The following is a 72,089-nucleotide window of genomic DNA, read 5'->3' as shown; positions in this document are numbered from 1 at the left end:
TCTTTAAATATATATAACACAGGTTCTAGGGATTAAGACCTGGTATCTATAGGTGGCCTCTTTTTTTGTAGTATACTACACCTTCCATATGAATCTGAAATACACCCCACCAGATGAAGGCATAGTAGCATACAATCTGATTTTAGAGAGCAGAGGTCTGGAAGCGGCACTGAGGAGTGAGGAGTACACGCACTTCACCTATAGGGACAGCAGTAAAAGGAGTGGTGGGTAAATAATGGGCACCTTATAGGAGGGCGGCAATGAAATCTGCATACTGGAGGAAAGACAGGTTCTACTTTGAGCAAGAATATGGAGTGGATGTTTGGAGAAGAGATTGAGGTCCTAAAGAAGTTGCAGAAAGCATACTGTGACTTCCAGAGAACGCCATATAGTAAGGTTTACAGAGCTAGTGAAAGGAGTGAGAAGGTCTCATATTGAAGAATGGGACTACCATGAAGTGGGAGTGTAGAGGTTCCTGAGGTAAGCGATATGAACAGAGAAAAAGGGCAAAATGGGATTTGGCCAAGGCAAGTTGTGGTGGGGGGTCTGTGAGAGTAGGATGTTAGGGAGAAGGGTGGGAGGCTTCCCAGGCATACAGGCATATAGGAACCAAAGGAGGAAAGTACCCAGATAAACTCAGTCAAATCCTTACTAAAACTATGTGGGAAAGAATAAGTTCTTTTGCAATTGTAAGTCTTACATATACCCTATGAATTTAGTAGTTTTGTTTTATTTTGATTTTTTAAATTAATGATACTCTCTATACAAAGTAGTTCTTTATTTAAAAATAAATATGAAGGCAGTACTATATAAATTCCATTGTGTGCCATGAAAAATTGACTCTTTCCATAGGGAAATATATAGGTCGGATTCTAGATGGTGCTGCTAATGTGGAAATCAGAGCTTAAACCAGGAAAAACCTGCTGCTTTAAGTGAGGTAATTCTGAGAGTTTATTAGGATTATCTATTTAAAAAATAATTATTATTTTAAGTGAACCAATATTGGCTTAAAGTAATAATTGCTTCCAATTTTTAGATTTGCCCAGCCATACTTTTAGGAATTTATTGTGGCTTTTTTCCCCTCAAAATTGATATCAGATTCAGTGGCAAATGGTTTTCTTTTTTTCTTTTTTTTTTTTGAGACAGAGTTTTGCTCTTGTCGGCCAGGTTGGAGTGCAATGGCATGATCTCGGCTCACTGCACCCTCCGCCTCCCAGGTTCAAGCAGTCCTCCTGCCTCAGCCTCACAAGTAGCTGGGATTACAGGCGCCTGCCATCATGCCCAGCGAATTTTTTTATTTTTAGTAGAGACGGGGTTTCGCCATGTTGACCAGGCTGGTCCCGAACTTCTGACCTCAGGTGATCTACCCGCCTTGGCCCCCCAAAGTGCTGGGATTACAAGCATGAGCCACCTTGCCTGGCCTATGGTTTTCAATATCAACTTTTCCCAGTTAAAAAATAAACTGTATTATCTCCATTCTCATATTCCTCTCATTTAAATATTCATCAAAATTCCGTAAACAGCTGTAATACTTCAGCAGTTTCATTTGTAAATATTCTTAGTACCTTAGGAGGTAATTAATTTTACAAAGAGACTGAAACTCATGAAACAGCAACTTAGTCTCTTACAATCAAAAGATTTTTATTAATGTTCATTATATTTACAAGGATTATCAAAGCATGTCAATCTTCCCTCAATTTCCTTAGTAGGAACAGTTTATATAATAATCTGAAGCTAAGGTGACTGTTAAAAAAAAGAAAAACAATCATATATTTAAGTTATATTTTCAGTAACAAAAATTACCAATGTGTAAAAATGATGTTTTAATCTAAAAGGATTATAGAAGTGAGCAGTTACATTCCAGAATACTTGGATTTGATATATATGTATTACTTGTAAAATCTCATGCTTGTTGAGAAGGAAACCCAGGTTCCTTGAGAGTTTTCTTCTTATGTGTCATGCATTCCATAAACAGGGAATAGGTACCTCCTATTTTAAGTTAACTAAAAGATATCTTGGTTAGAAAGATATGTCTCATGAGTCTGAAAAATGTAAAGGAATTCCCTAGAGCTGGGTCATGATGGACAGTACTGGTAAGTTTAAGCTTCTGATTTTGCTATTTTGAGAAGTAGGTCCTACCAGAAGTGAGTGTACCAAGGAACAGTGCAGTAAAAAAGGCCTCTTCGTTATTTATTAGGGCAGTGAAACTACTCTGTATGATACTATAATGGTAGATACATGCCATTACAAATTTGTCCAAACCCATAGAATGTACAATACCAAGAGTGAAACTTAATGTAAATTATGGAGTCTGGGTGATAATGATATGTCAATTTAGGTTCATCAGTTGTAACAAACGTACCACTCTGATGGGGCATGTTGATAAACGGAGAGGCTAAGCATGTGTGGGGGCGGAGGGCATGTATGGAAAATCTTTGTATCTGCCACTTAATTTTGCAGTGAACCTAAAACTGCTTTACAAAATGAAGTCTATTATATATAATGAATAAATAAGGAAATAAATAAATAAGTAAAAGATGTCTGAGGATGAAAAAAGGCTTCTGCTAGTTTGCCAGCCAATCTAACTCAAAATATTATTGCAAATGAAAAGAAAATAGTGCTAATAAGAACAAAATACTATGTAGAAATAAACAGGGGAGGAGAAGGAGTCTTTCTTTCTCTTCCATGTTGTAAGGATTGAATAATTAACCTGTCAGTGTTTACTAAGAACATGGAAGGTATGGAAACTAGTATAAAACATAAACCCTATACTCCAGGAATTTATATCCTACTTGGGGAAACAAGTATGACACAAGTAGAAGAATATGTGATAATTAATTCTTATGAGATACATGCAATTTGATCTCAGAAAACTATAAAATGTATGTGCGCCAGGGTTACTGTAGAAGATTCAGTTGTAAGTCTTAAGGTTGGTTTGAATAATTTTGAAGTATACCTAGATATGAATGACATGGTAAAGCTTTTAAAAAAACAGAAACCCAGGAAGAGGAAGTGCAGTCATGAGGTGGATAATCCCAGTTGCTACAGAGCATTTGATTAATTCTTACCCAAGCTGACACTGAAACTTCAGGTTGAATTGAAACTGAGACATGCAGTCTGTGGGAGTGTTCTTGGAACAAATATATGTTTCTTAACTCACTCATTTAAAGAATGATGATTCAATGTAACCATAAGTACAACATGATGTATGTGCTTCTCTTTCATAACTGACAGATCTTTTGTGGCTATGAAGCTAAGGGGAGAAAATGGCATAAACACTGACATTTTAGGCTTTAGGCTTTGTTCAAGATGGAAGAAAAGATCATCCTGTTTCAGCAGCAACACTGCTGGCCCGTGGGAAGTTAGAGAACCTCATCAGTCTACAGTGGCTATTTCTGATATTAGAGCAAATCAAAAGGAAGAATGGATGCGTGTGAAATGATTGAGATTTAATACAAACACTTTATCATTTTCAAATGTTTAAGTTTTTTAAAGATGTTTAAAAAGTTAATTGACTATAAACATCAAATAGGATATTTATTAGTTATAGATATTTGTATTATCTGTTTCAACAGATAAATTCTCAAATCTTGATGGGCTTGTAAAAGAAAAGTTTATTTCAAGTTTATGCAAAGTCCAAAATGTGGTATCCCTGAAGGGCGGGTAGATCTCCTTATAGTGATACCATATTAGTTTTGGCAACTTGCCTTTTGTATATATATATATATAAATTTTCAAATAATTTGCAATAAAAGTTACTTTCCAGCTTGTTTTATAAGGCTAACATAAGCTCAGCTGTGAAACTTAACAACGAAAATAAAAGACAGGAAAATTATATGTCATTGTCTCTCAGAAGTATGTATCAAAAAATCTTAAACAAAATATTAGCATATGAAACCCAGTGATATATAAAGTGTCATAAATTGCAATCAAGTTGAGGTTATTCCAGAAATGCAAGGTTGGCTTAACATTTAAATATGAGTCAATGTAGATCATGACATTCATAAGATAAAAGTAGACATGATTATCTCAATAAATGCAGACAAAAGGATTTGGTCAAATTCAAACTCTGTTTATTGTAAAAACGTAGCAAACAAAAAACAAGACAATTTCCTTAATTTGATAAAGTGACAGAAAACATTCTACTTAGTGGTGAAATACTTAGTCTTTCTCTGAAATTGGGAAAATAGCAAAGAATCCCTGCTATCACCATTCCATTCAATAGTATACTGGAATTCTATGCCATAAGCCAAAAAAATAAAAAAAATAAAAAAAATAAAAAATCATTTAATCAAACAAAACAAAATAAAAAATATAAGCAATGGAAAAGAAGTAACACTGTTTATGCAGATGACAAGACGATGTACATATATGCCAAAAATTTGAAAAGATGTCCAAACAAAAAAAATTAATAAATTAATCCATTTTCTTGTTATATAAAAATCAATTGTATCTCAATATGCTGGCAACAAATGTAACACAAAATTCAAGGAATAATACTATTTATAACAGGACAGAAAAATATGAAACACATAGATTAATTGTAGGGAAACAGGTATGACTTCTATCCAGATATTGAGAAAAATTAAAGAAAATCTAAATGGATGAATGTATACCAAGTCCATGGATTGGAAGCTTTACTATTTTAAGAAGTCAATTATCCTCCAATTTATCTGTACATTCAATGCAATATCAACAAAATTCTAGAGATTTCTCTTTAGAAATTGATCAGATAGTGTTAAGATTTAGAAGTAAATGCAATGGACTGAAAAAAGCCAAGACAACATTGAACAAGGAAAATAAATATGGACTTATATTACCAGTTATCAAGACCTTTTATAACTTCATTAATTAAAGCAGTGTGATATGGCACAATAATGGCAAAATTAAAAGCCAATAAAAATAAATACACCTTTAATCCCACTTCATCATGTACACAAAAATAAATTCTATGTGAATTATTAATCTAAGTGCAAATGGTAACTCACTAAAGTTTCTAGAATAAAACATGGGAGAATGTCTTTGTGAAAAGCAAAGAATTCTTAGACCACATACACGTATACATGAAACACTAAACTTAAAAGCAAAGATTGATAAATTTTAAATTAAAATTAAGAAATTCTGTTCTTTAAAAGTTACTGTTTAAGCATTCCAGTAATGGCAAACTACCTTATATTCAGGCCTTCTAGAGTTAATAATTATACACTTTGGAAAATAATATAAAAATTAACCATATGAAGGCAGTGGAGAGTGACAAAAAATACCAGAAACTGAAGGAAAGCCAATCCAAGAAAGGAAGGAACTGTACTGAATGATATTTGGAAATCTTAATATTTAAAGACAACATAATCATCTATATAGAAAATTCAAAGAATCTAAAGACAGCTATTAATTTTAAAAGTAGCTAAACAAATTTGCTGGGCATGCTACTTACTAATACCAATCAGTAACATTCCTACACACTAGCAATAAATAATTAGAAAATTTAACAGGAAAAATATTATTCATGACTATGAGAAAAACTTCAAACAGAGGAATAAATATAAAAAAGATGTGCCTTATATCACTTTATGAGTAAAATGACAAAACAAAATTAATGAATAAATAGAAAGATACATCATGCTGATAAACAGTTAACAATATAAGATGTTGAATCTTTCCAAACTATTCTGTGAAATAAATAGAATTTCTATTGAAATCTCAAAATCTCAAAATATTTTCTTGGGACTTAATAATGGGACTTAATAAGCTGATCCTCAAAGCATATGGCAGAATAGAAAGTTAAGAATTACCAATATAAATTTGAAGAAGTGTTTGAGAAAACATATGCTTTCAGAAATCATGACCTACTGTAATCTGCAGCAGGGGCTGGAAAACTACAACCCATGGACCTGGTTCACCATTTGCTTTTATAAGTAAATACTGGAAAACAGCCATGCCTGCATGTATTTTTTTACTTAGCATTTTTGGCTGTTTCTGTGCTGCAATGGGAAAATTTAATAGTTGCAATGGAGACCATATGGCCTACAAAGCCTCAAACGTTTATTGTCTGGGCACTTTACAGAAAATGCTTGCTGACTCCTGATCTATAGTAATTAAAACTATTTAGTATTGACAGAAGAAAAGGTAAATAGACTATTGGAACAGAATAGAGAGTTAAGAAACATGCAGATTTTGTATATGATATAGGAGGCCTCACACATCCGTAGAGAAAAGATGAACTCTGCAATAAAAAAGTCTTGGAAAACAGGTTATTAGTAAGAAAAAATAATTTCAAATTAAGACAATATAAAATTAAATTATCATTTCATGTCATTACAAAAGTAAATGGATTCTTGAAGTTTTTAAAGAACTGAAATCTCTTTACATAATGAAATGTCAAGCTGCACCCTGGGGACAGGTAATTAATAAATAGGTGAACATAACTGGTTAATATCCAGTATAATAATACATTAATATCCAGATCATATAAGGAACTCACATATAACTATAAGAAAAAAAGATTAGCAACCCATTTTTTTTTCCTTACCATCTGCTGCCTGTTGATGAAAAACTAAACTTATGAACAGGATTCTCAAAAGTGAAAATCCAAATTCCCTCAAAATATGTGAAACGATTATTCTCACAGGTAATTAAGGAAAAGCAAATGCAAACCACAATGAAATAGAATTTCATCTGCATGAGAATGATGGCAATATTTGCCATATTAAAATTGACGTATTGTAAAACGACATTTGTCAGAAACTTTTAACTAGTTATAGTTAGTTTCAACTGAGAAGAGACAAGGCAGTATAATGGAATTGGTAAAATATAGAGTTAGGATTACCCCTACATACTTCAAAGCTGTTTCTTGGGTGTGCCTCTTAGCTGACCAAACTGGGCCGTAATTTTTTCTAAATCGCCAAGTCAAGGAAGTTTGTCATTCTTGGGTTAACTCCTGTCTTGAAACTACAGAAATGTGATGGTCATTAACACTAGTCAGACAAGTTTCATCTTATTTGTTCTCTACATCTTACCCAGCCCATAAAAACCAAGCTCCAACACTGGATGTAGCACATAAGTCAAAAGCTGCGTCAGAAGGTTCTAACTTTTGTCATCACTATTACCAGCATTGTCATCGTTATCGTTATCTTCGTCATCATCATTACCACCGTTATACCTGATACTGCCATAACAATCAGAACATTATGTACAGGTAAAGGGGACTTCACTGGGGAGAGCAAGTTGGCAAAATGTAGCAAGTTGCCATTAAGTATGTTCTAGTTTTTTGTTAATTGACTGTTTTTATAATTTAGTTTTTATTCCTGGACACTGTTAAGAAACACTCTATTGTCTGAGGTCTACAGACCCTTTGAAGTCTCTGGGAAAGTTTCCAAAAGTTAAAAAGAAAAATAATAATTCAGCAAAATTTTGCTTACTGGGAAAGAATATAAATATATAATTGACCTGAAATCTTAAGGAAATGAGGCATAAGATTTCTTTTACAATCACTCATAAGAACGCTACCGTTTTTATTCTCTAGTAATGTAATTGAAATCAAATTTTCTAATATTAAAAGGTTTTCTTAGGAATAATAAAAAATATGAATGCCATTATATATTTTGGAATAATGTACTTTCTAATATAGATTCTGAATTAGCAACAGGCAAACTGCAGGTTCTCAAAACTTCATAAATTTTCCAATGACTTCCTTTCTGTAGACTCTCTTTTGTTCAAAGTTCCAGGAGAAAGTGAAGAATAGAGGCCATTACCCATTTGTTCATTACACTTCTCTGCTCCTTATGCACAATTCTCACCCTAATGATTTAAAGTTTTCTATGGAAAAAATGTTTATTTTTATAAAATTTGAAGAATTTTGCACCACAGTCATGCTTTAACACATTTCATTATATGAGATAATTCAGGCACATCTAATTCAAATGGTTTATAAATGAAGTTCTAATACATGAAAATTATATATTTTTTAATGCTTTGCTGTTTAACTCCTAAAGCAGTGCCCAAAAGTGGTTAAAAGGAAATCTAACCACTGGCATGGACCATAAAGGTAAAATTGTAACAAGACTGATGTTTTAAAATTGTAAGTAATGTACTCACCACCATTTTGATTAACATCATTATTGCAAGTTGATTAAGGCAAATGGTTATGCCAGAATGGCAATGAGTTTTCATTTATTTTTTTCCCCTGTGATGGAGCTGGGGTCAAGCCATTCTCGTGCCTCAGCCTCCTGAGTAGCTGTGGTTACAGATGCTCACCACCACACCCGGCTGATTTTTGTATTTTTTGGTAGAGATGGGGTTTCACCATGTTGGCCAGGCTAGTCTCAAACACCTGACCTCAAGTGATCCGCCTGCCTCGGCCTCCCAAAGTGCTGGGATTACAGGCATGAGTCACCATGTGCAGCCAGCAATTAACTCTTATTTGAAGTAGATTCATTCTAAAAGTGAGGCAATTATAGTTTAGTTAAGTACACGAAGTTGGTTAAATTCATTGAAGATTAATTTTTAACCTATTTCCTTTGTTAAGTGAGGGATTCATCTTGTAATGCAAATGCTACCTTTAGAAAAAAGTGTTGCCAAAAATTAATTTGGTAAATGAGAGTAAATTGTTTCATGAATGGACATTTTTTGATATTTAGAACATAATTTTTAAAAGTGCAGCTATTATTCAAAAATAATAATAAATTCCCAGAGGCTACATTTATTAGAGGAAGGGTTGAGTTAATCACAAACTTACTGTACTCTTTTAGATATAAAATAGTACTTTAAATTATTTTTGACAAGAGAAAGCCATGTGAGGAGGAAAAAGTCATGTCAGAGCTATAGTCAATAATATGTACTCTTCAGAAATTTTCAGAGCATCCAAAATGGGTTTTTAGAGAAAAATCTCTTTTAAGCTGGGTAAAGCAGTGATTATTTTGAAACCATCTCAGAACTTAGAATAATTATTTAGGCTACATAATGTTTAGTCTCTTAGACTAATATGCATGTCTCAGAAAGCCCAAGCTACCAGACTGTTATAACTGGCTAATTCCAAACAAATTTGAGACCTTACTGTCACAGTGCACTTTTATAGTCATTAAAAGAAACATGTTATCCAATATTAATAAAGTTATAAATACTGTATTAAAAATGCTATGCCTGAGTAGACTTTTTTCTGTGAGGCTGATATTAAACAACAGCATTCTGGTATGAAAAAATACATGAAATGTGTCTGAAATAAGGAGTTTCTTTGAAGAGCTTTGATGAATAATGTTGGTTCTGCGAAACACTAATTAACAAGTCATCAAAAGAGACAAAGAGGTATAAGGAAGAGGTAGGATTAAGAATGTGGAACAGAGTGAAGAGGAAACAAATTTAGGTGGAGTTGCACAGTTGTATCAGGTAATGCTAAAAAAAACAAAAACAAAAATGTATCTACCTAAAAGTCAGTTGGTCCTGGATGAGATGAGAACAAAAAGGTTCACATACTCATAGGAAATATGTAATTCACCAAATATGTTCCCTGATTACAAACTCTTCTGTTTTGCAAGGTTTATTTAGAATGATACAGAATAGAGATTGAAGAAGCAGCTGAGGATGTTTTGCATTTGAAATCATGAATGTTTATGTTACAGCCCTTCCTCCAATGGACAATTATATAACATCATCTCTCAAGATATGAAAAATAACTAGGATTCAAACTTTATGTAGATTAAGCTTAGTGTGGCCATACAATGTAACTGTAACCATAAACTGCTTTATCTCTATGATGCCGAACCACCATATTTTCTAATTCTGTTTCAACTAATTGATTGGCTTTGATGATAAAACAACTAACTGATCTATTAATTTATATTATGCAAATAATTTACATTTGTTGTAGAAACATTATAGAAAATAGGCCAGGTGCAGTGGCTCATGCTTGTAATCCCAACACTTTGGGAGGCCAAGATGGGCAGATCGCTTGAGCTCAGGAGTTTGAGACTAGCCTGGGCAACATGGTGAGACCACTGACTCTATTACAAAAAAATAGCTGGGTGTGGTGGTGCACCCCTGTGGTCCCAGATACTCAGGAGGCTGAGGTGGGAGGATCAGTTGAGCCCAGTGGGGCAGAGGTTACAATGAGCTGAGATTGTACTACTGCACTCCAGCCTGGATGACAGAGTGAGGCTCTGTCTCAAAAAAAAGAAAGAAAGAAAGAAAGAAAATTAAAAAAAAGAAAAATTAGAAAATGCAGTTAAAAGTAAACAAAAAATCTATAATTTTATTACATAGAGATTATTGCAGTTGACATCATGGTATTTCCATCTGCAATTATCAAACCTATAATTAAAACTTGTTATATTATGTATTTATAATATAATACATAATATATTATATATTATATATATAATATTATATATAATATAATATTATATATAATATATATATAATATAATATTATATATATAATATTATATATATTATATTATGTATAATATAATATATATAATATTATATTATATATATTATAATATATATAATATAATATATATAATATAATATAATATTATATATATTATATTATATTATGTATTTAATTGTGTCTATAAGTCTTTATATGTCCCTGTGCATGATATGGCTATAGTTTACAAAAATACAATCAGACTACAACTAATGTTTTGTAACCTGCTTCAATTTTTAAAAAAAGCAAGTCAATTTCTCTTCAGCAACATGAGGACAGAAATCATGTCTATTTTGCTCACTGATGTATTTCCAGCAGCTAACCTGGGATCAATGATGATTTGCTAAGTGAATGAGCATTAGGGTCTATCCTCTTTGAGGCATTTGAGGTTTCTATGTTTTCAGCTAGCATAAAGGACTAATGTATAAACTACAATTCATGTACTATGAGTTGAAGGAGAGGCAGGTAGATTTTGATTGTTATTATCTGATTTGAACCAAAATTTTCCTCTTTCATAGGCACGGCATATCTTCCCAAAGATCTTGGCCACTATGGACTACGATCTTTATTTTTCTTGGAGTGGCGGCAATCTTGGGAGTAACCATTGGTCTTCTTGTTCATTTTCTGGCAGTTGGTGAGTACTGATTATTTTCAGTTTTCATCCTTGCTATAAATCTTTAAATTTTAAAAATTGAAAAAAAACAACATGAACATTAAATTTCTTCTTGGGAGTTTTCTTATTTACTATTTTATTTCAACACAGTTTATTATGACACAGAAATTTATAAAATTTTTTGAATCAGAGGCCTCCTTGTAAATTATATCACTAACTATGGGGGTATGAGCAAGACTGAAATGTTCAATGCTTTGATGTCAATATTCATTGTCATTAAAGGAGCTTATAGTAGGCTTGTAGTTGAATTGTTACATCCTGTAGTAAATATATCTCAAACTTTAGAGATTCCTTCTCTTCTTGGTTCAATTCTGCTATTGGTTATTAAGATATGATGAATAAGTAGCAATGAAAAATCTGCAAATAACTCTTTTAATAGTAGATAGTCAAGCATGGTTTAATGGCTAAATGTTTGCACAAACATGGTTTTATTTTTAAAACTTTTATTAACAGTATACTCACAAAGCTTAGTTTCCAATTTATTTTTACTTTTCTGAAAAATAAGTCCTTAAACCTGTATAGTTATTTAATGTTTTAAAATAAATTTGACATCCATCATTCCACTTTATCTTCCCAATAATCCTGTGAGCTAGGGATGACAGATTTTACTACTATCCTTATTTTCACATACAGTACACTGGGGCTCAGAAAAGTAAAGTGACTTGCTTGATACCACAAGCTTTTAAGTAGCATAGCTTGCTTAAAAGCTTGATATTAATATACTTAATAGTTTAATTATACTATTTTATCATGATTTTTCTGAGTTTTATATCTCTGAAATATATAACCCTATACAATAATACAATGTAGACAAATTTTGGCTGACTCAGCAAAAATTACACAGTTTCTTTCAACCTGGCTTCTTTTCCTTTGTTTCTCCTCAGTCCTCTTAAGACTTGTCTTTCAGAAGGGTAATGGGCACTCAATCTCCTGTCTGCCATATCTATCCATGAAATGTTCATAATCTCTTTCTGTCCTCTCTTTCCCTCTACTCATTAAAAAATAACATTCTTCACATAATTTCCTTAAGTACAGTGCTCTGAGTTTTCAAAATCAAGCCCTTGTGAAAAAATCCATTTTTTCAACATACAGTTTGCATCTTAACAGGTCCCCTTTCCTGGGGAAGCAAGGTCTTAATGGAAAGGAGTGGTGCAAAGGGGAACTACAGAACCCTGGCTGGAGCAGGAGGTGCATGGGATGATAATTCACCCTTCAATGACTCTACATGGTCAACCACCTACTATTTCAGATAGAAGGCTACAGCAGCTTAAATTACTTCAAGTTAAATTACTTGAACTGTCCTACCTGTGGAGTAAAAATGGACACAAACGCTGTGGTAAATGTTGTTTGAAGTCAGTTTGGAAGAGGAGTTTCTGCTGTAGGACTCTGGCTTAGGAACGAATATAATATTTGTTAATATTGAGAATAACTTAAGCTGGATAACAGCTACTGTAATCTCTCATTTAAGTGGTATGAAATTAGCTGGATGGCAGCTATTGTAATCCCTCATTTAAGTAGCATGAAATTAGTTTCCCTGTCTAAATACATCTATTATTTCTCAATCAACTTTTTTTAACTTTTGAGTTTCCACTTTTTAGATTAACTCAGAGATAAGTATTTCACAAAGATCATTATTCTAGAAATGACTTTGGTTCATCTCTTTCTCAACCGTTTTACTTAACAATGCTATTTCCAAAAGCTTAATACACATGTATAACCAATTTCATAATTCTTCAGATAGTTTATCTAATAGTTCCAAACCCTAGCTTCTTCTCAGAATCACCTGTCGAGCTCTTTTGAAGTAGTGTTCATTCTCTAGGCCCTACCCTTAGGTTAGCTGATCCAGTTGGACCGGGGCATGACCTTACCCATGCATGCCTTTTGGAAGCTCTATAGTGATTATGATGTATAGGTATTGTTATAATCTATTAGTATAAAACAATGTTTTAGAGAGGTAATAAAATCTGTCTATCCTAAGAAAAAAGACTTGATAAACTTTGAAATGGAGGGCAGTTTACCATGTAAAGATTACTGTTGCTATGTCTGTAAAACTGAAAATCACTGACCACAGTATAGAATATAGAATAGATTTCCATTCAGTTTATCTAAATAATTATAATTGCTCAATCTGCCATATCAAAATCCACAGACTGGCTAGGTTAAACAACAGACATTTTTTCACAATCTTGGAGACTGGACTTTTAAGACCAATATGCTGGTTAGTTTCTGGGGAGACTTCTTTTCCTGGCTTCTAAATAGCTGGATTCTCACTGTGCCTTCCCGTGGCCTTTCCTCTGTGTGTATTTTGGGAGATGGGGTGAAGTGAGTGAGTGAGAAAGAGAGAGAGAGCGAGAGAGATAGAGTGCGAGAGAGAGAGCGCGCGCGCGAGAGAGAGCGCGCAAGAGAGATCTGGTCTCTCTTTCTCTTATAAGGAGACTAGTCCTATTGGATTCGTGTCTCAACCTTATGACCCCATTTAACCATAATTCTCCCTTAAAGATCATGTCTCCAAATACAGTCACATTGGTGTTTAGGGCTTCAACATATGAATTTTGGAGGGGATACAATTCAATCCACAGTAAAAATCAAGTGAAAATTAATTTTAAAATGGTACCTTGAACTGATAGAATTCTCCAGTAAAATTATAACTGGAATCAGAAATCTAAACATAATGGTTTCTCAGAATCTGGGCATGATGTATGAGACTTTTGACAAATTAATCTACCTACTTGTAAATACCCTGGTTCAGTATTCTGGATGTAACACAAAGTTAGCAGATTCTAATTATTTACTTTAGTCATTTGGTGACAAGCTTCACAGATGAAAATGATAAAATAGTAGAAAGAAGAGGGTCTTAGAGTTTATCTATTGTAATTTAGTTTTTGTTTGTTTTTCTTTGTTTTTTGTTTTGTTTTGTTTTTTGGAGATGGAGTCTCACTCTATCTCCCAGGCTGGAGTGCAGTGGTGTGACCTCAGCAAACTGCAACCTCTGCCTCCCAGATTCAAGCAATTCTCCCGCCTCAGCCTCTCAAGTAGCTGGGACTACCAGCGTTCGCCAACACTCCTGGCTAATTTTTTTTTTTTTTTTTAGTAGAGATGGGGTTTCACCATGTTGGCTAGGCTGGTCTTGAACCCCTGACCTCAAGTGATCCTCTCACCTCTGCCTCCAAAGTTCTGGGATTACAGCTGGGAGCCACCGCACCAGGCTGCAATTTAGTTTTTGTGATTAATAAAGAAAATCCCAGCGGGCTAAATATGCCAAGACAGCACAGCTGATTTGTGATGGGGCTGGAACTAGCTCCTCTAGCTTCATATGCATTCATCTTTTCAGGTAACTTCTCAGACAGACTTTGGCATTGGACTTTTGTATATATTGGTTACCATAAGGAAAAATATAAGAATCTATAGGAATATAGGAAATCAGTTTTTATTTTATTTTAAAATTATTTCTAACTTACAGGGTAATAAATTATTTCAGCTTAGGAGATCATACTTTTCAGTAACTTAGAGACTACATGGTGTATGTTAAAGGTGGATCAAAAGCACAATTGCTCTCAAAATACAGGAATGGCTAATTACTTAACCAAAACAGGGTATTCTTTCATATTAGTTCTTTTTATTTTATTTTTTTTGACATGAGGGTCTCACTCTGTCACCAAGTCTGGAGTGCAGTGGTGCAATTACAGCTCACTGTAGACTTGAACTCCTGGGCCCAAGCAATTCTCCCACTTCAGCTTCCTCAGTAGCTGGGACTACAGGCACGTGCCACCATGCCCAGCAAATTTTTTAAGTTTTTTGTAGAGACAGGCTCTCACTATGCTGTCCAGGCTGGTCTTGAACCCCTGGACTCAAGCAGTCCTCCCAACTTGACTTCAAAAACTGCTAGGACTATAGGCATAATCCACTGCATCTTGGTAATTCCTATTTTTAAGAGGCTTGTCCTGTTTTAAATTATGGTGACCTAATGTATCACGTGAAGCAGTTTATATTTGGGGAAAGGAAAAGATGGGGATATGAGACCTTGTGACTCACACAAAGCACCACCCATCATATGCTGTAGGGAAATAAAAGGGCACCATGCTTTTACACTGTTGGGAGTGTAAATTAGTTCAACCACTGTGGAAGACAGTGAGATGATTCCTCAAGGATCTAGAACCAGAAATACCATTTGACCCAGCAATCCCATTACTGAGTATATACCCAAAGGATGATAAATCATTATCATTCTACTATAAAGACATATGCACCCTTATGTTTATTGCAGCACTGTTCACAATAGCAAAGACTTAGAACCAACCCAAATGCCCATCAATGATAGACTGGGTAAAGAAAATATGGCACATATACACCATGGAGTACTATTCAGCCATAAAAAGAATGAGTTCATGTCTTTTGCAGGGACATGGATGAAGCTGGAAACCATCATTCTCAGCAAACTAACACAGGAACAGAAAACCAAACACCACATGTTCTCACTCATAAGTGGGAGCTGAACAATGAAAACACATGGACACAGGGAGGGGAACATCACACACCAGGGTTGGCAGGGAGGTGGAGGCACTAGTGGAGGGATAGCATTAGGAGAAATAACTAATGTAGATGGCAGGTTGATGGGTACAGCAAACCACTATGGCACGTGTATACCTATGTGACAAATCTGCATGTTCTGCACGTGTATCCCAGAAGTTAAAGTATAATAATAATAATAATAATAATAATAATAATAATAATAATGGCACCATGGTGTCCTCCAGGAATAACATCAAGGAATGGAAACCAGGCCAGCAGGCAAAGGGCATACAAAAGGGTGCAAGACAGTGTATATCATCCAGAAAGTGAAGGGTGACTGATGCTTGTATGTTTCCTGTATTAGAATTGCTTAGAAAGATTAATTGGGTAATTGCTAGGCTGAGTTTAGACTATACATGTAAAAGATGTTTTATATCTAGTGCATACTCAGGTGGATTGTTAGTGACTGTGGGCATTGCTGTTTTGAGGAGGGTGCTGAGGGTATATCTGGACTTAGCAGGACAGTAATGTCTATTATCACATAAAGGGAAAGCGGGGATCATTGAATGAATGATATGGAGTTGCCATTTCTGGAATAAACAATTGTTCACTCCTCTCCTTTTATTTTTCTCCCTCCCTTGGATTATTTCTAAAGCTGGGTTGAATGTTGAGGCAGAGGTATAAATGGTTAAGGCAGAGGTATAAATGTTGAGGCAGAGGTATAAATGTTAAGGCAGAGGTATAAATGGTTGAGGCAGAGGTATAAATGGATTATTTCTAAAGCTGGGTGGAATGTTGAGGCAGAGGTATAAATCGCTTTAAAGTCACTTTCCACTTTAAAATTCTTTGAGGTTTTTTTTTCTTAATTTTGCAGAGAAGACTTACTATTATCAAGGTGATTTTCATATTTCTGGAGTCACATACAATGATAATTGTGAAAACGCAGCTTCACAAGCCAGCACAAATCTAAGCAAAGATATTGAGACTAAGGTAAATCAGAGATTTTTAAAATTAATTTTATTATAAATTTGATTGAAACATACATGATGACTGTTTTTTTTCTCTTGTCAGATGTTAAATGCATTTCAAAATTCCAGTATATATAAGGAATATGTCAAATCTGAGGTCATCAAACTTCTGTAAGTACAAGTTCATTTAAGATTTTATGAAAGGAAAGTAGGTGATATATCATACAACCTTGATTTTAGATAACAATAACAACAAAAAACAAACATAAAGAAAAAGAGAAACAAAGGAAAGGAAAGAAAGAAAGGAAGGAACGAAGGAAATAGAAAAAAAAAGAAAAAGAAAGATCAAGTTCTCCATGAATGAAAGTATCATTGTATCTAGCAAATTTCTGTTCTGGGCAAGAGTCATTATATACAAATCTTTAATCTTATACCTGCAAAAGAATTATAAGGTTATTGGTGGTGGTCAGTCCTAACTGACTGCTATGATGAAAGATAATTATAACTCCAGGGAAAACAAATAATTCAACTGGTTTGTTTTTAGCCCATACCTTCCCTAAAAACATCCTATTTTAGTTTCCTTAATAATTATCATCCTTACAATGGCTGTGGAACAAAGACAATATTTTAAGACAACATTTGTCTAGACACACCTTTGAAGGATGCCTGAAGATAGTGGTGGTAGGGAGGGATGCAGGGAGGAGGGTATAGTGTATGGGGGAAGAGTAATGAGGGTAGAGCCCACTTGTAATTTGGTAATTGTTAATATCAGTTCTGGGGAATTCTGAACTCTCAAAACAAAACAAACAAAAAATCCAGCTGACCTAACCAACCTACTTACCTACAGACAAACAAAAACCTTCAAAGACCCTAGAATTGATCATAATTATTTGAAAGTGAAATTATGGATATTTTAACAATTCTGATTGATATGGCTTTGGTTTGAAAGTCTTCCAAAATGAATTAATCTCTTTTCCTGATTAATCAAAAGAATGTACTGAATATATAATCAAGATGTCCTTCATGCTTTAGAATTCTCTTTCTGAGCTTTTTCATTGTATAGATCTGTTGGGGCAGACTGGTTATGTATAAAAAAACCGTAGGAAGAAGGTTAGCACTGGCTTCTAAATACATGCTGGAAATTGTCTTTTGAATGCTTCCCTGCCCTATCTTTATTTTCTCATTTATCTCTTTCTATAAAATGAAGTTATTAGAAAAATTCTTTATGAGAGCACTGGTTTTTATTGTATTATAGTAAGACTTCATGCCAATCATTTCTTGGCCAGTATTCCATTTCCCATAGTGTTTGAAATATTCTGATTTTAGTTTGTGGTCTATATTTTCTTCCATGAATAGCACATCTGAACTAGACGTACTAGAAGTTTTTTTAGATATCTTTGAATTTTATACATGCTTAGATAGTATATGTATATTTTTCTTTAATATATGTAAAGAAAATGTGATAATTAAAATGTGTGAAATTTAATGTGTTCACAAAACCTCTAAAAGATCAAGAAACAGTACATTAGAAAATTTCTGTTGTTTCTAGGCCTAATGCCAATGGTTCAAATGTGCAGTTACAGCTGAAATTCAAGTTTCCTCCAGCAGAAGGAGTTAGCATGAGGACTAAAATCAAGGCTAAATTACATCAGATGTTGAAAAACAACATGGCATCCTGGAATGCAGTTCCTGCTTCCATTAAACTCATGGGTATTTGACTTATTTCCATTATTTTCTATTACATAGGTTTTTTCTGGATTATTTTTTTAAAAAGTACTAAAAAGTGAACTAAGAGTTTTAGTAATTCGGGAAAAAAATATGCGTACCTAACTCTGGCACCCCTAGCAATGACTTGGTAGTGGAAAGGGCAGTGCCATGGAATCATTGTCTGAAGAATGATAGGAATGAGGGTTACACTGCAAGCATGGATGTAAGTTTGGAAGGGTTTGGCTATTATGCATGGGAAAGGGGGTGAAGGGTTCTAATTGAATTATCTTCTTGTTTTTTTTTTTGAGATGGAGTCTTGCTCTGTTGCCCAGGCTGGAGTGCAGTGGCGTGATCTCGGCTCACTGAAACCTCTGCCTCCCAGGTTCAAGCAGTTCTCCTGCCTCAGCCTGGGACTACAAGCATCCGCCACCACACCTGGCTAATTTTTTTGTATTTTTAGTAGAGACAGGGTTTTACCATGTTAGTCACACTGGTCTTGAACTCCCGACCTTGTGATCTGCCCACCTCGGCCTCCCAAAGTGCTGGGATTACAGGCATGAGCCACCGAGCCCAGGCAAAGTATCTTTCTTTTCTACTCCTTGCTTTTGTCAGGATCTCATGACAGAAAGCAGATTTAGGGCTTTCTTGGTCTTTCAGTAAGGAGACTGCAGGAGTTAAGAACAATGTTAGGGATGGGAGTTCTTATTGATTTTTGTGAAAAAACTGGAGTAATACCACTTTTAAAGAAAAAAATTGTCTGGAAAATTCCCTAGAAAACAAGGGAATCATGAAATTTTGAGAACTTAAATTTAAATCTTTTTCCTATTGGTAAAAGACTTTAGAGGGAAGGAGAAGAGGAGGAAACTAAAGAAACACTAGAAAATGCTGAGTATACTCTATGGGACACAGAAAGAGAGTAAACAATCTATCCCTCTTTCCCAAAAGCTTCTCACAGAAAAATGATAAGATTTTGCCTCCTTACAGAAAGTGAAGTTTGTAAAGATTGTGAAGGTTTTGCAAAGGTCTTGAAACTGTCACTTGGATTGTTAAAAGTCCAGCTAGGTGATAAGCATATGATTTCAGAGTCCAGTTTCATGGTTCTTCCAGCCAGACAATTAATCCTAGGGTCTTCGAGGGCTTGAAAGGCCAGCAACATCTGCCAGTTACCGCTCTTTTGCCACACAATAAAGACCCCGTTACCAGTGAACCACTAATAAGAAGGGAACCTGAGGTAGAACTTTTCAAGGGAGCAATAAAATTTTTCTGTGAGTAGCTTTTGGGAAAGAGGGATACGTTGTTTACTCTCTTTCTGTGTCCCATAGAGTATAGTCAGCATTTTCTAGTGTTTCTTTAGTTTCCTCCTCTTCTCCTTCTCTCTAAAGTCTTTTACCAATAGGAAAAAGATTTAAATTTAAGTTCTCAAAATTTCATGATTCATTCTTAGTAAGGAGATTTCCCTAAAGAGCAGGATGGGCTCAGTGAAGTATAATTTTAATTGGGACATTTTTCCTTAAAATATATATAATTCTGAGCATTTCAGAGTAAAGAGAATTATCATGGGAAAGAAATCTCTATCATGATCTCTTAAAAGTATTTGTAAGGGGGAGGGGGGAGGGACAGCATTAGAAGATATACCTAATGTTAAATGACGAGTTAATGGGTGCAGCACACCAACATGGCACGTGTATACATATGTCACAAACCTGCACGTTGTGCACATGTACCCTGAAACTTAAAGTATAATAAAAAAACAATTTGTAAGGGTGCCAGCTTCTTACAGCACTGAATATTTTACTTCAATAATCATAAAACTGATTTTTGTTTTTTATTCCCTTTTCTCTTTTTCTAGGCTACCTAGTAGAGATATGGAGAGATGGTTATAATGTAACAAATAAGAGTCAGAGGGGCTGAAAATACCTGAACTACTCCAAATAGTTAAATGTTGGACAATATTGGGTTAGGAAAGTTAGCATTTATGTTCTTAGGTTGAAGTCAATTGCTTGGTGATATTTGCTCAATTTTATATTTTGTTTTGTTTTTCACTTTCAGAAATCAGCAAGGCTGCTTCTGAAATGCTTACCAACAACTGTAAGTTAAGGACCTTTTAATTATAAATTTGATGGACTCACAGGTATTTTCTCATTATTTTTCTATTAAAAATACTTGAAATATGTCATGTGGAAATCCCATAACACGCTTTCCGAATTACTAGATATACCAGATATTGACTTAGAATTTCTCTTTGAAAAACACTGGTCTATTAATTTTAACATTTATTAAAAAATATATAAAAAGTTAAATGAAAATTGATTCCAAATAATAAAACTGTGAGTGAAAAATATCATATTTGAATATGTTAAAATGAGAAAGATTGAAGGAAATGACAATTTAGGATAAGAAGAAAATATAAAACCAGGCTATATAAAATATATTTATTAAAGATAAAAACAGTTCTGCATCTTAAAAATTATTATTATTTTTTGCTTTAGAGGTGGGATGTTGCTATGTTGTGTGGGCTGGAGTGCAATTCACAGGTGCAATTACAGTGGACTATAGCCTGGAACTCTTGGGCTCAAGCAGTCCTCCTGCCTCAGCCTCCCAAGTAGCTGGGCCTATAGGAGCATATCGCTGTCCTGTTACATCTTTTAAATAAATTCTCTTTAGAGTATCATGTTTTCCACAAGATACATTTATGCATTCATTCACTCCATGGATATTTATGGAGTATCTTTTGTTCACATGGTGTCTTACAGACAGCAGTGCATATACTATGCAAGATGTAGACACCAATGAGGCAAAGCTCCTCCTTCAAGAATCTGCTTAGAGAGACAAGAGTTATAACACATAGACACAACAAAAAATAGTGGTTGAAAGATGCTTGAGACTGGAAAAGAGGATAAGTAAGAACCACTCAAACCAAGATAGAATACAGAAACATCACAGGAGTATCTTGTAGGAAAGAAACGTCATCAATTAGGAGAAGTTGAATAATCACTGAAAGGTTTCAAGTAATTTTTAATGATATATTTTTTTATAATGCGTAATCAAAGATACCTGCTCTCGTGTAAATAAATCCTTTCTCTAGGTTGTGGGAGACAAGTAGCCAACAGTATCATAACTGGCAACAAAATTGTGAATGGAAAAAGCTCCCTGGAGGGGGCATGGCCATGGCAGGCCAGCATGCAATGGAAAGGCCGTCACTACTGTGGAGCCTCTCTGATCAGCAGCAGGTGGCTATTATCTGCAGCTCACTGCTTTGCTAAGTAAGTTTGAAAATTTGACTAAATGAAGGATGCTAGGTGCAAAACTATTTTGGATAGTTTGTAGGGGTTAACTTAATGTGTCAAGGTTCACCAAGGCCATATGAAATTTACAATCACATAGAACATTTACAATCACCTGCGTAATTAAAGAGCAGGAAAGGAAATGCATTTAAATTAGAGAAAGGAGAGAAAAGCAAATAGAAGTATTAATTAACATTTTCCAAATAGGTACCTTGGCCTGACATTAAGTGCTTTACTTAACATCATTTCATTTAATCACAACATTCAATTCTGTATGGAAGGTATAGTTAAAACCATTTGAAGATGAGGAAACTAAGTCTCACTCAGGAAAGGTGACAAAACTTGGCTAAGATCACTCAGCTCTTTTTTTTTTTTTTTGAGATGGAGTCTCAATCTGTTGCCCAGGTTGGAGTGCAATGGTGCGATCTCAGCTCACTGCAAACTCTGCCTCCTGGGTTTAAGCGATTCTCCTGTCTCAGCCTCCTGAGTAGCTGGGATTACAGGCACGCACCACTATGTCCAGCTAATTCTTGTATTTTTAGTAGAGACGGGGTTTTACCATGTTAGTCAGGCTGGTCTCGAACTCCTGACCTTAAGTGATCCGCCTGCCTCAGCCTCCCAAAGTGCTGGGATTACAGGTGCGAGCCACCATGCCCAGCCTAGTTCTTAAATAATAGAAACTGAATGTGAATTCAAGTGTGTCTGACTCCAGTTACTAGGTGCTTCCTTGTCTTGCCATCCAGAAGTTTATAATCTAGTTGAGAAAATTTAAATGTCATATATTAAAAGTACGAGGCTGTATAGTATTGTAAACATGACACGTATTACAAAGATAGTAAGTACGATGGAAATTTGAAGAAAGACAGCATATCCATCTGACGTAAAATTTAATCTGGACCCAAAAATTGAGTATATCCAAAGGAAGATAAATTGTTCTACCAAAAAGCCATATGCACTTGTATGTACACCACAGCTCACAATAGCAAAAACATGAAATCAACCTAGATGCCCAGCAACGGTGAACTGGATAAAGAAAATATGGGTCATATACACCATGGAATACTATCCAGTCATAAAAAAGAATAAAATCATGGCCTTTGCAGGAACATGGATGCAGTTGCAGGCTATTATCCAAACTAAATGAATTAATGCTGGAACAGAAAACTAAATACCACATCTTCTTGCTTATAAGTGGGAGCTAAACACTGAGTACATATGGATACAAGGAGGGGAACAATAGACATTAGGGCCTACTTGAGGGTGGTAGAAGGGTGAGGGTAAAAAAAGTAGCTATTGAAACCAAGGGTATGTGGCAATAAGACTAATCCTGGACCCCATCCACTTACGGAATTGAGGACGCTCATGTGATTCCTGACCAAATTAAATGTTCAGAAACTGGATGGAACTGAATAAGCAGGGGAAAACATCAGTGACTCTACTTGAAAAGATCTTCAGAAAGCTGACAAATCTGAGTCCTTAGCATTATTTTTAAGTGACTGCAACATTTACAACAGCTCCATGTCAAAGATAGTTTTCAAAATAGAATTTCAGTGGTTTATAGTTTTGTTTGGGAACCTCATGCCTTAAAATTATGAGATAATCACCACTAAGAACAGTGTTGTGACCCAGCAACTGAGTGTATTCTAATTACATTGTGTCCTCTAGGAAAAATAATTCAAAAGATTGGACTGTCAACTTTGGAATTGTAGTAAATAAACCATATATGACACGGAAAGTCCAAAACATTATTTTTCATGAAAATTATAGCAGTCCTGGGCTTCATGATGATATTGCCCTTGTGCAGCTTGCTGAAGAAGTTTCTTTTACAGAGTACATTCGTAAGATTTGTCTTCCTGAAGCCAAAATGAAGCTCTCAGAAAATGACAATGTTGTAGTTACAGGTTGGGGAACACTTTATATGAATGGTAAGTTTTTTTGTAAAATCATAATAGCTGCATGGGAATAACTATTTAATCAATCAATCAATCAATCAATCAATCATCCCCTCATGCAATTAATCAATCAGTAAATATACTGAAAAGAAAACCAAGTGGTGGGACAAAAAGCATGATGTCAAATTGTCTTCACTTCCTAAAATATCTCTGGGAATGGGAATTGGAAAAATTGAAATTATGTGTTAGGCAGCCAACTATTACAAACACCTGAAAGAGACTAATCTAACCTGGGACTGGCCTGACTCTTGGTGACCAAGAGAGTCTGCTTTATGCTATAGGTAGATATTCTTTGTCCCAGCAAAGTCTAAGATCTGCATAATATGCAGCACTTATTGCTTTTAGGTTCATTTCCAGTGATACTTCAAGAAGACTTTTTGAAGATTATTGACAACAAAATTTGCAATGCCTCATATGCATACTCTGGCTTTGTGACTGATACAATGTTATGTGCTGGATTTATGTCAGGAGAAGCTGATGCATGTCAGGTATGTCTAGTTACATTATCCAGTTGTTTTCTCCCAGTTAATCAAATGGAAGTTTTTATCCACATAAAATTTTTTTTGTGTTAATAATACTGACATAGTAGCTTTGTATTTCAATACACTAAAAATGTATTAATTCCATTTATGTACCAGACACTAGCCTACATGCTAGGGACGTGGAGGTGAACACAATCCTGCCCTCACGAAGTTTTCAATCTGGGAATTCATACAAAGAATAACACTTAGAAGAAGTTTACAAGATGAATTTTGTCCTATTTTCTGGGCAACCTGCAGACCTAGAATGTTGTCTTCTCTTTATCCAGAGATGCATCAGGAGTCTGGGCACATGCCTATGCCACTTGTTCCTCAGAGGCTTCATCATAGAGACTTAAGCTCAGTGCAAGCAGCTAAGTCACCTTCTCCATATTCAAGCTGCACTCATTATATAAGTCAAACTCTGGTTTGCTCAAGTCAACATTTGGCAGTTTTAGGCCATATATTCTGGTTTGTAGCTGTCTTGTGTTTTAAAAAAAAGTCCTAAGGGTTTCAGAGTTCTAAGCCCAAAGAGAGTGAATTGGTTTCAGTGCCCAGGAGGTACAGATAACTCCACAGGAGAGGTAAAAGGAAATTTTTTGTTAAGACAAGAAACATTTTTTTCTTTTCTTCTTCTAGAATGATTCTGGTGGACCACTAGCTTACCCTGATTCCAGAAATATCTGGCATCTTGTTGGAATAGTAAGCTGGGGTGATGGATGTGGTAAAAAGAATAAGCCAGGTGTCTATACTCGAGTGACTTCTTATCGCAATTGGATTACATCCAAGACTGGACTCTGAAAAAAAAGGAATTATACAAAGGAACATAAAGACCACTGTAGGCTATCCTTATCTGTGGCTTTGGGATCTTTTTATTTTGATTGTTGGTAAACTAATCATTTTATTATATATAAAAATATAAATGTCTTTATTAATATTTTATTATATCTAAAACACTGTCCATGCATTTATTAATCTTTTAAATTAATGTAAGAGATAGGAAGAGGCCAGGTGTAGTGGCTCATGCCTGTAATCCTAGCACTTTGAGAGGCCGAGATAGGCGGATTGCTTGAGCCCAGGAGTTTGAGGGCAGCCTGGGAAACATGGCTAAATCCGTGTTCAAAAAATACAAAAATTAGCTAGGCATGGTGGCGTGCACCTATAGTCCCAGCTATTCAGGAGGCTGAGGTGGGAGGATTGCTTGAGCCCAGCAGGTTGAGGCTGTGGTGATTTGTGATTGCGCCACCACTGCACTCCAGCCTGGGCAACAGAGTGAGACCCTGTCTCAAAAAAAAAAAAAAAAAAAGGAGAGAAGAAAATAAAGAAGGCTAATATATAATTTTTCTTAATAGCTGAGTTGTGATTCATTTTACCATTATATTCAGAATTGACCTTAATTTGTTTTCCAGAATCAAAAGAAAATAAAATATAAATTTTGAAACTATGAGAACATATATAGGGGATTTATCAAATGAGTTACTTTTTATTATATCAATTATAATTTCATTTTATTAACTGGAATAAGTGCGAAAGTGTACATTACTTTTTAACTTATATGTGAAATGATTCATGTACCTCACAAAATCATGCAATCTTGCAGTGAAGAAGGAGTATCAGAGCTCCAGCTACACTGAGTCTTTCAATTTACAGATCAAGAAACTGAAGACCAGAGAAGAGAAATGATTTGGTTAAAGTCACTCTCCATCATCTGTGATAAGTTGACAAATTTATCCTTACACAAATTTGTCCTCATTGAGTTGACATCCAAAATTTGTCAGGAATTAAAGAATGACTTTTGAGTGGCAATTATTTATATAACATTTTCCATTGTCTTCATATTCACCTTTTGTCATTTGTTTGCTTTCTCTTGCAGCAAAAATAATATGAGGTCATCAAGGGCAGAGAACTGTGTGGCATCTCCTTATAGTAAAAGTGCAATCATATGGATGGCTAACTTTGTAATCTCTACAAATAATTTACCTTATGTAATTTTCCAAATGTAAAAGTCACCAAAAACTTAAAGGCATTAAAATAAACTAAAAAAGTACTCATTTCTTCATTTGTTTGTGGAGCTACTCTTTTATTCTTTATTATAAAGTATGGCTCAAATGATATGCATATTGACATCAAGCAAATCTATAACCATCTGTGACAAGATGGTGTCTTTCTCTCCTCACTTCTGTTTCAGGCCAGCCACATGTATTTATTGAGTCCCTAGTGTGTTTCAGGAAATGTCAGGTATAGATACAATGTCTTCCTTCAAGGATACCACATTTAGTGAATAAAGATAGGCAGTAAACACATAAATAAGATAATTTTGGATTACGATAAATGTTATAAAGGAAATAAAAAGTAATGTGATAGAAAATGATGGAGCAGATAAGCTATAATTTAGATTGGGAAGTCTGAATGACATCTCTGAGGGGGTAGCCATTTGAGCTGTACCTAAAGGATGAAAAGCCAAAACATGGAAAACATATGAAAGAAAAGATATCCAAAGGGAACAAGTATGAGATCCAGAGAGAGAGAGAAAAGTGAGGTGGATATGTGCAGCAGAAAGAAGGCCAATGTGATTGAAACCCCATGGATAAATGAGAGATGGTAGGGGAGAAGATGGAGGAGGTAGATGGGGGCCAAGTCAAGTACCGCTTGGTAAGCCATGGTAAAGACCTTGAATTTTCATTCTAACTGCAATGGGAGGCCCAGGAGTTTTCCAAGCAAAGGGAGTGAGATAATCTAATATGCACTTTGAAAAGATTACATAACTTTGATGAAGAGAATGGGCTGGAGTGGGGGTGAAGAGCACAGAATGCAGGCAGACTGGTTAGAAAGCTACTGCAGCTGTCCTAGTAAGAAATGAACACATATTCATCCTTTTCCTTGGGCTAGGAATATGCCTTGGTAGGATAACAGAAGACATCCTTTTATAGTGCAACCCAAAGTAGAACAAAGTTTAATATTACTAAGAGGTCAAAGGTATTGCAGGCTGTATAATGATTTCCTTGTCTTATAGATAGTTAATTCAGAAGTCAGATGTTTACAAGCATTTAATTTATCCCCGACATCATGAGTTGAATCACAGTCTGTCCCTTGCTTCTTCCAGAGGGAAAACAAATGGAACTGAATGAGTAATAACCCCAATATGGAAGAAAGAGGAAAGTGATTGGAAGGAAAGGGTGGACAGGAATTTGGAGGAGGATGGGAGATTGGTGGAGGAAGAGAATTTGTGAGACTAAGGGGTCCATGAGAAAGAAATGAAGCGTGAAGATTTCTCAAGATTGAGGCTTCCTGGTTGAACAAGGAGGGATATGATAGCATGAGTGGCCAATCTCCAGGCTTGGTGTGGAGGTAAGGAGCAGGTGGGGCAAGTTGCATAAGGTAAAGCAGTTATTATTCAGCCAAAGGTGGATTCTTTATGGGGTGCAATAGTAGCCTTTACTTCAGTCTTAACAACTTAGAATCTTCACTTTCATATGGACTGTATGTGTGACGGATCAGCTAAAAGTAAGTGTTTTTTTTTCTTTTTGGTAGTAATAGACTGCGCCATCCTGGCCTTCTGATGTTAACAGCACATTGAGAAGTTCACACAAAGAATTAGAGGTCTGCCTTGAGAAATAAAACCAACAACACTAATCACAATGCATGAAAATTAAAATGCTAAATTGACAAAAGTATCATTATTTGCATTACAAAATTAGTCACCATTTTATTAAAAAGTAAAAGATTTTCTCAAATAAAATGCTTTTACTACTCATAAGTGGTATGGAAAAGAAACCAGAGATGAATGATTAAGGAGATATTTTACGCTCCCCCCATTCCCCAGCTAAGCAGAACAAAACAAAACAAAACAAAATAAAACAAAGAACAACTTAGACTAATTTAATTATTTCTTCCTGTTTTTAAGTAGGGGAAGTTGAAGTCCATTTTGAAGGAGTCCATTGAGCAAGAATTTGAGAAAGAGCATACCATTACTGACTAGCGGGACCACAGCTATTAATAAATGTCCATATGTTCTTGAGAAACATAAAAAATTATGTGTTTGAAATATGAAACTGTTTGTGATATAAGATAGGGATATAGTCTTGTGCACTATGAAGCATAAGCCAAGATCTTTTTGTGAATGTAGTGCTAATTAAAATGGCATTTTTTTAAAGATTGAAAAAAAAATTAATGCCATATATGATAGCACAAAGTTGACAAGGTTGTTCCCTCCTTCTTGTGAAGCCTCCAATTAACCAACCAGTTTAGGCTTTAATAAGGAATTTTTGAAAGTGACTTCCTTGTTCAAGGATTGTGTCTACTCTAGAAACATCTCCAACTTATCAGTGTATGAGAACTCTTTTTTAACTCATAAGGCAGTATTTTGTTATGCAACACAGACTTTCATATTAATGCTTTCAAAGAATGTTTTCACTGAAAATGAATCAGAAAAGAAGAGACGAAGTGATGAAAAGTATCTAAAAATGTTTTTAGGTTTATTTTTAAAAATTTGGTCTTAGAGGCAGGGTGCGGTGGCTCACACCTGTAACCCCAGCACTTTGGGAGGCCAAGGCAGGCGGATCACGATGTCAGGAGAACGAGACCATCCTGGCTAACACAGTGAAAACCCCGTCTCCCCTAAAAAATACAAAAAATTAGCCAGGTGTGGTGGCGGGCGCCTGTAGTCCCAGCTACTCGGGTGGCTGAGGCAGGAGAATGGCGTGAACCCCGGAGGCGGAGCTTGCAGTGAGCCGAGATCGCGTCACTGCACTCCAGCCAGAGCGAGATTCCATCTCAAAAAAAAATAAAAAATAAAAATTTGGTCTTAGATATTGGTCTAATGGCTCAAAGCCTGCTAGAAGCTGTTTTCCATTGACTGGAATTTTTATTTTTATTTTTTGGCATACCTGAAAATATCTTCATGTTCTCCTCATTGAGCTTGTCATTTGCCATTTGTTATGACTTAAATACTGTGATCAGTCATGACATCTACACTCACTGCCCCTGCCCCTATCTCCCCATTCACTATCTAGCCCGGCAAAACCACAAACACGGTTCAGTCCAACTCTTCAACTTTTTAGTGCATGTACCATAGTTGTTGACTGTAGCTGGAGAAAAACACACATCATGCTGGCTACTCTTTAAAATCTTAGTCATGAACCTCAGTTATATCCTTAATGCTCTTTGAAAATCCCTTTGCACTTCCTTAGCCAAAACTCCCTCTTATTCTCCTAAATAACTCATTCACTTCTCTCCTGCTCTTAACTCCAACACTGTCTTTTTCTCCTCCTTACACTCACCTGATGATCATGCTCATTGTTTCACCAAGAAAACAAGAGGAACCAGATGAGAGTTTCTACTGGCACTTATCATAAAAATCTACAAATCTACTTGCTTCTCAAAGGGCAGTATAGGTAACTGAACTTGAGCTAAACAGCCTTTGTGCAAACGCTGGTTTGCCATGTACAAGATGGGTGACTTTGGGCAAATTATTTAAAATCACTATGCCTCAGTTTCTTTGATGTGATATGGGGATAAGAATGATATCTACTTCATGGTGTTGTTTTGGAGTATTCAAGGAGTTAAAAGTAATGTACTTAGAACACATAGCAAATGCAAGATAGATGTTAGCTGTTATTGTCATCTATCCTCCTTTTTCTTACAATGGATTAACTGTTTGTACACCACTCTAAGGCCAAACTCTCCCCTTGTGCTAAGAACCCATCTGTACTCACCTTCTCAAAGATTTTATTTCTATAACTGTTGCCCATCCCTGTTTATGTCATCAATTTTCCCCTCTATACTGGATCATTTCCATAGACACAGTAACTTCTGCAATATCTTCCAGATAAAAACATACTTATTTTTTAACCCTACATCTTCTCCTGCTATGTTTCTTTGTGAAACTAGTTCAAAGTGCTGTCCTTACCTCCTTTCCATTCATTCCCTCTCAAACTCACTCCAAATATTGACTCAGATGTTCCTCCAAAACTGCATTAGTCATGGTCACCAATGAGTTTCGTGTTGCCATTCCAATGCTCAATTCTCAATTCTTCCTTTAATTAATCTATCAATAACATTTAGCATTGTTGATCATTTTTTATGGAAACACTTTCTTTATCTGGCTTCCAGAAAAAAAAAAACATCTTTTATGGAAATCTTTCTATGTCATTAGCAATTTCTTCTCAGTTTTTCTGCTGGATCTTCCACATCTTTCCCAACTTTAGATGTTGGACTGTCCCAGAGCTCAGGCTCATATCTCTCCTCTTCTCTACTTATACTCATACCCTAAGTGATCTTATCCAGTTCGATGACTTTCTTTTTTTCTTTTTGAGACAGAGTTTCACTCTTGTTGCCCAGGCTGGAATGCAATGGTGTGATCTTGGCTCACTGCAACCTCTGCCTCCTGGGTTCAAGCAATTCTCGTGCCTCAGCCTCCTGAGTAGCTGGGATTACAGGTGCCTGCCACTATGCCCGGCTAATTTTTTGTTTTTCTTGTAGAGACAGGATTTCACCATGTTGGCTAGGCTGGTCTTGAACTCCTGACCTCAGGTGATCCACCCACCTCAGCTTCCCAAAGTGCTGGGATTACAAGCATGAGCCACCACACATGCCAGTTCAATGGCTTTCAATACCAACTCTCTGCCTCCACTTCCAAGTGTTTTAATTGTAGCTTTAGAAGTCACTGTTTTGCCATCTCCCTGAACCTTCAGTGGCATATCTCTAAAATTTCCATGTGAAAATCTAATAGGCAGTTTCTATTAGTATGTCAAAATAGAATTGTTCATCTTTTCTCAGTCTTCTACATTTCAAAAGCATGGACGTGGAATCATCCTGAGTAACAAATATTTGAAATATTATTTTTTGTTAATTTCATTATTGGATTTTGCATAGGATAGAGTTAATATACAGCTGGACTGGGAAAACTCTATCCTTTTCTTTGGGAATGCTTTTCTTTGGGAAAAAAGTTGCTTAGCTTTGGCTCTTGGCCAAAATAAGTCCAGTGAGATTTATGTGAGGTTTAAAGTCTGAAACTCTCCTAGCAACCTCTGGGCCATTTTGTTTTACTGACCCAAGATCCTACTGAGAACTTCTGCCTTGAGTGTTCATGAAGTTGAGATTCATCACACTGATTTTGGTGGTTCAATCTGGAGACAAAATGTGTGTATGTATGAATAAGGACCATGGGGCATTTGCACCTCTATATCTCTTGGCTCCCCTAATACTTGCCTATACTCTTTCTCTTGCTGCTTTGCTTTCTTTACTTATTTTTACATTTTTAATTGATATATAATTGTTTCTACATATTTTGGGAGTACATGTGCTATTTTGATACATGTGTACAATGTATAATTATCATATACTTTACTTTTAAATAAAAGCTTTATATGAGTACTCTGTGTAGAGTTTTATAAGTCCTTTCAAAAATTCAAACTTGTGAAGTATTTGCAAATTTTAATAATTAAAGTGAAGCAATGATGTGCTGAATTTGGCTTGCAGCAATGTACAAGAACTGAGTGTTAAAACTTCAAGAATCATATGAGCCAGAGTGAAACAGCGATAGTTAAAAATTAAAGGCAGTAAATACTCAAAATGCATTATGTCTTCATTATTTTACATTTTGTTAGTATTCATGGTCTTGAGATTATTTGCATATGTTGTGTCTATATGATGGTGATATATAATAGAATGCTACTGCTCATCCTTGCCTAAATTCATAGTTAGTGATGTCATGTACATAGCTTGAAATTGACCATGATGTATTTACACTGTGGAAATTGGCAAACGTTTTTAATTAGCTCCCACCCACTGGTATCAAGACCTCGTTGTTAGACACTAACCCCACACCACTGAATGTAATTATTTCTCATTTATATTTTTGAAAGAAATCTTCACTAGATGATGCAACTGGAGCACAATTTCTGTGCCATAACATTACAAACTAGCTTTTGGCCATTGTGCCAGATGTGTTGTTAAATGCCCTAAGTACTGCCTGCTACTGATGGTGGTGAATAAAGTTTCTTATTGGTTTTTATTTTTCGTAATTTCAATGCAGGAAAAAGTTTCAGAAGAATCTGTTTTTGAAACATTTCATGATGATATGTGTTAAGGGCATTTCAGACTTACAGTTCATAGTGAATAATGGATTTCAAAATAATCCAATTATATTAGAATATGTTGTTGTCCTGCATAATTATGATGCTTAATTGTGAAAATTAAATAATTATATTAACTTTATTTTTAAATTTTATTTTATTTTACTTTATTTTATTTTTTGAGATGGAGCTTTGCTTTTTTTGACCGGGCTGGAGTGCAATGGTGCAATCTCGTCTCACTGCAACTTCCACCTCCCAAGTTCAAGTGATTCTCCTGTCTCAGCCTTTAGAGTAGCTGGGATTACTGGTGCGTGCCACCATGCCCGGCTAATTTTGTATTTTTAGTAGAAACAGGGTTTCACTATGTTGGCCAGGCTGGTCTCGAACTCCTGACCTCAGGTGATCCACCTGCCTCGGCTTCCCAAAGTGCTGGGATCACAGGCATGAGTGAGCCACTGCACTCGGCCAATATATTATACTTTCTTGTGTTGTTGCCTTAAAAATTAATTATCTTCATTTAAAATTTGTCACAATAGACACTCATGGTTGAGTAAACAAAACTTTATTTTCACTAAATATAGGAATACATGTTATACAAGAATCCATTAAATAACCACCTCAGGTTTTATAAATTTAGATTTATGCTCTTTAAGTCAGATTTATCTCATCTGCTAAAGACAACATTCAATGAGACAGAAATCACTAACCAGAGTAATGAGAGAGCATTCCCACATTACCTTTCCCAGGCATTTGATTAAAAAAAGAGAAGATTTTAAAAAATCAAACCAAGCCGTCATCAGAGAAGGTAACTTAAGAGCCAGAGAGGTACTATGTTGTAAATTAATCTGGCATTTTTGTTTTAAAAGAAAATGTGAATTCTGAATTGTTAGTCCTCCTACCTATCCTTAATGTACTATAATGGCATTCTTCAAGAACAAGCATCTTAATGATCATGGAGAATTAGTCTGGCAGCACCTCTATCTCCTGCTTAAACTCCTACTCCTCCCCTTACCTCCCTATCTCACCACGCTTAAGGAATAAAACCCATATTCTTTATTATGACTTGCAAATCCATAAAAAGCTTGACTTACTCTTCCTATTCATTATTCAAAACACAGTTCAGGTGTCACTCCCACCAGGTAGCCTTCCCTTACATCCCCAGGATGGTGGCTCCAGGTTGCCCCAGGTTTACACCTGTCACTACACTTTCCACAGGTGTAAAAATTATGCATCTGAATCTCCTACTAGACTGTGAGCCCCTCAAGGACTCTTTTTCATCTCTGTGGTCCTGGACTGGTGGCTGGCTTCATGGAGGTAGTCATGGTGTCCAGCTGAACAAAAATGAGATGTACTATCAGGATCTGGCTGCTACATGCTTCTTTTTTATGTCCTATCATGTCCTTGCATGTAGCCTATGTTTCAACCACTCAATAAGTTGGGATTTCTAGAACATGCTATTATGTGTCTTTCCAAGTGGTGTACTCCAAGTCTGGGATGCCCTTCTCTGACATTTTTTTCCCTGATATATTCTTAGAATGCTGTAAAAACTGGCTCACACTTTTTGTGAGACTTTTTATCCACTGTATTCTCATAGATTGTGTGCCTACTGTTTTAAGACACCATCTCAGTCCGGAAAGTTTCACAAAGTCAACAAATACAGTTTGTTTTTAGTTTACATTAATTTTGTCCTGACACCCCCAAAAGCTAAATTTTATTGCTAATTCTATCTTTTTTCCCTACTCAGATCCATATAAAGGATAAGCTTTTATTTCAATTCAACAAGTATTCTTAATTGCTTTTTAATTACATATGGAATATATGAATACATTATATTTGTGAAGAAAATGAACCCACTATAGATCAGGCTAATATTTTTTCCAATCATCATTTCCAATTCTTGTCTCTTTCCTTCTCTGAGGTAATTCTTATTTTGCGAATCCTTCCAGATATTTTCATATATTTATTTATCTCTTTATAAACATGTACATGAATTTAAATACACTTATTAGCACCCATTAAAAATGTGCAGTTTTATTTAGTGTTTCTTTTCTTTTTAGTGGTATTATATTGAATTATATTCACTTAGTAAAATAACTATTGATTAGATTAAATAGTTCCATTTCGTATAAAGAATTTCTAAAACAGAACTGTTTCTTACTCTAAAACCTACCTCCCTCTGTAAATCAATTTCTGCAAAAGTATGTGCAGAGCCTCAGTGAGAATTTTTGGATTAAGCATGTTTCAAATGAGTACTGCTGTGGCAGAATAATTGTATCAAATAAAGACAATTTACATTTAAGTTATTTGTCAAAGACTGATCTGTTAGATACAGTCGGTTTTACTGGGAGGAGCTCTATGCCATGAAAGGATGGATGGAACTTGAGTCAGAACACTGACTCACCCATCTGTGGTGGTATTTTGGGGGTGGACCTCTCAGAACACCAATCCAAGTAATATCTATTGTTTTTTGTTTTTTGTTTTTTTTCTAAATATCCAACTCAAAGGGGATTTACATTTCTTCCTTTAAATCACAGATCCATAGCTGTCATCACACTTGTTAAACAAGTTTCCTTTTCATTGTTTTTTGCTATTTTACCCAGCCCTTAAAATCTCAACTATCATTGCGGTTAGCACATTTACCAGAGAAGCACTGATCAGGACAAAAGAAGTGCAGAACTTTTCTTTATATTTATTTACTTCAACAGCCATTATATCAGCACATTATGTATAGGTAAGTTGAGATTTGCTTGCCTAAAGTTCTGACATCGATAGAATTAACACTATCTCCCCAGTATGACTCCCACCCAAAGATTGCAGTAAAACAACTGAGTTTGGGTAAGAAAGTTGTAGTTTTTCCACAGCATTTTTGGTTTCCTGCATGGAGACAAACCTGTCATATACACTTGTGTTTGCAATCTATAGTTTTTTTGTAATAATTTGAGGAGTGCTTCAGAAAGGTGATGTGCAGCTAAACCTCCTGTGAATGAAAAATAATATGAATGTGTGACTGTTGTAGAGAGCAGGTAGCGGAGGGAACATTTTCTTTTCTTATAAAACAAATGCTAAATTGTTGTTGATAGTGATGAGGATTAGGATTTCCTTGTATTTGTTAAACAATTCTTGCTTTCGAAAGGCTTTCATGAATATTATATTGAATCTCACAGTGTCATTGCTTCATAAGTATTCTCTGTTGAACCGTATGTAAATCTACATATTTTACTTGTTAAATATTCATGAACCAGAATCATATAATTATGTATTTACACATGCTATCTATTTTTAAAGTATCTAACTAGATAATTATCACAATAAGTGAACAGCGATCATTAATGGCAACATTTTAAGAACATACTTTCAGCTCACAAGGAGTTTTCATCTATATACATAAAATATAGCAAAATTAACTGAATTTAACTTATAACACTTAATGTTTGGATAACTATGAAATATAAGTGCATACCTTACACAAATAGTTTTCTAAAATGTGTATTTTAAGTCAATAGTTGAACCCTTTAAGATATGTGTGTATGTGTTTATATATATATATTCACAATATCAGTATTCATATGAAAATGTGATTTGACAGAGAATATTCACTGTGATAGAATATACTAAGAATTTTTCTTTAAGTAAAGTAAAAGGGTTTTTGTTATGTGATTATTTCTTTTTTATTAAGGATGCTATTTTATTCATAACCCTGATGTTTTCTTATTACCAGCATTTCTGATCTATCAATAAAAGAGTGATCAAACACATTTAAAAGTGGAAAAGAAACAGCATGATTGTTTTGTTTTGTTTTGCCTACCAGGGAGTCATCACCTTTATGCTGAGTGGATATTGTTTCCTTTAAGGCACCTCCACCTTTTCTTTCATCATACTGACACTGAGAAGTTCTAACCTGAAAGATTTCAAGTTCATACTGAGAAGTTCTAACCTGAAAGATTTCAAAAGATTAAGCCATTCTTTTGAATAAATACTTGTTACCTGGGAAAGGTTCAAGCCTTAATTCAGGGATTAGCTTCTCAGAATGAGGCATTAATCTGATTACACAGCAGAACATTGAGTGATTTAGAAACTTGGTTTACTTTGCTTGTACATTTGAGAAGATCTTACTGAACTTTGTGCTTGCATGTGGGTGCCTGATGAATAGTTAAGAGAAAGAAAAAAAAATACCAGAAGTGGAAATAAAGACTTCAAAACCACATTTTATCAATTTCAAATTTTTTCTTAGAGTTAGTCCTATCAAATAGAATGAGGAACATGTCAGAAGAAGGCAATGTTTTAGATTTTTGCAAAGGAAGTATTGAGAAGTTTACATCCAGGAATTTTTTTTTATGGCAAAATATAATTTATATTCTGTGTCCCCTCCGAGTAATTCCTTATGTGATTTTCCAGAAGAATTTGTTGTATGGACTACCAGAAATTGGCTAATAGCTGATATTCTTTCTACTTGGGAAGTTTCTTTGCCGTTTTTAGGCAGCTATTTAATCTATGTCATTGTCATAAAGTCTTTAGGTTACAAATTAAAGGTAGCTACAACCCAGAGAATCATCTGTGTTGTGACAAGAGATAATCAATATGGAAAACGGGATAAGGAATGAAAATATTAAATCCTATAGCAATTCTAATGAAATAAAGTTGAAAATTAGGAAGTCATTTCAGTTTTTCACCTTTAATCCACAGTGTCTGGGTGAATTCTAAAACATCATATTTGATTACATTTTAATAAATTTAGGGTTTTTTGTTCTTATAGAATACAACTTCTGAAAACAAACTGTAGAGATAAAATAAAACATTTGCCCAAATCTATGCAAAGATCTGTTCTGAATTAAAAGCTTAACAATAAAACGAGCCAAAATAAGAAATGTATAAATGTATCCTCAATTAAACAATGATTAAGGAAAAAAGTAATTAGTAAGAGTTCACAGGAGACAGAAAAGTGAAAAAATGATGAGTTGAGATTAGAGAACCAACCAGTGAGTAAGGTAGTTTTGGTGGAGCTGAATGCTTATGAGATGAACTAAGTGTTGATACATCATTAAAAGATCAACAATATTTTAAATTTGACAATGAGGAAAAAATGCTCATTATTTAAGGGCTTTTGAGAGATACTAAAGAATAAGACTGTGACATTCAGGAAGGGTATAAAAAGTTTGAGATAATTTAGCCATCATTGGAATGAAAACAAATGTTTGCCTTGGAAAAAGAAATACTGATTTTGTCTAATTTTTAATATAATAAGTCGTCTGACACACTGATCCAGTTTCTCAGCCTTGATTCTCTCTTATTTTTAGATAACTTCTAAATTTATACTTCCAAGTATCAGTCCTCATTTAACTAAGAGTCTGACATCTCCAATTGTTTCCTGAAAATTTCAATGCTCCTCAAACTCAAAATATGAAAAATTTACAATTTTTTTCTCCCCAATTTATCTCTTCTAGATTTCATTTTATTCTCCCCTTCCTCTTGAGGCAAATTTGTGTCATTAACATATCCTTATCCATTATCCATATAGTTAACTAATTACCAAGTTCTTGCATATATTTTACTCCTGTAAACTTTTTTGAATTCCTACTTTCTTTCTAATTATCATCACCCAGAATCCCATCATTCCAGTCTCGTGGAATAGAATAGGCTCTTTCCTTACTGATTTTCTTTTACTTTCTTCCTCCTTTCAACTATTATCATGCATATTACCTGCAATTTCATCTTCCTAAGAACTACAAGCCCTCATGTTAGTCATTCCACAAGATAAAGTCAAAACTCTTTTGACTAGCCCTGAAGGCTTTATATAACTTGGGTCCCTCTGATCTTTCCTCCAAAATGTAGTTGCCCTTGATCTTTATTCATTCACTTATTCAACAAAAATTACCTTTAATTCTAGCCACTGTGCAATATCCTGGATATAAAAAATAACAAATAATCATGTGGTCCCAGATCACAGCATGCTAAAAACTAAAGGTAAAAAGACTGAAATGTAAAAATAAAAAAATACTATGAATGTAGGACATAATATGATTGACCATGGAAGACTACAATGAAAAGGATATGACAGAGTTGAGTGATAAAGTTTGAGTGGAAGCTCACAGGGTAGACTTGAGGTGAACATTTTAGGTGCAGGAACGGAGAGTGCAAGGGCATAGAGACATGAGTCTTATGTGTCCATAGAGCTGTAAAAGGTTTGAAATGTCTAGAACATAGGTTATTTGTTGGAGAGTGAGAAGAGATAGTGGAGGGGTTGGCCTAAGTCAGGGACACATGCAGTTTATTTATAGAAACTTGAAGAAAAGAGAGTTTGGGGCACAGATGAAGAGAAGTTCAGAAATATGATGATGGAATTGTAAATATTCTTTAGTGATGCCTTCCATTTTCTCAGTGGAATACTATGGTTATCAACTAGGAGTGAGGATGAGTCAGATGGTGCTGGAGGTTTGAGGAGAAAAATGGTATGAAATCATTTTCTAGAAAAATGAAAAAACATCAATAGAAGATGGATTTTAAAAAAGATCTTATATTCCTGAAATCATCAACCCAATTTATTTTTTCTATAATCCAATCTATCATACACAGTGCACCCACATGCTACTTCTAATCTGAAAAAAAATCTGAAAAAAAACTGACAACGTGCCTTCATAGATTAAAGTCTTTCTGTATTTTACCATAAAGATAGTGTATAGTGTAGTGAGAATCTGCATCACCAGGATTATTAAAGTGCAAATTTCCAGGCCCTTATAGGAATGCTATTTCACTTGATCTGGAATAGGATTCCACCATCTGCAGTTTAATCACCTCAGGTGATTCTGATTAAGGTCACTCTCCAATTGCTCTTGAAAGAGCCTCAATGCAGAAGTCAAAATCTCAACATCCTTGTGGGGTATCAAGGGTAATTCTTGCTACTACTTCTCTGTTCATGTCAGGCACAGTTTTCTCGGGAAACAGAACCAATAGAAGATACAGATATACATACACACATATATACAAACATACACATACAGGTTTATTTTAAGGAATTGGCTCACACAACTGTGTGGTTTGAAAGTCTGAAATCCATAGAACAAGTTGCCAGTCTGGAACTCGGGAAGGATTTTTATGTTATCATCTCAAAGCAGAATTTTTTCATCTCCCAGAAACCTTCATTTTTGCTCTTAAGTTCTTCAACTGATTGGAAGAGGTTCACCCACATTATTAAAGGTAACCTCCTTTACTTAAAGTCAACTGATTATAAACGTTAGTTACAGCTATAGAATACCTTCACAGCCACATTTAAAGTAATGTTTGACCAGACAGCTCAGCACCACAGCCTAGCCAAAGTTAACACATAAAATTAGCCATCATACTCTCCGATGTCATCTTTGAATGATTAATGACTCAGTTTGCCATAACAAAATTGAATTGCTGGTCTTTCTTTAAGCATTGCATGTTGTTCCCTCTTCCTAGATGTCTTCCTATGTCATTTTGTCTAGAAAACTCCCACAGATCCTTATTTCAACTGAGATTGAGGCTCTCAATACAAATTTTTGCCTAAACAAGACATAGTGAAAATACCTGACATTGTAGATTCATCACGACATGCTTTTCTACGAAAGAGTTCTTTGAAACAGAGTAATAAATAAGCTAATAAGATAGATGGACAGTGCTCTAACACAGTATAGCACTTCATATTTGCGCATGTTCTTTGTATAAAATAAAGGCATAATAAATAATATAGGATCATGATCATACTCTAAAAGATTAATATGGGCTTAGGCATAAAGAACTTCTAAGACATTTCCCTTCCCTTCCCCACCCCTCTGACCTGACAAGATCTTCACTTACTGATACTCTGTTTCTAATCCTTGACCATGGGAGGGAGCAAGGTGCCAAGTATCGATAACTTGTAACCAACCACTATACTCCTAAATGTAACCTCATAACAGATTTAGAGAGGTTCAATCAAAAGCTTTAAGGCAAGCTGATTTTTTTAAATCTTTGTTTCTTCCTCTCACTCTTCCTCCCTCCCTCTGCTCTCCCTTTCTTCCTCCTTTTTAAAATGTCTTTTATTACTATTGTGTCTGAATTGTAGAGTTTCTAGGGGCGAGCAGGAGACAAGACATACAGATTTAAAATGACTGTGGTATTTCTGATAGAGCCTTCATATTCATATCATCCTTTACTTGCAGACCAGTCATGGCTTCCTGTACATCTGTGTCACTATGGATGATTGCCCTTCTTGTGTTTGGAGTGTTGGCAATCTTTGGAATAACTATTGGTCTCCTTGTTCATTTTCTGGCAGTAGGTTGGTAAATAATACATTTCATTTATTTCATTTTACTGTAATCTTTATTTCAATTTCTACAAAAGATAAAAAAAAATTGGAAACAATGAATTATCTCCCTTTAAAATGGCACCAGGAACCACAGATTACAGAAATAAGCATTGCTAACATTTGTCAAACACTGTATTGCAGACATCTTTTTCACTATACACAGATAAAATAATGGATATTCATACACAGACATGAATGCACAGATAGACTTTGGAAAACATAAGAAAAGTTGAAGTCATTTTTAAAAAATGCTATGTTTTAACTTTAGATATTATATCATTTATATCCTACTATGAAAGACAAGAAAATCATGTATTTGTACTTTTCATTTTCCTCCTACAATTCTCAGTAGTTTGTTAGCAATATTATTCTTACTACATCGTCAACATTTGTAACACTTTGTTCTGGTCTGTAATAAATGTTGCTACAGTTGTTTAGTTTGGAATATATATTTAGATGGAGCATATACTCATCATCAACTCTTTCTTCACGGTATTGCTATGCCTGGGTGTTGTTTTTTTTCCTCCAAAGTTAGTATGCTCATAAATAATCAAATAGTTACTCAGAGTTTTTCTTATGCAAACACAGCCCCTCCTTCACTATCCCTGTTTTTCACTTCTCAAATACAACCACTTTCAATTCTTTGATTCTTAATATTGCTGTATTCTAATTTTTCAATTGTTGGCATCATCTGTTCACTTTCTACTATGGAAGAATGAAGATTCTGTACACATTCATACTCTGGCAACATAGCAGTCATTTTGGGATTTCCCTTTAGCAGCATCCTGAGATTTACCTTCAACTATCTGTTGAATCTGACACCCTAATGCCTGAATTCCATATTTCTTTTTTATTATTGCATTCACTCAGCTGTAGTGGAGTATATACTCCAGGAGCTTTCTGGGAAAGGGTTACAATGGGAAGTGTACATTTTCGCCAACTTGTGTGCCTGAAAATGTCTTAATTCTACCCTTTACCTTAATTAATAATATCAAATTCTAAGTGGAAAGCAATTTTTCCTCTGAATTTTGATGCTAATACTCTGTTGTCTTATTGCCTTCAAAGTTCCTGTCAAGAAGTCTGATGACATTTTGATTCTAGAGTCTTTGAGGAAACCTCTTCTACCCTGTCCTTCATGTTCTGAAACCTCATTGGATTTTTTTTTCTTTGTCCACAGTATTTTGAAATTTCATGGTAATGTGACAGAGTGGAGATCTTATTTTCATCTGTTGTGATGACATTTAGTGGGCTATGTCAATCTGAAAATTCATTGTACTTCAGTGCCTGGAAATTTTCTTGGATTATGTCTTTGCTGATTTCCTGTCCTTCATGCTCTCTTTCTGAAGCTCCTGTTATTTTGACAGTGAGACTCCTAAATATGACATGTAATTTTTTAATCTTTTCCTTTATGTTTTTCATTTCTTCATCTTTTTTAAAAAAATCACTTTCTTGGCTGGGTGCGGTGGCTCATGCCTGTAATCCCAGCACTTTGGGAGGCCAAGGCGGGTGGATCACGAGGTCAGGAGATTGAGACCATCTTGGCCAACATGATGAAATGCCATCTCTACTAAAAATACAAAAATTAGCTGGGCGTGGTGGTGCGTGCCTCTAGTCCCAGCTACTTGGGAGGCTGAGGCAGGAGAATTGCTTGAACCCGGGAGGCAGAAGTTCCAGTGAGCCAAGATTGCACCACTGTACTCCAGACTGGCAACAGAGTGAGACTCCATCTCAAAAAAAAAAAAAAAAAAAAATCAAGTTCTTGATTTTCTCAAGTTTACTTTCTAAACTTTCTATTGATTTCTTATTTCTGTTATTATATATTTAAATTCTGAGATATCTGTCTAATTATCTAAATGTTCCTTTATATAACATCGTGATCGTATTTCTTACACTTCCTCTGAGGATAATAATGTTTAAATTTTTTTTTGCCTGAATAGTCTTTTTCTTCCAAGGTTTTCTTTGGTTATTTTGGTCATATTTCTTATTTCATACTTTTCTCAAATATATGTTGATCCTTTGGTGTCTGCAAATTTTTAAGATTGGGAATCAAAGACCTGACTGAAGGAAGTGCCTATTGGTGATGGTTTTTATTACAGATGTTCTATCTGGTTAGATGTTTTGTTGAGAGAACCTAAATTACCAGTATATTTAGGTATTTTCTCTTGCATTGGTCGGAATTCTTAGACAGGGGAAAATTCCTCCCTTGTTCTGCATGAATATATTTGCTGGTAGCTTTCTGTAGTCAAGTTGGGAAGAGTCCAGCATAGATATTTTGAGTGTGGTGCACCTGACCTCAACTGTTTCAGTCTCCATGGTCTGAAAACCTTAGCAGTTGGGAAAGACACTGGGAGCTAGTTGTTTCAATCAATTTTTCTGGTTTTAATTTCACTTCTTCTATTCTTACTTCCATGATTGCCTGGTACCATTTAAGCTGCTCTTTTAAGACAGCACATGCCTTTACTTTTCCCACTACAATATAAGGTTTTAGGTTTCTTGAGTCCGTTAGGCGAATTACCACTCACCTGTGTCCAGCTTTCATAATGCTGTTGTTGCCTCCTTTCCCATTATCATTGTCATTATGAGTTAACTTCTTTAAAACCCCAAACCACACAATTTTCCTATCATTTTAGTGGGATTTGGGGAAGAAACACGTATAGATGCATTTATTAAATTTATCATCTTTAAGTGAAAGTTCTTGATTCTTGAGTTTCTTATTATGACTAATCTCTAGGCTTGTTATAGGTCTTCTTGAAGTCATTCTTATAAGATTTTGAGCTGCTGAAATTCCTGAGATTTTACATGCATAACAATAGATAAGCAAAAAACGTATTTGTTTATATTATCTTTTCTTTAGAACTTTGTAAACTTTTCCCACTGTATTTTTGTAAATTTAGTGTTGTCAAAGAAAAGATCATGACCATTTCCTATTTGTAAATAGAAATGTAAATTATTTTGTTGTTTTTTTCTGCCAAATCATCACAAGATTATTTATGCTATAGATTCATCAAATCCACTCAGTCTTAGTATTCTGTTCATCCTTTAATTTTTCTTTGAACAAATGGGCCCTTTAAAGTGACAGATTTAAACTTCTTTGTTGAGTTCTTTTTTCAGGGCCGCCAATTATGCATTTGTTGGACCTCCTTTTCCTTTCATATTGTTTATTCCTTCAACAGTTTTAGTTTCTCTTTTCAATTTTATTTTATTTGTTTTGCTCAAGCCTGTCCTCATGATACAAGATTTTTAAAAATCTGTATCTGTTCTTCTCAATGTGGCTTTTATCTCTGATAGTCTTATTTTCCTCTTGCATTCCTTTACTAAATTCTGCAGCTTACTTGTCTTCTTTACTAAATGGTTGTACATTGTTTAATTCTTTTGTATACTGCATCTTTGAGACCATTGGAATTAGCTGTTAACACATTTTTGTTCCCTTGGTAATTCCTCTTCTAGTTTTTAAAAATATTTTTTCTTCCTTTTGGCTTTTTTCCTCCAAGATCTATGAGGTTCCCTACTGCATTATTTTTAACTACTATTTACCCTTTGGGGTTTGGGATAGATGTTTTCTAAAGAATACTGTAAGAAGTGGGCCTAGAGGGTAGATTATAGGCTGAGGGAGTGTTTTTTTTTTTAAATTGACACATAGTAATTGTATATATTTGTAAGGTTTAGGATGATATTTAGATATATGTATACAATATGTAATGATCAAGTCAGGGTAATTAATGTATTCATCACCTCAAACATTATCTATTTATTTTTGTCAAGAACACTCAACATTTTTTCTTCTAGCTATTTGAAAATACATAATAAATTATTGTTAAATATAGTCATCCTACAGTGCTTTAGAAGACAAGAAATTATTCCTCCTGCCTAACAGTAATTTTGATTTTGTATCTGTTAACACATCTCTTCCTATTCCCCTTCTCCTACACTTTCCAGCTTCTAGTAACCACTATTCTACTCTCTACATCTATGAGATCAAAGTTTTTAGCTTCTACATGTAAGTGTGAACATGCAGTATTTATCTTTCTGTGCCTGCCTGGCTTATTTTATTTAACGTCCCCCATTCATGTTGCTGAAAATGACAGGATTCCATTTTTTTATGACAGAATAGTATCTCATGATGTATATATACCACATTTTCTTTACCTATTCATCTGTTGATGGACACTTAGGGCTATTGTGAATAGTGCTGCAATAAACATGAGAGCAAAGATTTCTTTTTGACAAACTAATTTTCTTTCCTTTGGATATGTATATACCCAGTAGTAAGATTGCTGGACAATATGGTAGTTCTATTTCTAGCTTTTTGAAGAAACTTCATACTGTTTTCCATAATGGCTCTATTAATTTAAAATCTCTACCAACATTGTGTAAGAGCTCCCTTTTCTCCACATCCTTGCCAGCATTCGTTATTTTTGGTCTTTTTATAACAGCCATTCTAACTGGGGTAAGATTATATTTCATTGTGGTTTTGATATGCATTTCCCTGATGGTTAATGATGTTGAGCATTTTATTTTATTTTATTTCATTTATTTATTTTTTTGAGACAGAGTTTCGCTCTTTCACCCAGGCTGGAGTGAAGTGGCACGATCTTGGCTCACTGCAACCTCCGCCCCCCAGATTCAAGTGATTCTCCTCCCTCAGCCTCCTGTGTAGCTGGGATTATAAGCGCCCATCACCAAGCCCGGATAATTTTTGTATTTTTAGTAGAGACAGGGTTTCACCATGTTGGTCAGGCTGGTCTCAAACTCCTGACCTCAGGTGATCCACCTGCCTTGGCCTCCCAAAGTGCTAGGAGGTGTGAGCCACCACGCCCAGCCAAGCATTTTAAAAAATAGACCTGATGTCCCTTTGTTTGTCTTCTTTTGAAAAATGTCTATTCAGATCAACTGCCTATTTTTAGTTGGATTTCTTTTTCTGTTGAGTTCCTCGTATATTTCAGATATTAAATATTAATCTCTTGTTGGATGAATAGTTTCCTTCTATTCTTCAGGTGTCTCTTTACTCTATTGATAGTTTTCTTTGTTGTGCTGAAGTTTTTTAGTTTGATATAATCCCATTCGTCTACTTTTGCTTTTATTACCTGTGCTTTTGAGGTCTTATTCATAAAACATTTGCCCAGACTAATGTCTTAGGGCATTTCCTCTATGTTTTCCTCAAGTAATTTTACAGTTCTGTGCCTTACATTTAACTCTGTAAGTCACCCTGATTTGATTTTTGTGTACAATGTAAGAGAGGGGTCTAGTGTCATTCTTCTGTATGTGGACATCCAGTTTCCCCAGCACCATTTTTTGAAAAGATTGTCCTTTCCCCAATGTATGCTCTTGTTGCTTTTGTCAAAAATCAGATAACTGTAAATATGTACCACACGATTTTTGTCACTATAGCTTTGTTGAAGTATACGTTGTATACGTTGAAGTCAGGTAGTGTGATGCCTCCAGCTTTGTTCTTTTTGCTCAGGATTGCTTTGGCTATTTGGGTCTTTTGTGGTTCCAAAACAATTTTAGGATTGTTTTTTCTATTTCTGTGAAAAATGTCATTGGTTAAAAAAGTCATTGGTGTTTTGATAAGAGTTGCATTAAATCTGTAGATTGCTTTGAGTAGTATACTCATTTTATCAACATTAATTATTCCATTCCATGAACATGTGTTGTCTTTTAATTTTTTTGAGCGTCTTCTATTTCTTTCCTCAGAGTTTTGTAGTTTTCTTTATAGAGATCTTTCACCTCCTTGGTTAAATTCATTTTATGATTCTCTTTTTCTGTAGCTATTGTAATTGGGATTGTTTCCTTGATTTATTTTTCAACCAGTTTGTTATTGATGTATAAAAATGCTACTGATTTTTATATGTTAATTTTTAATCTTGAAACTTAGTTGAGTTCATTTATCAGTTGTAAGAATGTTTTGGTTACGTCTTTAGTTTTTTTTTAAATATAAGATTATGTCACCTGTAAACAGGGACAATTTAACTTTCTCTTTTCTAATTATGGATGTTTTTTCCCTTAATGCTCTGTCTCGGACTTCCAGGCTGAGGGAGTCTGCAGTTTATATCTTCACCTATTATCTCAAAAATTATCTTATCTAATTGTTGTTTTCTTTAACCCCAGGGTCCATTTAGTTTCATTTTTTAAGAGGTAAGAAGATGGGGTGGCCCTGAAGAAATCTCCCTAATTTGCAGACTCTCTGAATTATGATATAGTAATTTCTGATGTCCTTTCTTTTTTTTCCCCCAGGTTACCTTCAGCAAGTTGCCTTAGCTGGAAGATTGGAACATATACAATAAAAATGTCACAATTGTATGATTTCACTTTTATTTATTTATTTATTTATTTTTGTTTATTTTTTTATTATACTTTAAGTTTTAGGGTACATGTGCACAACGTGCTAGTTTGTTACATATGTATACATGTGCCATGTTGGCATGCTGCTCCCATTAACTCGTCATTTAACATTAGGTATATCTCCTAATGCTATCCCTCCCCCCTCCCCCAACCCCAAAACAGGCCCCGGTGTGTAATGTTCCGCTTCCTGTGTCCATATGCTCTCATTGCTCAATTCCCACCTATGAGTGAGAATATGTGGTGTATGGTTTTTTGTCCTTGCAATAGTATGCTGAGAATGATGATTTCCAGCTTCATCCGTGTCCCTACAAAGGACATGAACTCATCATTTTTTATGGCTGCATAGTATTCCATAGTGTATATGTGCCACATTTCCTTGATCCAGTATATCATTGTTGGACATTTGGGTTGGTTCCAAGTCTTTGCTATTGTGAATAGTGCCTCAATAAACATACGTGTGCATGTGTCTTTACAGCAGCATGTTTTGTAATCCTTTGGGTATATACTCAGTAATGGGATTGCTGGGTCAAATGGTATTTCTAGTTCTACATCCCTGAGGAATCGCCACACTGACTTCCACAATGGTTGAACTAGTTTACAGTCCCACCAACAGTGTAAAAGTGTTCCTATTTCTCCACATCCTCTCCAGCACCTGTTGTTTCCTGACTTTTTAATGATTGCCATTCTAATTGGTGTGAGATGGTATCTAATTGTGGTTTCGATTTGCATTTCTCTGATGGCCAGTGATGATGAACATTTTTTCATGTGTCTTCTGGCTGCATAAATGTCTTCTTTTGAGAAGTGTCTGTTCATGTCCTTTGCCCACTTTTTGATCGGTTTGTTTGTTTTTTTTTTTTGTAAATTTGTTGGAGTTCATTGTAGATTCTGGATATTAGCCCTTTGTCAGATGAGTAGGTTGCGAAAATTTTCTCCCATTTTCTAGGTTGCCTGTTCACTCTGATGGTAGTTTCTTTTGCTGTGCAGAAGCTCTTTAGTTTAATTAGATCCCATTTGTCAATTTTGGCTTTTGTTGCCATTGCTTTTGGTGTTTTAGACATGAAGTCCTTGCCCATGCCTATGTCCTGAATGGTAAAGCCTAGGTTTTCTTCTAGGGTTTTTATGGTTTTAGGTCTAATGTTTAAGTCTTTAATCCATCTTGAATTAATTTTTGTATAAGGTGTAAGGAAGGGATCCAGTTTCAGCTTTCTACATATGGCTAGCCAGTTTTCCCAGCACCATTTATTAAATAGGCAATCCTTTCCCCATTGCTAGTTTTTCTCAGGTTTGTCAAAGATCAGATAGTTGTAGATATGCGGCATTATTTCTGAGGGCTCTGTTCTGTTCCATTGATCTATATCTCTGTTTTGGTACCAGTGCCATGCTGTTTTGGTTACTGTAGCCTTGTAGTATAGTTTGAAGTCAGGTAGTGTGATACCTCCAGCTTTGTTCTTTTGGCTTAGGATTGACTTGGCGATGTGGGCTCTTTTTTGGTTCCATATGAACTTTAAAGTAGTTTTTTCCAATTCTGTGAAGAAAGTCATTGGTAGCTTTATGGGGATGGCATTGAATCTATAAATTACCTTGGGCAGTATGGCCATTTTCACGATATCGATTCTTCCTACCCATGAGCGTGGAATGTTCTTCCATTTGCTTGTATCCTCTTTTATTTCATTGAGCAGTGGTTTGTACTTCTCCTTGAAGAGGTCCTTCACATCCCCTGTAAGTTGGATTCCTAGGTATTTTATTCTCTTTGAAGCAATTGTGAATGGGAGTTCACTCATGATTTGGCTCTCTGTTTGCCTGTTATTGGTGTGTAAGAGTGCTTGTGATTTTTGTACATTGATTTTGTATCCTGAGACTTTGCTGAAGTTGCTTCTCAGCTTAAGGAGATTTTGGGCTGAGACCATGGGGTTTTCTAGATATACAATCATGGCATCTGCAAACAGGGACAATTTGACTTCCTCTTTTCCTAATTGAATACCCTTTATTTCCTTCTCCTGCCTAATTGCCCTGGCCAGAACTTCCAACACTATGTTGAATAGGAGTGGTGAGAGAGGGCATCCCTGTCTTCTGCCAGTTTTCAAAGGGAATGCTTCCAGTTTTTGCCCATTCAGTATGATATTGGCTGTGGGTTTGTCATAGATAGCTCTTATTATTTTGAGATACGTCCCATCAATACCTAATTTATTGAGAGTTTTTAGCATGAAGCGTTGTTGAATTTTGTCAAAGGCCTTTTCTGCATCTATTGACATAATAATCATGTGGTTTTTGTCTTTGATTCTGTTTATATGCTGGATTACATTTATTGATTTGCATATGTTGAACCAGTCTTGCATCCCAGGGATGAAGCCCACTTGATCATGGTGGATAAGCTTTTTGATGTGCTGCTGGATTCAGTTTGCCAGTTTTTATTGGGGATTTTTGCATTGGTGTTCATCAGGGATATTAGTCTAAGATTCTCTTTTTTGGTTGTGTCTCTGCCCTGCTTTGGTATCAGGATGATGCTGGCCTCATAAAATGAGTTAGGGAGGATTACCTCTTTTTCTATTGATTGGAATAGTTTCAGAAGGAATGGTACCAGTTCCTCCTTGTACCTCTGGTAGAATTCAGCTGTGAATCCATCTGGTCCTGGACTCTTTTTGGTTGGTAAACTATTGATTATTGCCACAATTTCAGATCCTGTTATTGGTCTATTCAGAGATTCAACTTCTTCCTGGTTTAGTCTTGGGAGAGTGTATGTGTCGAGGAATTTATCCATTTCTTCTAGATTTTCTAGTTTATTTGCATAGAAGTGTTTGTAGTATTCTCTGATGGCAGTTTGTATTTCTGTGGGATTGGTGGTGATATCCCCTTTATCATTTTTTATTGCGTCTATTTGATCCTTCTCCCTTTTCTTCTTTTTTTTTATTATACTTTAAGTTTTAAGGTACATGTGCACATTGTGCAGGTTAGTTACATATGTATACATGTGCCATGCTGGTGCGCTGCACCCACTAACTCGTCATCTAGCATTAGGTATATCTCCCAATGCTCTCCCTCCCCACTCCCCCCACCCCACAACTGTCCCCAGAGTGTGATATTCCCCTTCCTGTGTCCATGTGATCTCATTGTTCAGTTCCCACCTATGAGTGAGAATATGCGGTGTTTGGTTTTTTGTTCTTGCGATAGTTTACTGAGAATGATGATTTCCAATTTCATCCATGTCCCTACAAAGGACATGAACTCATCATTTTTTATGGCTGCATAGTATTCCATGGTGTATATGTGCCACATTTTCTTAATCCAGTCTATCATTGTTGGACATTTGGGTTGGTTCCAAGTCTTTGCTATTGTGAATAATGCCGCAATAAGCATACGTGTGCATGTGTCTTTATAGCAGCATGATTTATAGTCCTTCGGGTATATACCCAGTAATGGGATGGCTGGGTCAAATGGTATTTCTAGTTCTACATCCCTGAGGAATCGCCACACTGACTTCCACAATGGTTGAACTAGTTTACAGTCCCACCAACAGTGTAAAAGTGTTCCTATTTCTCCACATCCTCTCCAGCACCTGTTGTTTCCTGACTTTTCAATGATCGACATTCTAACTGGTGTGAGATGGTATCTCATTTTGGTTTTGATTTGCATTTCTCTGATGGCCAGTGATGATGAGCATTTTTTCATGTGTCTTCTGGCTGCATAAATGTCTTCTTTTGAGAAGTGTCTGTTCATGTCCTTCGCCCACTTTTTGATGGGGTTGTTTGTTTTTTTCTTGTAAATTTGTTTGAGTTCACTGTAGATTCTGGATATTAGCCCTTTGTCAGATGAGTAGGTTGCGAAAATTTTCTCCCATTTTCTAGGTTGCCTGTTCACTCTGATGGTAGTTTCTTTTGCTGTGCAGAAGCTCTTTAATTAGATCCCATTTGTCAATTTTGGCTTTTATTGCCATTGCTCTTGGTGTTTTAGACATGAAGTCCTTGCCCATGCCTATGTCCTGAATGGTAATGCCTAGGTTTTCTTCTAGGGTTTTTATGGTTTTAGGTCTAATGTTTAAGTCTTTAATCCATCTTGAATTAATTTTTGTATAAGGTGTAAGGAAGGGATCCAGTTTCAGCTTTCTACATATGGCTAGCCAGTTTTCCCAGCACCATTTATTAAATAGGCAATCCTTTCCCCATTGCTAGTTTTTCTCAGGTTTGTCAAAGATCAGATAGTTGTAGATATGCGGCATTATTTCTGAGGGCTCTGTTCTGTTCCATTGATCTATATCTCTGTTTTGGTACCAGTACCATGCTGTTTTGGATACTGTAGCCTTGTAGTATAGTTTGAAGTCAGGTAGTGTGATACCTCCAGCTTTGTTCTTTTGGCTTAGGATTGACTTGGCGATGTGGGCTCTTTTTTGGTTCCATATGAACTTTAAAGTAGTTTTTTCCAATTCTGTGAAGAAAGTCATTGGTAGCTTTACGGGGATGGCATTGAATCTGTAAATTACCTTGGGCAGTATGGCCATTTTCACGATATTGATTCTTCCTACCCATGAGCAGGGAATGTTCTTCCATTTGTTTGTATCCTCTTTTATTTCCTTGAGCAGTGGTTTGTACTTCTCCTTGAAGAGGTCCTTCACATCCCTTGTAAGTTGGATTCCTAGGGATTTTATTCTCTTTGAAGCAATTGTGAATGGGAGTTCACTCATGATTTGGCTCTCTGTTTGTCTGTTATTGGTGTAAAAGAATGCTTGTGATTTTTGTACATTGATTTTGTATCCTGAGACTTTGTTGAAGTTGCTTCTCAGCTTAAGATTTTGGGCTGAGACAATGGTGTTTTCTAGATATACAATCATGTCATCTGCAAACAGAGACAATTTGACTTCCTCTTTTCCTAATTGATTACCCTTTATTTCCTTCTCCTGCCTAATTGCCCTGGCCAGAACTTCCAACACTATGTTGAATAGGTGTGGTGAGAGAGGGCATCCCTGTCTTCTGCCTGTTTTCAAAGGGAATGCTTCCAGTTTTTGCCCATTCAGTATGATATTGGCTGTGGGTTTGTCATAGATAGCTCTTATTATTTTGAGATACGTCCCATCAATACCTAATTTATTGAGAGTTTTTAGCATGAAGCGTTGTTGAATTTTGTCAAAGGCCTTTTCTGCATCTATTGACATAATAATCATGTGGTTTTTGTCTTTGATTCTGTTTATATGCTGGATTACATTTATTGATTTGCATATGTTGAACCAGTCTTGCATCCCAGGGATGAAGCCCACTTGATCATGGTGGATAAGCTTTTTGATGTGCTGCTGGATTCAGTTTGCCAGTTTTTATTGGGGATTTTTGCATTGGTGTTCATCAGGGATATTAGTCTAAGATTCTCTTTTTTGGTTGTGTCTCTGCCCTGCTTTGGTATCAGGATGATGCTGGCCTCATAAAATGAGTTAGGGAGGATTACCTCTTTTTCTATTGATTGGAATAGTTTCAGAAGGAATGGTACCAGTTCCTCCTTGTACCTCTGGTAGAATTCAGCTGTGAATCCATCTGGTCCTGGACTCTTTTTGGTTGGTAAACTATTGATTATTGCCACAATTTCAGATCCTGTTATTGGTCTATTCAGAGATTCAACTTCTTCCTGGTTTAGTCTTGGGAGAGTGTATGTGTCGAGGAATTTATCCATTTCTTCTAGATTTTCTAGTTTATTTGCATAGAAGTGTTTGTAGTATTCTCTGATGGCAGTTTGTATTTCTGTGGGATTGGTGGTGATATCCCCTTTATCATTTTTTATTGCGTCTATTTGATCCTTCTCCCTTTTCTTCTTTTTTTTTATTATACTTTAAGTTTTAAGGTACATGTGCACATTGTGCAGGTTAGTTACATATGTATACATGTGCCATGCTGGTGCGCTGCACCCACTAACTCGTCATCTAGCATTAGGTATATCTCCCAATGCTCTCCCTCCCCACTCCCCCCACCCCACAACTGTCCCCAGAGTGTGATATTCCCCTTCCTGTGTCCATGTGATCTCATTGTTCAGTTCCCACCTATGAGTGAGAATATGCGGTGTTTGGTTTTTTGTTCTTGCGATAGTTTACTGAGAATGATGATTTCCAATTTCATCCATGTCCCTACAAAGGACATGAACTCATCATTTTTTATGGCTGCATAGTATTCCATGGTGTATATGTGCCACATTTTCTTAATCCAGTCTATCATTGTTGGACATTTGGGTTGGTTCCAAGTCTTTGCTATTGTGAATAATGCCGCAATAAGCATACGTGTGCATGTGTCTTTATAGCAGCATGATTTATAGTCCTTCGGGTATATACCCAGTAATGGGATGGCTGGGTCAAATGGTATTTCTAGTTCTACATCCCTGAGGAATCGCCACACTGACTTCCACAATGGTTGAACTAGTTTACAGTCCCACCAACAGTGTAAAAGTGTTCCTATTTCTCCACATCCTCTCCAGCACCTGTTGTTTCCTGACTTTTCAATGATCGACATTCTAACTGGTGTGAGATGGTATCTCATTTTGGTTTTGATTTGCATTTCTCTGATGGCCAGTGATGATGAGCATTTTTTCATGTGTCTTCTGGCTGCATAAATGTCTTCTTTTGAGAAGTGTCTGTTCATGTCCTTCGCCCACTTTTTGATGGGGTTGTTTGTTTTTTTCTTGTAAATTTGTTTGAGTTCACTGTAGATTCTGGATATTAGCCCTTTGTCAGATGAGTAGGTTGCGAAAATTTTCTCCCATTTTCTAGGTTGCCTGTTCACTCTGATGGTAGTTTCTTTTGCTGTGCAGAAGCTCTTTAATTAGATCCCATTTGTCAATTTTGGCTTTTATTGCCATTGCTCTTGGTGTTTTAGACATGAAGTCCTTGCCCATGCCTATGTCCTGAATGGTAATGCCTAGGTTTTCTTCTAGGGTTTTTATGGTTTTAGGTCTAATGTTTAAGTCTTTAATCCATCTTGAATTAATTTTTGTATAAGGTGTAAGGAAGGGATCCAGTTTCAGCTTTCTACATATGGCTAGCCAGTTTTCCCAGCACCATTTATTAAATAGGCAATCCTTTCCCCATTGCTAGTTTTTCTCAGGTTTGTCAAAGATCAGATAGTTGTAGATATGCGGCATTATTTCTGAGGGCTCTGTTCTGTTCCATTGATCTATATCTCTGTTTTGGTACCAGTACCATGCTGTTTTGGATACTGTAGCCTTGTAGTATAGTTTGAAGTCAGGTAGTGTGATACCTCCAGCTTTGTTCTTTTGGCTTAGGATTGACTTGGCGATGTGGGCTCTTTTTTGGTTCCATATGAACTTTAAAGTAGTTTTTTCCAATTCTGTGAAGAAAGTCATTGGTAGCTTTACGGGGATGGCATTGAATCTGTAAATTACCTTGGGCAGTATGGCCATTTTCACGATATTGATTCTTCCTACCCATGAGCAGGGAATGTTCTTCCATTTGTTTGTATCCTCTTTTATTTCCTTGAGCAGTGGTTTGTACTTCTCCTTGAAGAGGTCCTTCACATCCCTTGTAAGTTGGATTCCTAGGGATTTTATTCTCTTTGAAGCAATTGTGAATGGGAGTTCACTCATGATTTGGCTCTCTGTTTGTCTGTTATTGGTGTAAAAGAATGCTTGTGATTTTTGTACATTGATTTTGTATCCTGAGACTTTGTTGAAGTTGCTTCTCAGCTTAAGATTTTGGGCTGAGACAATGGTGTTTTCTAGATATACAATCATGTCATCTGCAAACAGAGACAATTTGACTTCCTCTTTTCCTAATTGATTACCCTTTATTTCCTTCTCCTGCCTAATTGCCCTGGCCAGAACTTCCAACACTATGTTGAATAGGTGTGGTGAGAGAGGGCATCCCTGTCTTCTGCCTGTTTTCAAAGGGAATGCTTCCAGTTTTTGCCCATTCAGTATGATATTGGCTGTGGGTTTGTCATAGATAGCTCTTATTATTTTGAGATACGTCCCATCAATACCTAATTTATTGAGAGTTTTTAGCATGAAGCGTTGTTGAATTTTGTCAAAGGCCTTTTCTGCGTCTATTGAGATAATCATGTGGTTTTTGTCTTTGGTTCTGTTTATATGCTGGATTACATTTATTGATTTGCGTATATTGAACCAGCCTTGCATCCCAGGCATGAAGCCCACTTGATCATGGTGGATAAGCTTTTTGATGTGCTGCTGGATTCAGTTTGCCAGTATTTTATTGAGGATTTTTGCATCAATGTTCCTCAGGGATATTGGTCTAAAATTCTCTTTTTTGGTTGTGTCTCTGCCCAGCTTTGGTATCAGAATGATGCTGGCGTCATAAAATGAGTTAGGGAGGATTCCCTCTTTTTCTATTGATTGGAATAGTTTCAGAAGGAATGGTACCAGTTCCTCCTTGTACCTCTGGTAGAATTCGGCTGTGAATCCATCTGGTCCTGGACTCTTTTTGGTTGGTAAACTATTGATTATTGCCACAATTTCAGCTCCCGTTATTGGTCTATTCAGAGATTCAACTTCTTCCTGGTTTAGTCTTGGGAGAGTGTATGTGTCGAAGAATTTATCCATTTCTTCTAGATTTTCTAGTTTATTTGCGTAGAGGTGTTTGTAGTATTCTCTGATGGTAGTTTGTATTTCTGTGGGATCGGTGGTGATATCCCCTTTATCATTTTTTATTGCGTCTATTTGATTCTTCTCTCTTTTTTTCTTTATTAGTCTTGCTAACGGTCTATCAATTTTGTTGATCCTTTCAAAAAATCAGATCCTGGATTCATTAATTTTTTGAAGGGTTTTTTTTGTCTCTATTTCCTTCAGTTCTGCCTGATTTTAGTTATTTCTTGCCTTCTGCTAGCTTTAGAATGTGTTTGCTCTTGCTTTTCTAGTTCTTTTAATTGTGATGTTAGGGTGTCAATTTTGGATCTTTCCTGCTTTCTCTTGTGGGCATTTAGTCCTATAAATTTCCCTCTACACACTGCTTTGAATGCATCCCAGAGATTCTGGTATGTTGTGTCTTTGTTCTTGTTGGTTTCAAAGAACATCTTTATTTCTGCCTTCATTTCGTTATGTATCCAGTAGTCATTCAGGAGCAGGTTGTTCAGTTTCCATGTAGTTGAGCGGTTTTGAGTGAGATTCTTAATCCTGAGTTCTAGTTTGATTGCACTGTGGTCTGAGAGGTAGTTTGTTATAATTTCTGTTCTTTTACATTTGCTGAGGAGAGCTTTACTTCCAAGTATGTGGTCAATTTTGGAATAGGTGCGGTGTGGTGCTGAAAAAAATGTATATTCTGTTGATTTGGGGTGGAGAGTTCTGTAGATGTCTATTAGGTCCGCTTGGTGCAGAGCTGAGTTCAATTCCTGGGTATCCTTGTTGACTTTCTGCCTCGTTGATCTGTCTAATGTTAACAGTGGGGTGTTAAAGTCTCCCATTATTATTGTGTGGGAGTCTAAGTCTCTTTGTAGGTCTCTAAGGACTTGCTTTATGAATCTTGGTACTCGTGTATTGGGTGCATATATATTTAGGATAGTTATTTCTTCTTGTTGAATTGATCCCTTTACCATTATGTAATGGCCTTCTTTGTCTCTTTTGATCTTTGTTGGTTTAAAGTTTGTTTTATCAGAGACTAGGATTGCAACCCCTGCTTTTTTTGTTTTGCATTTGCTTGGTAGATCTTCCTCCATCCCTTTATTTTGAGCCCATGTGTGTCTCTGCACATGAGATGGGTTTCCTGAATACAGCACAGTGATGGGTCTTGGCTGTTTATCCAATTTGCCAGTCTGTGTCTTTTAATTGGAGCATTTAGCCCATTTATATTTAAGGTTAATATTGTTATATGTGAATTTGATCCTGTCATTATGATGATAGCTGGTTATTTTGCTTGTTAGTTGATGCAGTTTCTTCCTAGCCTCAATGGTCTTTACAATTTGGCATGTTTTTGCAGTGGCTGGTACCGATTGTTCCTTTCCATGTTTAGTGCTTCCTTCAGGAGTTCTTTTAGGGCAGGCCTGGTGGTGATAAAATCTCTCAGCATTTGCTTGTCTGTAAAGTATTTTATTTCTCCTTCACTTGTGAAGCTTAGTTTGGCTGGATATGAAATTCTGGGTTGAAAACTCTTTTCTTTAAGAATGTTGAATATTGGCCCCCACTCTCTTCTGGCTTGTAGAGTTTCTGCCAAGAGATCTGCTGTTTGTCTGATGGTCTTCCCTTTGAGGGTAACCCGACCTTCCTCTCTGGCTGCCGTTAACATTTTTTCCTTCATTTCAACTTTGGTTAATCTGCCAATTATGTGTCCTGGAGTTGCTTTTCTCAAGGAGTATCTTTGTGGCATTCTCTCTATTTCCTGAATTTGAATGTTGGCCTCCCTTGCTAGATTGGGGAAGTTCTCCTGGATAATATCCTGCAGAGTGTTTTCCAACTTTGTTCCATTCTCCAAGTCACTTCTAGGTACACCAATCAGATGTAGATTTGGTCTTTTCACATAGTCCCATATTTCTTGGGGGTTTTGTTAGTTTCTTTTTATTCTTTTTTCTCTGAACTTCTCTTCTCACTTCATTTCATTCATTTGATGTTCCATCACTGATACCCTTTTTTCCAGTTGATTGAATCGGCTACTGATGCTTGTGCATTTGTCACGTAGTTCTCGTGCCTTGGTTTTTAGCTCCATCAAGTCCTTTAGGGACTTCTTTGCATTGGTTATTCTAGTTAGCCATTCGTGTAATTTTTTTCAAGGTTTTTAACTTCTTTGCCATGGGTTCGAACTTCCTCCTTTAGCTCAGAGTAGTTTGATCGTCTGAAGCTTTCTTCTCTCAACTCATCAAAGTCATTCTCCATCCAGCTTTGTTCCATTGCTGGTTAGGAGCTGCGTTCCTGTGGAGGAGGACAGGCACTCTGATTTTTAGAGTTTCCAGTTTTTCTGCTCAGTTTTTTCCCCATCTTTGTGGTTTAATCTACTTTTGGTTTTTGATGATGGCGATGTACAGATGGAGTTTTGGTGTGGATGTCCTTTCTGTTTGTTAGTTTTCCTTCTAACAGTCAGGACCCTCAGCTGCAGGTCTGTTGGAGTTTGCTGTTGGTCCACTCCAGACACTGTTTGCCTGGGTATCAGCAGCAGAGGCTGCAGAACAATGGATATTGGTGAACAGCAAATGTTGCTGCCTGAACGTTCCTCTGGAAGTTTTGTCTCAAAGGAGTACCCGGCCGTGTGAGGTGTCAGTCTGCCCCTACTGGGGGGTGCTTCCCAGTCAGGCTACTCGGGGGTCAGGGACCCACTTGAAGATGCAGTCTGTCTGTTCTCAGATCTCCAGCTGCTTGCTGGGAGAACCACTATTCTCTTCAAAGCTGTCAGACAGGGACATTTAAGTCTGCAGAGATTTCTGCTGCCTTTTGTTTGGTTATGCCCTGTCCCCAGAGGTGGAGTCTACAGAGGCAGGCAGGCAGGCCTCCTTGAGCTGCAGTGGGCTCCACCCAGTTCAAGCTTCCCAGCCGCTTTGTTTACCTACTCAAGCCTTGGCAATTGTGGGCGCCCCTCCCCCAGCTTTGCTGCCACCTTGCAGTTTGATCTCAGACTGCTGTGCTAGCAATCAGCGAGGCTCCATGGGCGTAGGACCCTCCAAGCCAGGCGTGGGATATAATCTCCTGGTGTGCCATTTGCTAAGACTGTTGGAAAAGTGCAGTATTAGGGTGGGAGTGTCCCCATTTTCCAGGTGCCATCTGTCACCCCTTTCTCTGACTAGGAAAGGGAATTCCCTGACCCCTTGCGCTTCCTGGGTGAGGCGATGCCTCTCTCTGTTTCGGCTCATGCTCTGTGTGCTGCACCCACTGTCCTGCACCCTCTGTCCAACACTCCCCAGTGAGATGAACTCAGTACCTCAGTTGGAAATGCAGAAATCACCCATCTTCTGCATCGCTCATGCCTGGAGCTGTAGACTGGAGCTGTTCCTATTTGGCCATCTTGGCTCCACCCTCACTTTTATTATTACTTTTGCCATTATGCAGTGTTAAAATAGGCCTTTACAGAAATATTCCTGTCTTTTTCTAAGCTCTGAAGTCTTTTTTTTTTTTTCTTTTTTTTTTTTAAGGGATGGACTCTTGCTCTGTTGCCCAGGCTGGAGCACAGTGGCATAATCTAGGCTCACTGCAACCTCCCCCTCCTGGGTTGAAGTAATTCTCCTGCCTCAGCCTCCCAAGTAGCTGGGATTACAGGCTCCTGCCACCAAGCCCAGCTAATTTTTGTATTTTTAGTAGAGACAGGTTTTCACCATGTTGGCCAGGCTGGTCTCGAACTTGCGACCTTAGGTGATCCACCTGCCTCGGCCTCCCAAAGTGTTGGGATTACAGGTGTGAGCCACCGCACCCGGCCATCTTTGAAGTCTTGATACTTAATCATTGAGAACTTTTAGAAAAATGTGCATCTAGCTTAATTTGTGAGATGTTATCTCTGATGTATATAATTTCTCACTTCAGTGTATATTTCACAGTTTGGAGCATGTTTGCTTCACATTTTTTAATTTGAAGTTGTAAGTTGTAGCTGCATTGTTTGTTTCCTTAGAATACAACCCACTATTCTTATCTTTTGTTCTTTTTCTGGGCTTAGGGGTAAGAAAATGTAAAAGCGTTTTTGCTGTGTCAGCTTCAGCTAGAAGTCCTCTCTTAATTTATGCTTAAACCCTGATATTGCATCCAGAGCACTCAGGAAAACAATATATATGTGTGTGTGTGTGTTTTAGGTTTTCTTTCCAGAATAGGTTTTAATATAATTAAATATATTTAATTATAGGTTTTAAATAATTAAGTTATGGAAAAGTTATAGAATGATTTCCTTTTTTTTCTGCTCCATTATCCATCTTTCTCAATTCATATTGGCATTTAAACTACTTACATAGATGGAAATGTTAATCATATGGTACAAGTATGCCTTGTAGACATCCCATTCCCAGAAGTTATTTTCATCTCATTAGGTGTCAACTGAGCAGAATGGCTGTATTCACAGTGGCCTCAGTATAGTTAGTGAGCAATCTCAGTGTCCCATTAAGACTGCTACACAGAATTAAATTAGTAACTGGATATTCAAGAGTTGATTTTCTTGTTCTAGGGTATGTTTTCTTTATCTTAATTGCCATAGATGTTACAAATTCAATTTATTCACTCTCTCTGGGAAGAGAGCTCCGTTCAGTTGTAATCAACCAATCCATATCCCGCCAATCTATTAATTACATTAATTTAATCTTGTATTAATTAAGGAATATTCATGGCTGTTGAACATTGTAATAGGTAGAAATAATCAGGAATCCAAATAACTGAATGATGCATTGGGAACATTGAATTATGAGAGAGAAGTTGCATAGTTTCAGGGTCTAGTTTTTGCTACTTATAAAAAAACCTAGTAAGCTACTCTTATAAAGCTTTATCAGTTTATCTCTATAGTGAAAGGTCTATGACCCACAGAAAAGCTAACTGAAATTAACAATGTTCCTTCCTAAATCACTTATAATCAACCAATTTTCAGCATTTTGTTAAGAACTTTCTGACTTCTTTTTCCATCAACTTCATTATAAAATATTTTCACATTTATAGTGATATTATATTTAATCATATTGTCTCCTTTTCTGCATTCACATAGAACTTGCAGTTGAAAAATAAACTTTGCCATTTAATTATATCATATTAATATCACATGTAATGGTTTCATTCATATCATCTCTTCCACAAGATGATTTTCAAAGGCAATAATCATATTGCAAAATAATATTAATATTTATTTAGTTCTTATATGCTTGGCACTCATGCAGTATGTAGCATATTGCTAAATGTTGAATATGCATCACATTGGAGATAACACATGTCATATGTCAAGCAGCTTAATATCTATGAAATTTTAGGAAGGAAATATAATAGCTTAAGTATAGGCTTTGGAGTCAGACAAATTGAGTTTTGATACTTGGCTCTTCTTAGTGGCTGTATAATTTTGGGTAAATTACTTAGTCTCTCTGAGACTACACTTCTGAACGATTAATACATTTCATAAAGTTTTTCTAAAGTATCTTCACATAGTAGATACTTACATGGTAACTATTTTTATTCATAATCTGACAGTTGATTACTATAGATGGAAATCTCTTTATAGTATATATTCCTGTCTCAACCAACATTTTACTCTGTCTGAACTTTATATCTTCATCTACTATCTCAAACATTCTCTTATCTCTGTCTATTTATGATTGATATATATATCTCAAAGTTCAGACAAAGTAACATATTGGTTGAAACAGGAATATAGATATATATAATATATATTTATATCACATAATATAAATATATATCTATCTCATACTTGGTCCTGTAAACACAATGCCTAGATGATCTAGTCAACTGTACCCAAAGAGTGTATCAATATCTAATATGAGCACAATACATACTAGTTGTTATTGCTGTGTAATCTATATCTGGATTTGAAGCTTATTTAATTTAAATAATTCTTGGATCATTTCTTGATCTCACAGCAAACAGGATCTACTTCTACCAAGGTAGCTTTAAAATGCTGGATATCCCATATAATAGCAATTATGAAAGGGAGACATCACCAGAAAATAACTATCTTAGCCAAATTCTTGAGACTAGGTAAGTTAGTATTTTCCTATATTTCATTGTTAATTCTCTGAAATATAAGTACTGGAATTTGATATTTGACTCTATTTTCTCTGTTAACAGATGGTTGATGCATTTCAAAGTTCTAGCATTTACAGACAATATATCTTTTCTCAAGTCATCACACTGGTGTAAGTAACCAACATTAACCATCAAAAAAGAGATCAACTGATCATACATACCAGGACACTTCAAATTTCTCTGTGAAAAGAATCTATTGATATGTTATAGTCCTTAGCCAATAAGCTATGAATATCAAGCATTATCATAAATGTCAGACTAATTTTTCAATATGAAACCTAAGATTGGGGCCATATAGTTGAGTTCACTAGATGTATTGAGGATACATTAATCCTCAAATTATAAATGTGTCATCCTTTTGGTTTCCTAAATATTTATGTTCAGAAAACATTAGATAGTCCCATAGACCAATGTTTGATGCTCTAAAATTTTTATTTAGCAGTAGCATAAATATAGATCCTGTTTTCTCCTGTCTTTTGACTTGCAAGTCAGCTAAACACTTTGTGGAAATACCCCTAGAATTCTTAGTAGATACAGGTTAGGAGACAGCATATTTACACTAGACTTTGAGATCAAGAAAACCTTCTAGTCACCATAATAAGAAGTAAAATAGCTATGCTGTGTTCCCTACATGTGGGTTTGGAGTGGCATGAACTAGCCGAGGTAACCATAGAATAGATTTAGACAACCTGAGCCTAGCCTTTGCCATTTAATAGCCCTAGAGTCTTTGGCAAGTTACTGTATCGCTTTGAATCTGTTCCACTATCTCATTACATGTTAGTAGTAATACTTGCTTTGCCTCACTCACAGAACAGTACTAAGGATAAAAAAGAAAAGAAAATATGTGTGGAAACACTCACAAATAAACACATTTCAGATGAAGGCAATTATTGCTTTTATTTCCATCAGTGTCGCAGGACTATGTCTGCTCTTCTTCCCTGCTCATGGGACTCCTGGAATTGTAGAACAGATTAAGCTCTCAACTAGCATTAACATTGGAGGTCAATTTTGGTATTGAACATAAATGTGAGATTAAAGTTGAAGGGCCCAGATATCTCTCAGAGATGACTGCAACCACGGGAGATGTCTCTGTTTTGTTTTCCCATGCATGTAAATTCAAGTATCTATAAACAGCATGGGCCAAAAGGCAGTCATGAAGAGGTCACAGGACAAAGCTTTTCACTTTAGCATACACTGCTATAATAATCAAACTTATGTGACCTGAGTGCTTCCCAGGAATTATTATTGATTTATGTGCCAAAATATTGAACATCCCTGAGGAAGCCTCAAAGCATAATAATGTTACTTCAGACACAAGCTTCAGGACTCCTTAACAATTCCTGCGTGTCTAATTGGCTAGCTCCTCAGGCTGACTGCCCTTTTCCTGTTTCCAGACAAATCTTCCCTAAAACTCATGGTCAGATTAATTTTCCTCAAATACAGTTTACCTCAACAACTTTCCATCACTGCTACCCCTCAGCTAGCATTAAAGATCCTCTTCTGGTTGAGCCCAATCTCCTAGACACTGCCATTACTGTATGACTAGGCACAGAGTGACAGTGTACAGCATACAGACAGCTCTGTAAAGAGCCCAGGTTATGCAGTCAACTGCACTAAATCTAAATCCTAGTGTAGTGTGTACTTACTCTTGAATACATTATATAACTTCCCAGAGCCTCAATTTTTCCTTGTCTATAAAATGAAGATAACACCTATGCTGCAGGATTGTTGTGGAGACTGTGCTAATAAATGTGATAGCAAAGTACATTGGCTACGTAATACAAAGTACATTGGAATATAGCAGATGCCCAATCCATGCTAATTAATATTATTGCCATCAATTATTCTGAAGAAATATTCCTTCTCATCTCTGCTTTATGCAATTTTCTGCTTGATAATGAAGCAGAAACAAAAATACATTAAGTTTCATTGTGTATGTCACTTCCTCCATGCAAATTTCTCTGATCTTTTATGTAAAAAATGACTTGACCTTCCTGGGAATATCTCCAGATAAGATAAATAAATTATTGCTTCCACCTCATTTATTTTAGTAATTTGTATATATGTTTTATCTTCCCTAAAAATCTACAATTTCCTTGAGAGTAGAAATTGTGTCTTAGTCACCCTTGCATCACCTAATAGCACCTAGCTCAGTTGCTTGTCTATAGCAGTTGTTCAACAAATGATTGATGAATGTATTAATAAATCATCCCAATTCTTAGGTGATACCTTTACCCTATGCCTCAGGCAACTCTTTTTTTTTCTTGAGACAGACTTTTGTTCATGTTGCCCAGGCTGGTGTGCAGAGGTGCGGTCTCGACGCACTGCAACCTCCACCTCCCAGGTCCAAGCAATTCTCCTTCCTCAGCCTCCCAAGTAGCTGGGATTACATGCACCCACCACCATGCCTGGCTAATTTTTTGTATTTTTAGTAAAGATGGGGTTTCACCTTGTTGGCCAGGCTGATCTCAAACTCCCGACCTCAGGTGATCTGCCCGCCTTGGCCTCCCAATGTGTTGGGATTACAGGCGTGAGCCACCACTCCCGGCCTCCCTTTTTTTAGATTTGTGTAACTGCTTGTCCTCTATATTGAATAATACAGCTGCATGCATACTGTCACCAAGCAAATATAAGAGGATGGATGGTCCTGTGCTTAACCTAAAGGTACTCCACAAACCCACAAAAGAGCAGAAGAAACCAAGCTATGAAAGATCAGACAAAGAGGAAGAAAATGCTGTTTTCAGCAACATATGAAAACTTTATGTTGTTTCCAGTCCTGATAACAACAGAGTGACAGCACATATATGGCTGGTATTCAAGGGTCCAAGATCAATGAAAGAAAACACAAGAAAAAGAATTGAAAGTATCTTACATCAGATGCTGAAGAACCACTCAGGATCCTTGACTACAGATCTGAATTCTCTGAGGCTTATGGGTAAGCTCATGATGGGAGTGGTGTTACTTTCATCATTTTATCCCTAGCATATATCACAAATATCAGACACAAAACTGATCTTCAATATTTTCAAATGAATGTCACTTTTATATCAGAGCAATTATTTGTATTCTTCACTATTAAAAACACAATCAAATCACAATAATACCAAACCTTTTACTTGATTCAGGGGTGAGGGCAGGCTGCTTTTCATTCAAAAGCAGATATTGATACTTTAAACAGTCCTTATAAGTACTGATGTGTCTTGCTAATCTTTTAAAAATCTCCTATAACTTTCAAAAACAGCAGTGGACCCACCATTATAAGACAGGTCACTTTTTAAAAGTTATCTTTTTGTATACTGACAGGAATTAGGTTCACTTGTAGGGAATTCCTCTTCTTCTAAGAAAAGACACTCACAGTTTTCCACTTTAGATGATGTAGAATACAATTCTAATCAAATAAGAAAGAAGTCTCTCCTGCGGAGCCATGAAGATGGTACCTCCATATCATACATTCATGTATAGTAAAAGAACAATTCCAATAAACCAGTGTTCTCTCCTTTGTATTAACACTTTATTTTGAAATTTCAAATTATTTACGGACTCTTCTGCCCTGCTTGACCTATCGTCTTAATCCATCGCCCCAAGGTCAGAGGTGCTAGGTTTTAAATTTACTATGAATTTTTTGTTCTATTTCAGAAATCAGTAAGGTCAGTGCTGCAAAAATTATCAACAACCGTAAGTTCAGATACTTTTTAATTAAATTTATGAGGTGATCTAAAGCACAGCAATCATGATTTGTTACTATTGGTTAGGAACAGTTCTAAGTGTTTTACATATACAGTAATTCATTTAATATTTGTAACCATCCTACAGATGGTTATGATTATGATTCCATTTTTGAGATGGGGAAACTGAAGCACAAAGAAGTGAAATGATTGCCCAAATTCATCCAGCTTGTAAATGGCGAGGCCAGAATTCAAACTCAGGGAGTCTGGTTGCAGAGCATGGACTTAACCATAACTTTATCTGCCTTCCACAGCTCACACATTCTCCAAGTGCTGGTGTCTTGGAGACAGTATGTTGGGTATGCAAGCAATCCACTGGCTGCTAGTGATTCCTGTACAGATTACACTGTACCTATCAGCACAAGATATTGTCAGATATAACCACACAAAGCCAACTCAGCTCACTCTCTGCTTTGTAATCAAATGTTATTTTCCTATTTTTAATGAAGCAAAACTGACTTTTTCTGACAGGCTGTGGGAGACGAGCAAGGATGCCACCTACATTTGATAGAGTCAGGGGAGGTTCCATTGATCAGGAAGGAGAATGACCATGACAAGCAAGCCTTAAAATGAGTGGGCAACACTACTGTGGGGCATCATTGATCAGTGAAAGACACTTGGTGACTGCAGCTCACTGTTTTAAAGTGTTAAGTTCATTATGTTGCCCAAAGCTACAGAAACCAAAGGCTTTGGAGGAAGTTCCAGTTTGCACCTGTTATCCCTGTTTAAATATTAGCAGCACTCCCTTTCATTCTCAAAAGTGTCCCGGTTTGGAAGAAAAATTATATGGTAAGCCTATCTAAGACTTTCCTAACTTTTCAGTAAAAATGGGAAGAGTCATTCATTCTGGACAGTGCATTTTTTCTTCACATGATACTCACCTCTCATCACTTTATAATACAGACATCCTAAACTACTTGTAGTTGCTGAAACACATTCTATTTCATATGTACCTTCCTCTCTGCACATGCCTGCCCCCATCTCCTTGCCTTTTAGGCAAATGCGACTTAGTCCATAGTCTTATCCAAAATGCTATTTTCCCTAAGAAATCTTCCATTCCTTTAAGAATACAGATTTAAGTCTTCCTATTTTGTAGTCCCACTAATTATATACACCACTATTTAACCTATTATAACTGCTAGTGTTTACACCTACCTTTCACCAGATTTAAACTTTTCGATGGCATGGCCATTTATTTTTATTCTATTCCCCCATTGCCTTACATGGTGTATGGTGTAGGAACTCAAGATTTTTTCAAATGAGTTAAAAATCAGATTATATCATTGCTAATGGACTATAGAGCAAGGAAATATTCATGCCAAGAAAAGAGTACAGTAGATGCAGAATGTATCTCTATTATCTTGAAATAAGTACAAAATACATGATTTTTATTTCTTTAGGACAAAAAATCCAAAAAACTATACTGTCAGCTTTGGCACGAAAGTAACTCTTCCCTATATGCAACATGATGTTCAACAAATTATTATTCATGAAGACTACATCCAGGATGAACATCATGATGATATCGCACTTATACTGCTCACTAAAAAAGTTTTATTTAAGAATGATGTACATCGAGTTTGTCTTCCTGAAGCCACACAGATTTTTCCACCTGGTGAAGGAGTTGTTGTTACAGGATGGGGAAGACTTTCATTTAATGGTAAGATCAGTGAAAACTTAACATACCATGTAAGGTACAAAAGCAACAGGAAAATAGTAATCTAGGTGTCAAGTGAAAGGCATCACTTACCTCCAGATGTTGAGTGCTCTCAGACAATCTCTTAGGGAATGATGCATAGGGAGTTATGACTTTGCAAACTGCCTGGGTTTCAAACATTCCAAGGAAACCAATTTGGTTGTAGAACCTCCCTAACCTGGAAAAGCCAATTGAGAAAGCTCTAGTCCAAAGATGTAGGAAGAGAGATAAAGAGAGACAGGCAACATTAGAAACATATTTCAAATTATAATTTGAACATCTCTTTGTTATCATTTTGAGTGAGGAAAGTGAGTGGGCTTTTCATTCTAAAAGTATGCAACAGTCAAACATGGGTCTTATGTACAAAGGATAAATCAAGGTCATCCAGCTCTTTCAGCTTGTTTGCTGATAATATTTAATTCCTTTAGGTAAACACCTAGTGTTCCTTTAGAAAGCATCTGTGAAGATTACTGATACAAACACTTGTAATGCTAAAGAAGCCTATCGTAGTATGGTACAGGATAGAGTGCTATGTGCTGGGTACATGGAAGGAAATATAGACGCCTGCCAGGTAATTCTGGCCATTATTTACATTGACCAATAGTATATAAATAACTGCTCTTACTTTATGAAAATCATCAATATGGAGACAATTCTATACTTCAATTAATTTTCACTTTTCCAATCCTGTCAAAGTGCCTCTCAGCTTTGGCACTAAAGTAATTCTTCCCTACATGCAGCATATGTTTTTAAGTGTTTAACAAACATTTATGCTGGACTTATTCTGAGTCAAACACTGTTCTAAGTCCTCTACAAATATTGATTCATTTAATCATCATTACACTCTTATGATGTAGGTAATACCAGTATTCTCATTTTATAGATGAGGAAATAGAAGCAGAGGAAATTTTAGTAATTTGCACATCATAGCTGGTATACAAACCTAGGCTGTCCAGCACCACAGTCCAGATTCTTAGCTACATTTCAATAAATAATCAGTCTCAGAATTTTTTCAATTACTTTTCGCCCATTTGAAATTCCTCTCACTTTCTTACCCCCTCATGGTTAGAGTTCTGCTACTTTTCTCAGATATGAAGTCCTATATTCCAAGTATATTCATATGTCTCCAAAGTTTTGTCACGGAATTAAAGCTTGCAACTTATTAAATCACACCTTTGGTGCAGTAGCTCATGCCTGAAATCCTAGCACTTTGGGAAGCCAAGGCAGGAGGACTGTTTGACATCAGGAGTTCAAGACCAGCCTGGGCATCACAGTGAGACCTCATCTCTACAAAAAATAAAAAAAATAGCTAGCTCAGTGTGGTGGCATGCCTGTATTCCTAGCTACTCAGGAGGCTAGGTGGGAGGATCGCTTGAGCCCAGGAGTTCCAGGCCGCAGTGAGCTGTGATTATGCCACCGCACTCCAGGCTGGGAGCCAGAGTGAGACCTTGTCTCTAAAATATAAATAAATTTTAAAAATAAATCACACCTTTCAGTTTCAGGTAAACTCCAGAGTCCTAGGCAAGGTATTCTGGTCAGTCACAGTTAAGGTTAATGGTGACACAGGGATTTACACCGTGGGTAAAATGCTAATGACTTACAAACTTTATCTGGGGTGATCATTTAGTGTAAAGTATCTGAAAGGAAATTCTCACAATGATAAATATTCTTTTTTTTATTCAGGGAGACTCTGGAGGACCACTAGTTCATCCTAATTCTCTAAATATTTGGTATATTTGGTACCTTGTTGGAGTAGTGAGCTGGGGAAGGAATGAATGTGGTGCAATCAATAGTCCAGGGGTCTACACGTGAGTGACCACCTACTGCAACTGGATTACCTCTGAGACGGGTGTTTAACAGAAAATCATCTCCTAGCAACTATTGTAGTTACTCCTAAGCCTTATTTAACATGCATTTTAAATTAGTGTGTACAATGGCTGTTTTGAAAGAACTGCCGTCCTGAGGGAATATTTGTGGACTTCTAAGCCAAATCAACAAGACAAAATAAGACACCTCAAGTTTGGTCCAGAAAAGCCTAAGCAAAGACAGTGTTCACATCAAAAACAGACTATTATAATATGAATTATTTTTCTATTTAATTAACTCACATCATGGCTATCTCATCACAGCATAAACTCTTGGTTTTTGTCATTCAGACTTTCTAGAATTGTGAAAGTGTGTCCTTGTCCATGGCAAATTAGTCACTGTGAGTGACTGGAATCAATACTTTATGCTGATTGGGTTGGAATATGCTATATCTGCCTTCATGTCATAGCTTTTGTGGAAGGGGTGTGGTTGTGACCTAAATCTAGTCTGAATGTAGGCACTGAGTTACACTCTTTTATTTGTATGGGGTCTTGGTCAATTCTTGCAATCATTGTGAAAGAATTACACCATCAGCAAAACCAGGCAAAACAGCACATTTTAGACTTACTGTGACCAGGCAGAGTAGTAGTTCTTTACTGTTGTTACAAGTTTCTGTGGAAATTCCTTATTTGTAACATATTTTGAAAAAGTCTCTATGCACCCTGAAAATGTGTAATGTATTTTAATTAAAACAAATTTAAAAGCAAACTGTTCAATGACAGTTTTCTTTTTGGTTTTTGTTTGCTTTTTTGAGAATTCGTGGGTGGGTTTTCCTCTCTTTCTCTTTTTAACCTCTTTTTCTGTAAAAAGAAGGGTTGCTTCTACTTGGACCATAGCTTGGGGGAAGGCACGGGGTGGTTAAAAAGTATCTTGAGGGCCGGGCCCGCTGGCTCACGTCTGTAATCCCAGCACTTTGGGAGGCCGAGGCGGGCGGATCACTTGAGGTCAGGAGTTCGGGACCAGGCTGGCTGACATGGTGAAACCCCGTCTCTACTAAAAATACAAAAATTAGCCAGGGGTGGCGGCTCGCGCCAGTAATCTCAGCTACTCGGTAGGCTGAGGCAGGAGAATCACTTGAACCGGGGAGGCGGAGGTTGCAGTGAGCTGAGATCACCACTGCACCCACCCCAGGCAGGGAGACTCTTTCAAAAAGAAAGAAAGAAAAAAAATGTATCTTGAGGTTGAAGGGAGCGGCTCGGGTGGACGCTTTCCCAGGTCTGACAGAGGGATGTGGCCGGTGGGCCTCTTGAAGGCCCCTGGGGGCCGCAGGCTCCTTGCTGCGCTGGAGGAAGAGGCCTGCCCAGCGCGGGTTGGGCCCCTCCAGCCTGCTGAGTCTGGTCAGCATGAGTTTCCGTTCGCGGCCTAGGAAGTGGTTCTCCAGGAAGCCGCAGGGGTGAGAGTCTGCATGCTTTGCGCCCAGGGCGTGCAGATCCAGCAGGGCCTGGTTCAGGTTCGTCTCCAGGGCCAACGCGGCTCGCAGGGCGCCCAAACTGCTGTCCTATTCATCCCAGGACGGCTTCTGGATGGCATCGCAGAGGGCTCCGCGCTGGTTTTGCGTCTTCCACAGACTCTGGGCGCCCTGTCGCTTCTCCTGGGCCAGCTCTCAGAAGTGGCCCATGCCCTCCAGGGTCACGTCGTCGCGGTAGAAATGGAGGATGAGAGAGAGGTAGGTAAGGGAAGCCCGCAGCTGCCGGTGGACCAGGCTGCTGACGGCGGCTTCCACTTCGGTGCAGTAATTCTGGCTGATGTGGGAACTCATGGTTCTTTGGAAAGGAGCTAACCAGACACGCACACAAAAGAAAGGCTGAATTGGTCTTGGGCTGGGGGATGATGGGAAGGCCCAGAAGATGGTTCTGGAAGCTGCGGTGGGGGTAGGGGTGTGGGGAGAAAGTTAAGTAGGGGCCAGAGACTGGAGGCGGGAAAGAAGGGAGTTCAAGAAGGAGGTAAGCATGGTATGTCTGCAGGTGGGTTTTTTGTGTGACACAAATGTTAATTTCTGGCCATAGTCCCAGTCCCACAGTCCCCAGAAGCGAGCCTAGGGCCCTGTTTTATGAACCACACAGTCTCCAGGCGTTAAGTGACTACAGTCTGTAATATTCACTTTTAAAAAGTTAAAATTTTTATCGGTATTTACTGAACATTTGATTTAGTGTCTTGACAAGTCCTTATACAGTATTTAAATTTTATTTGAGCTTCAATGACCTAGATTAGATATATGAGAAAATCTTTTACTTACTGAATTTTCTTCTTCCAGAAAGTGTGGATTTCACACTATCTACTGATAGCCATTTTGCATTTACCAAAGATCTAAAATAAGTATATGTGTAATAATAGTTGTCCTAAAATTTTATTAAATCACTTTTAAATGGCATTTTTAGTTCCTTTATATCATAAATAAACTCAGTTTCTTAAAACATTGAAATACCAAAGGCCTTTTAAAGTAGTCTTAGCATATTAAATTTCAGTTATTAATGATCTTGATATTTAATGCCTTTGGTGGTAATTAACATTACATATTGTATTCATTATCATCATCATAAATGAAACAGCAGTGCTTAACATTACTGAGTTGTTACTATGTGTCAGGCACAATTCCAATGACTTTGTCTGTATTATCCCAATTGATCCTTCTGTCTATTCCATGAAGAATACTATTATTATTTCAACTTTATAGATGAATAAACAGATACCAAGAGGTTAACAACCTTGTCCAAGAATGCAGAACAACACCCACTTTACACAATCCTGCCTCTTAGTCATAGAAGTCCAGGATAAGGAAGTGATTTTAACCAGAGATGTTGACAATTCCCATTTTTGTGGGAGTTTTTGTTTGTTGGTGTTATGTGTTTGTGTGTTTGCTTGCTTGCTTTTTCTGAAAAGAGTGAAAACTCCTTATAGTTTTGGGTAATACCTAACACTAGTAAGAAGTCCACGCTGGGGAATGACATCAGCATTACTTTCACAAAGGCATTTATATTTGTAGGGTATTTTATATTTCTCACTTGAGCCTATGTAAAAATGCCCTCTGAATCATGGTCTGGCAAATTTGGCTGTCATTCAGGTGGATCCTGGATGCCTATTCATCTAGAAGGGGCAGAGGAGATTAAAGGATCTAGTCTTGGGGTGGGGGTAGGAGTAGAGATTATGGAAAGTGATACTAGTGACTGCTAAGATTCTAATTTTGTAATTTTATGTTTTTAAGCCTTCAGATGAAGTTTGAATACTAGTGTAATTGTTCTATGTGAATCCATGCCAGAACTCTATCTGGGAGTTGGAATCTTTTTTGCTCCCATCTGTCTCTGAGAGCCAGAGTTTATTAATGTGGAATAGAAAACTCCATTTTCTTTGTTAAAAAATCATTTTTTTTTCAAATAAATATTTGTATACCTTAAAGTGAAAATAGCTTGATGGTATC

The 72,089-nt window shown here is 36.4% G+C and overlaps 1 protein-coding gene and 2 pseudogenes across 5 annotated transcripts; 2 read left to right on the top strand and 1 right to left on the bottom strand.

Annotated features, from left to right (window-relative positions):
• The first annotated feature begins 7,051 nt into the window (after positions 1-7,051).
• TMPRSS11B (transmembrane serine protease 11B) lies at positions 7,052-26,093 on the top strand. 3 transcript variants are annotated; one of them, XM_011531608.3, is made up of 11 exons: positions 7,052-7,195; positions 10,942-11,057; positions 16,480-16,595; positions 16,677-16,744; positions 18,123-18,283; positions 20,330-20,368; positions 21,366-21,543; positions 23,230-23,489; positions 23,862-24,004; positions 24,674-24,872; positions 25,685-26,093. In XM_011531608.3, the coding sequence occupies exons 1-10, from the start codon at positions 7,188-7,190 to the stop codon at positions 24,833-24,835; spliced, it is 1,251 nt and encodes a 416-aa protein (XP_011529910.1). In that variant the 5' UTR covers positions 7,052-7,187; the 3' UTR covers positions 24,836-24,872; positions 25,685-26,093. The 3 variants fall into 3 exon arrangements, with proteins under 3 accessions (XP_011529910.1, NP_872308.2, XP_011529911.1); NM_182502.3 differs by having other exon boundaries at positions 24,674-26,093; XM_011531609.1 differs by lacking the exons at positions 23,862-24,004; positions 24,674-24,872; positions 25,685-26,093 and having other exon boundaries at positions 23,394-23,486.
• Positions 26,094-34,665: 8,572 nt separating this feature from the next.
• Positions 34,666-68,617, top strand: TMPRSS11BNL (TMPRSS11B N-terminal like (pseudogene); annotated as a pseudogene). The gene is made up of 10 exons (NR_104048.1): positions 34,666-34,840; positions 40,269-40,384; positions 61,222-61,339; positions 61,430-61,495; positions 64,162-64,322; positions 65,024-65,066; positions 65,584-65,758; positions 66,513-66,772; positions 67,237-67,379; positions 68,492-68,617. The product of NR_104048.1 is annotated as a TMPRSS11B N-terminal like (pseudogene) (transcript).
• Positions 40,276-70,454, bottom strand: FTLP10 (ferritin light chain pseudogene 10; annotated as a pseudogene). The gene is made up of 3 exons (NR_015446.2): positions 69,243-70,454; positions 66,863-66,986; positions 40,276-40,440 (listed from the first exon to the last, which is right to left on the bottom strand). The product of NR_015446.2 is annotated as a ferritin light chain pseudogene 10 (transcript).
• Positions 70,455-72,089: the final 1,635 nt, after the last annotated feature.

The sequence above is a fragment of the Homo sapiens genome, chromosome 4, assembly GCF_000001405.40.
Source record: "Homo sapiens chromosome 4, GRCh38.p14 Primary Assembly".
NCBI lineage: Eukaryota > Metazoa > Chordata > Mammalia > Primates > Hominidae > Homo > Homo sapiens.
The sequence above is the reverse complement of the archived record's forward strand: the minus strand, read 5'-3'. Positions and strand labels throughout refer to the sequence as shown.

What these genes read in the sequence shown, in the direction of transcription:
- TMPRSS11B (XM_011531608.3), top strand. An exon ending in TGTTCATTTTCTGGCAGTTG is followed by an intron (nt 11,058 to 16,479) that starts GTGAGTACTGAT and finishes TTAATTTTGCAG; the next exon opens with AGAAGACTTACTATTATCAA. An exon ending in TGCTTCCATTAAACTCATGG is followed by an intron (nt 18,284 to 20,329) that starts GTATTTGACTTA and finishes TTTCACTTTCAG; the next exon opens with AAATCAGCAAGGCTGCTTCT.